Source organism: Molossus molossus, unplaced genomic scaffold, assembly GCF_014108415.1.
Source record: "Molossus molossus isolate mMolMol1 unplaced genomic scaffold, mMolMol1.p scaffold_m16_p_14, whole genome shotgun sequence".
Lineage (NCBI taxonomy): Eukaryota > Metazoa > Chordata > Mammalia > Chiroptera > Molossidae > Molossus > Molossus molossus.
In genome coordinates, this window is record NW_023425349.1 from 27,566,237 (window position 1) to 27,638,325 (window position 72,089).

Genomic DNA, 72,089 nt, shown 5'->3' on the forward strand with positions numbered 1-72,089 from the left:
CTCAAGTTAAGTGTCATTGAATGTTATCTATCTATTGATAATTCAGCCTTTAATTTTCTTTGTCGTGATGAAACATCCAACCCCAGCTTTCAAAAATATTAAAAACAAAACAAAAATTATTCTATGTGTTATTCCCAGCCAAATAGTCTACAATTTATTTTCATCCAAACAGATACTATTTTTTTCCTCAAACCAGTTTCTTCTGTCATCTGCTTTGTTGAATGTTTCAACTATAATGATGCAGAATTGTACAAGGCAGAGTCATATATACAAGGCAGAGTACAATTTTGATTTTATCATCTGAAATAAAAAAAAATGAGATGGGGCACTGAAAATCTGTCAACATCTTGTGACTATCAACAACACAATTCAAATGCCATAATCTGATATAAAAGTCCAAATCAAACACCTTTGAATCATATTTAAAGTCTGATTTCTATTCCCTACTTAAACAACTGCCAAGTATAAGAAAGAAAAAAATTTCCCTGTAGATCAAGTAAAGACAAGGGATATGAAATATCTTAAAAATAATGATAAAGGCAAAATATTGTTTTCATATATGAAGGACTTTAAAGTCATTGACCCTGCGCACACACGCACACACACAAATATATGCTATTGTATTATATTGGCTTTTTCTTAAACCAATTGTTTTGAGATATATTGGGGGTGATGGTCAGGGGTTTCAATTAATAATAGATATCTATCATCTCTCTGTCTATATTTTTAATAGTATTGCATGAGTGTAACAGAATTTATCTTTTTCTTAATTATATTTAAAGGTTTCTGTCAGAGTTTAAGCCACAATAACCTTATTTTAGTCACAAAAGCATTCCTTTCTCATACCTTTGCACAAGTCTCATTCATCTGGAAATTTTTCTCTTTCCTACATCTCTTTCTCTCTCTCTCCTCTTACCCTTTCCACATCTGAGATGAAATGTCACTTTCTTAGGCGATATTTCTCTAATCTCACAGACTATATTTCTTTTTTTAGGGATTCCCCCCTCAAACAAACCCCACCATGTCCTATTTATCCTTGAAATAGTAGCCTACACGTAACTAACTCAGTAATATTCACCTTAGTGTACCTTAGTGTAAACATCCCATCATTATGCTCCTATAGCATCCTGTATTTATTTCCTTATTACTTTCATGGTTTATATCTAATCATTTGTGTGAATATTTTCTTTTTTTACTCATTAATCTGTAATCTTCACAAAGGCATGTATTGGATCTATTTTTCTCATTTAATTCCTAGTGCCTAGTATAGTTGCTGATAGGTTGACATATTGTAGGTGCTTAACAGTATTCACTGAATGAATGAATGAATGAATGAATGATGAATGCTGCAAAGAATATCATTGAAAATCTACTTCTGTTTCCACTTGAAGGATTCCTGCAAAATAGATTCCTAGACATATAAATTGCATTTGAATTGCGATATAAACTGTCAACTTTCCTAAAGAACTATTTGCTCTACACAGTTGCTATGCCTATTGCTAGTTGACAGAGAATGATATTCCATTCAGGAGGCATTTTGTCTTATCAAAACACAATATGATGTTAATTGGTGTCCCATTTCTTAGTGTACATTCCAAGGACCTTTACTCTTATTCACACCTAACTTTCCAACACTTAATGCAATGCGCCTGTACTTTAGCTAGAGCGTGAATGAACTCAGTGTAGGAAGTTGACATGATTAGAACTGTGCTTCAGACAAAGTAATTAGATATTGGTGTCTACCTAGGGTGATAAAGAAGGGTGTAGGAAGATCAACTGCAAGAGTGAGGAGAGACCTGGCCAGCATTGTTCAGTGGTTAGAGTATAAGCCCATACACCTAAGAGTCACAAGTTTGATTGCCAGTCAAGGAGATGTACCTGGGTAGCAGGTTTGATCCCTGGCATGCAGGAAGCAACCAATAGATGGGTCTCTCTCTTACACCAATGTTTCTCTTCATTTTCCTCTCCTCCCTTCCTTCCACTCTCTAAAAATCAATGGAAAAAATATCCTTTCCCTGGCTGGTTTGACTCAGCTGTAGAGTGTTGGCCGACAGACCAAAGAGTCATGGGTTTGATTCTGGTCAAGGACACATACCTCGGTTGCGGTTTGTCCCCGACTTGGTTGGGGTCGTGTGAGAGGCAACCAGTTGATCTTTCTCTTCCTCTCTCTATCTCCTTCCCACTCTATCTAAAGATAAATAGAAAAATATCTTCAGGTGAGGATTAACAACAACAACAAAAGAGTGAGGAGAGGAAAGCACAGGACATAGGCTTATAGTAGTTGCAGTGGAAAAAGAGTAGCAGGGATTTACAAATGTTAGTGTTTTTAAAATGTACTATAATAATTCATTTTAAAAAAGCATCTAGCCTTAACATGAAGTGTATCATCTACTATTTTATTTTATATATTTTTGAGGGTTGAGGATTCATTCACTTGTGCCTCCTCTCCCATGTAGGAAAGGGAGAGAATTTGAAGGACTAGGACAAGTCAGAGATGATTCCAAGGTTCTTAGAGCTTAGTGCCATGAACAAGAAATAGGATTCGGGAGGTTAGAAAAGGAAACATAATTGATCTGATTTAAATTGATTAGTATGTCTGGAAGGCATCCAGAAGGAAATAAAATGTATGAGGTTGATTGGAGCTAGAAATATAGATTAGTCCATATTACATGATTTGTCAGTTAAAGATATTTTTCCATTTTTAAGCCTTTGTAATTTTTGTTTCATCTTTTTCAAAATGATATGTAGGGTCTTAAGCTCCTGTAATTGTTCTTTAAAGTAATTATAATTGAGTAAACTTAGTAATTTTGAACGATCAATAAAATTGTTGGACATAGAAAATGATGAACTAATACTTTCTCTGGTCCTTCTAGGAAAATGATTTGGGCCTCATAATACTATCACAGAGAAATCTTAAAATATGAAAGAAGTGCAGATTTAGGAAGGGCCACTTGTCAACAACTGAACTGGTGTTGGTTCCTGGATCTATTATTATTATTTTTTTCTTTAGTGCGGTGGCCCAGTGGCCCCACTTGCACTGACATCTGAAGTGGGGGCAATCTTGTGAGACTGAGTTCTTTCTTTTTTAATTTAATTTTTTTCTTGATTGATTTTAGAGAGAGAAGAAGAGAGAGGGAGAGAGAGATGGAAACATAGATAAGAGAGAACATCGATTGGCTGCCTCCTGCATGCCCCCCAGTGGGGATTTGGCTCATAGCCTAGGCATGTTCTCTGACTGGGAATTGAACTGGTGACCTCTTGGTGCGTGGGTCTATGCTCAACCACTGAGCCACACTGGCCAGGCCTGCCTGGATCTATTACTTATCGGCCTAGTTCCTCTGGGCAAGATATATCACTGCTATAAATTTCTTCTACATAATAAATATATTAGTGTGCTTTCTCTAATGTATTCAGGAGTGACAGATATAGGAAATGTCAGCAGCTGAGAAGCCTCTGTCTCAAAAGCCTGTCTCCTTTCTCTCAGTTCTGGGTAGCTAAACTAGTCTCTAGCCAAGAAGAAAGATTGAAAATATTGAAATTCTATGTCTTTCTTCATATTGTTCTCTTTTCATTTTCTCATTTTTTTCACTTGTCAAACTCTACACTCAACTTAGGCACTGCCTTACTCCTCTTTTCTGTAGTTCCTAATAATATGTGACTATGTTCCTAGTCTCAATTCTAAATAGTACAAAAGATTGCTATTTATATCATTGTCTTTTGCAAATGTCTTTTTTATGAGCTTGATATCTAACATGAAGCTTAGCACATAGACTTTTGTGGAACTGAACCAGCATGAATTACAAGGAACATGACTTGGAAATGAACATGACTTGGAAATTCCCTCCTCATTATTTGTACTGATAGTTTAAGGCAATTTAAAAACTGTAACTCATAAAAAAATTTGAATAGTAATGAATCATTTGAGAATATAATATTCATATGAAAATTCATAGCATGAGCCAAAAGTGATTGCTAAAAAGGGAGGGAATATGGAAACAAACAATTATATAAAATACACTTCAAAGTCAGGATTAGTCTGTGTATTAGTTTTCTAGAACTGCCATAACAAGGTACCACATGGGGAAGCCTAGAGAGTAGAAATATATTTCTTCATGGTTCTGGAAGCTAGAAGTCTGAGATCAGAGTGCAGGCAGGGTTGGTCTCTGGAGAGACCCGTTTCTTTGGCTTACAGATGGCCTCTTTATTTGTTTACATAAGGACTTTTCTCTATGAATGTACACTTCAGGTGTCCCATCCTCTTCTTTAAAGACACTAGTTGTATTGGGTTAGGGCCCCACCCTTATTACTTCATTTACGTTAATTACCTCTTCAAAAACTATCCCAATATATAGCCACATTCTGAGGTGTCAGTTGTTAGAGCATCAATACATGAATGGATGGGGAGAACAATTCAGCCCCTAAGAATCAGGGAACTGTTTTGTAACTGAAGTTGTTGTCACAGATCAGGGGGCACTTATTAGAAAATTGGCAAGTGCCAGAGATAAGGAAAATGATACCAGGCCTGTTGAAGAGAGTTGCTTAATTTACCCTGGGGAAAGCCAAAAATTTTTCTTGGATGTGTGAATATTTATGCAATATAAATAGAGAAATTAATAAGCTATATAAAGTCTAAAATTGAACTAAGACTGAGGAAAAAATATATATATATGGCATCCTTATAAACTTTAAATTAAAAATAAATATCCAGACCATAAAACAAGTTACTAAGGAAAATAAATTATGTAAACTCAATGTCTCTATAAAAGCAGTGTAAGAAAATAATGCATAAAGTTATTTTTTATCAAAATGAATATTTAGAAAACAATCTAAGCTATAATCTTTGAGAAAAAATTTCAACTTGAATTCCAAAAGCACATGTACGTGTGAAAGTGTGAAAATTTTGCTTAGATAAAAATTTAAGGTTACATATTTTTCTTTGTTTATAAAAATTAATGGATTAAAGTAGTTTTTGTACATTTAAAATACAGATTCTAAACAATGGGTGATCAATTTTTGACTATCCTAAGTAGTGACAGAGTTTGACGTATGAAACCTATTTGTCTTTATCGTCTGTAAGCTGGAAGAGTAGAAATTGAATCTAGACAAATATGTTGAATTTGCCAACAGACCTAGGTTGAGTCACAGAGTGCCTTCATAAATTTAGAACAAAAATAAGTGGCTTAATAATAAAGTGAGCCCTTCCTGGGGAACTCTGAGGCAACATAACCTAGTCTTTGATCATCCTTTTCCTTCTCTTTTGTTTGTTTGTGTTTTTTTTTTATCCTCACATGAGGACATTTTTCCATTTTTTGTTCAGGTAGAGTGGGAGGGAGAGAGAGGAACAGAGAGAGAAACATGAATGTGAAAGGAACACATAGAGGGGCTGCCACCCGAACGACCGACCAGGGCCGGGGACAAATTGCAACCGAGGTACGCGGTATGTGCCCCTAGTGGGAACCCAACCGGGGTGTCTCAGGACTGCAGGCCGACGCTCTAACCGCTGAGTCAAACCGGCCAGGGCTTACTTCTCTTTTAACTGGAGTTTGGCAGTGCATTTCTTTATTAGGTATATAAGAACGTCTGGTTGTTTTTCTTTTTGATCTGCTTAGGTGAAACTATTAGGTGTATCCTATCTATCTATCTATCTATCTATCTATCTATCTATCTATCTACTTTTCTAATAAACTTTGTTATGTATAATCTAATTGGGCCAAATATTGTGGATTTATACAAATGAAAATTATTCAGCAAAAACAAGAGCAAAAGGCAAGCTAACAGAAGAAAAGCATGGAGAATTTTTACTCAAAATTATCATAAACTTTACTTTGTGGACCTAAGAGCGTTAGAAACTGAATGCTACAGAAGTGTAGAAAATTGTGTATTACTTAGTATGAATCTGAGCATAATGCAAAAAATCCCCCAGTTAGACAGCTGGAATTGGAGTGTGGTATGTCAAGAATTTCTAGAAGCAGTAGGAATTTGTTTCTCTCATTACATTGTCTATCCTGTGAGTATTCCAAAGGAGTGGAAGAGAGAAAGGGGGAAAAGGACGGGAATAGGATGTGCAGAAAAGGAGGAAAACAAAATGGTCAAGGGAAAAAGAAGGAAGAAAGGTGCCAAAAGAATAGAGCTCAACATTTTAACGGGAAGAAGAAAAGGTATTATAGGGAGAGAAGACATGGTGAGAAGAAAGAGACAACTAAAAAAAGGAGAGAAAAGAAGAAACAATAAGAGATGGAACACAAGATGTAAAAGAGTAAGACAAATGGAGAAGCAACGAAAGTCTAATGAAGATGGAAAAATGGTCATGATGATTTATAAAATATTTTCTATTTTTAGTCAGTATTTAAAATATTATATATCTAGATTAAATGAATACTTTCAAAGCACCTATAAAATGAGTTAATAGCCTCATTGTATAAATGAAATAAAAAATTAAGAAAGACATTAGTATGTGGCAAAACTGCTTTTCACATATAGTGGTTATAGTATGCATCCTAGGATGTACAGAAACTTCTTTAGTCCATTAATTTTTGTAAATAAGAAAAAATATGCAGTCTTAGATTTTTATATAAGCAAAATGTATACCCTTTCACATTTACATGTGCTTTTAGAATTAAAGTTGGAATTTTTCTTCAAGATTATATCTAAGATATAGATATAAATACTTTTTTTTAGGATGGCAGATTTTTTTGTTTAAATTTTTTGCATACCAAAATATCAATACTTAAACAATTTCTGCATAACTTGTTAAGGTATAAGCTTGTAATAAATAATGCCCTCCCTTTTTTGCAAAAGTTCTACTTCAAAAAATGTTAAATTGAAGGAGAAATTAAAAATAATACTTTATTAAATTTTTAATGAGAATTAATATGTTTTCTTGATATAAATAAAAGTAGTTTAGAAAGAACAAATAAAAGTGTATTTTTTTTAAAAAATGGTTAAGTGAAAAATATGGGACTTCTTTGTGTAAGGACCTGTTAACAGATATTAGAGAATTTGAGATCTTCAAAAACTCCCTGCTAGAGATACGTTTTATGCAATTGCTAAATAAGCATCTATGGCTCCCACATATTTTGAACTCTGTAAGATCAAAATAGAGAAGGATTTATTGTGTTTTGTTTGTTCTTGCTGATTCTGTTGGTAACTGCTTCTAAAATGATGGAATGGGCCCTGGACGATTTGGCTCAGCGTTGGCTCAGCAGATAGAATATCAGCCAGTGGACTGAAGGGCCTCAGGTTTGATTTCTGGTAAAAGGCACATAACCTGGATTGCAGGTATGATCCCCAGCCCGCCCCAGTCAGGGTCCTGCAGGAGGCAAATAAACGATGTCTCTCTCACAGTGATGTTTCTCTCTCTCTCCCTCTCACTCTCTAAAAATCAATGGAAAAATATTCTCGGTGAGGATTAACAAAAAATAAAATAAAATGATCTGATGGTTATCTAGTAGGATCTCTTTCCAGGTGGGATTTTGACTGCCAAGATGGATGCCAAGACTTGGCTCAAGATGTATAATATTTTGCAATATTATAGTCATAGAGCCTAGAAATTTAAAAATAAAAATAAAAGATATGTTCTGCAATCAAACAAAAGCGTTATACAATACCATGTGTCAGACAGAATGAAGAAGAGCATTTTGGCGATTCCATGATTTGAATAGCAGCTGTAGATTTGGGTTATATTGTAGTGATAAAACAATAACTGAAGAATGCACATACTCTGTTTCCAAAAGGTTCCATGTTTCTATGAAGTACATGAAGTGACAGCAAGGTAACAAACTTTTTGGCTACTTGTTTCTGATAAATAAGATACTTACTGTGATATTTTATAAACAGAATAATTCAAATTTCCAGTGGCCTCAGTTTTAGTGTTTAAAAAAAAATTACCTGATTTAAAGTTCCACAATAACCCATCGAATCATAGATCTAATTGTACCTAAATTATTGATGATAATCTAGTGGACCAGAAATGTGAAAGTTTACTTTTGAGTTATTGTATGACTCAGCTTTGTCTTTACCATCAAAAATTTTGTTTCATTTGTTTTTATAGGAACTTACTTTCTTCAATGGCGCCTGTACAAAATTTGAAAAATACATTATCAATCAACAGAGCTAACTTGAGAGACATTAAATGTTTACTATTTGCATTATTATTAAAAACTAAACTGTAAAGATAAATTTCTATATAAAATAAAAAAAGAACAGTCTTTTAAGTGAAAATTTTTGAAGAGTATATGTCATCTTACAATAGTATGAATATTAATGACTATTACACTTAATGAAAGAGTAGTAAACGTTTAACTAGCTGTCAAGAATTTTTTTAAAATAATAGAAAAAAAGAATAGAAAAGAAAACTCTAAATTTAAAACAATTTCCACAAATACTCCTACTATGGCTACCAACTTGATACTAAGCTTCCAATTTGATATTTCTGAAAAGGAAGTTGAAAAGAGTTGTGCATAATCAGCTCTACTGAGTTTGTATGAGCTGGCTCCAGTACATCACTGCTTATATCTCAGTAATCTCTGGAAGATGCACCATAAATTGTGTAAAAAACAGGTTAAATAAATATTTATTAAATCAGGAAAGATATGGTGGCTTTCAAAGTTGTACTATTTTATTACAACTAGATTTCAAAATTGATTGTCAATTAAGTAAATAATTCATTCTAACGAAATACTTCCTCCAGTATATTCACTTTATACTCTGATCAATAAGGTTCAATACTTGCCACTCTCCTTGAAGGATCCTCTACATTTAGTGAACTACTTTCAGTTCTGAAGTTTATTCATTTTCTAACTTTACATTAATTTATCTACATAGTCTGAACAGGTATTTTGTTGTTTTTCTTTCTTTGCCTCTATTTCTATATATTGGTAATGCATACCCAATTTGTTTTTTACATATACTTAATACATATCTATAATCCCCATATATATTTTTATTTATCCATACCCAACCCAATATCTATACCCATTCCATCTCCTCTGGTTTATTGATGTCTAACAATTTGTTATCATGAAGTGAAGCTTTGTTTACAATTTACAATATGAGCTAAATTACTTTAAAGACCAATTGGACATATTTAATGCATAAATATGAATTGGTTTCTTCTAAAATATAAATGTTAATGTTAGATTTATTTTTCTGTTTTCATAAAAGGCAAAAGATAATTACCATGGAAACTCTAGGTCCTTTAAGTGGTTAGTCATAGACTGTTAATGACAATAAAAGAAAAAGTCAAGGTTCTAATGCAGAATATAAAATTTGTCAAATTCACAATTTAGGTTATTGATGTTTACCTAGATGGAGCAAAAAGTCCATCTGAGGGTAAATAGTCACAGTATTTCTACCATCTATTGACTTTGTTGTTTTCTAATTCCAAAATAATTTTAGATAGCTTTTAATAAAATATGTAAAACTGAACAATTAATATGATGTTGAAAACAGAAGTCTAGGTCTCTGGCTAAGAAAAGAAGAGATTACAAACAGAACTTGAGATGAAAGAGTTCCTGTGCTTGGCCGTTTCTGCGTTTGCAAACAACACACACACACACACACACACACACACAATTTTTTTCTTTAAAATAAATGATACTTCCCAATTTAAAAAATCTAACTTTTCTTTATGTCTCATTCAAGAAAAACTTTAGTTAAGTGGCATCTATGAATTTAATGTTACCAGATAATTGTTCATATGAGTTTGCAATTATAGCTTGCATTATATGTCATGGTGATATTGTTTATGCAATATTTATTCTCCCTGTCTTAACACTTGTTAAATACCAGTAAAACCGCACCATTTGCCCTCAGTGAGAAAGTGGGAAATGACATTTATAGAGATGAAAAGAACTTCTTATATATCTAAAAAGAAACATTTTTTCATTGTGATCAGAAATATTTCTGATGATAAGTACCTTTGAGAAATTGAAAAGTGATTTTTTTTTTTTTATGTTCTCCCTCTGCCCTTTGAAGCCATGTGCTCGGTGTGTAGCAATGAGGAGCTTATGGAACCAATGGAAAACATTTAGTCAAGTAATGCATACCAAATAGTAATTTTAGAAGGCATTGGAGAAGTGTGAGGTTAAGACAGAATGGACTTCACTAGAGCACTACCAAATACAGCAGTTTTTCTACTTAGCCTTCCATTTTTATTTCTGCATGCTCCTTTGACTCTCTCCTCCCCACATAATTTAACTTTTTCTTTCTCTAATACACTACTGAAGTACAGCTGAGCATCCTGCTCCTCATTCAGATAATTTTTCTGTTTTTACTGTTGGCTCAGAAAGAGCGCTGAGCCTACGGCTATCCTGCGTCCACATTTGGAGGGACATTAAAATAATAATATATAGAAGGAACTTTACAATGAAGGAAAAACTGAATACAAAAGTGAACAAACTGTGTAATGTTCGGTATGAGGGAAGGAAGAGAGCATCCTCATTTTGTGGGGCATATCCTGAGTACATAGCAACATCTACATGTATGCACAGCACACCATTCACCACAACACAGTACCACTGAGCATAGCCTCAGCAGGCAAGTGTAGTGCAACTAGGCAGTGGACATCAGAGGATTCACATGAAATAGCTGTGTATCTTCAAAGGCATTAGAATATGGTGATACAAAACCCAGGAGCAGATGGTGCTTTGCAGTGCAGGCTGGCAGAAAGTCAGGCACTTCAGGAAATTCTATCGGTGTCTATCAGGCCTCAAAACAACTCAGTGAGTTCAAAGAAAGAACTTTGATTACTTGAAAGGATAGTAAATAAATAAAAAAAAATGTCAAGGCTGCAGTTCAAAAGCAACCAGAATGTGTGGGAGGTTCTCTAGATATGGGTAAGGACCAAAACTAATCAATGAATTAATCTACTAACCTTAAACATTTAAAACTCTACTTCAGGGAGTAAGAGCCAGTTGGAATCAACAGGATGAACTGTTTAGTGCTGATCCTTAGACGATGGAATAAAAGTTACTTAACCTAGAGTTATAAGATAAGACCATCAGTTAAATTTGAATTTCTGAAAAATTTTGAATAATTGCATTGTTTTGTATAATTGTATACTTAAAAATACATTGTTTATCTGATTCAAACTTAACTGGGCTGTGTGTGTGTGTGTGTGTGTGTGTGTGTGAGTGAAACCTAGCAATCCTAATTTAATGACATCTACATGTGAGAAGTCAGCCTTGAGCACTGCACCAGGTCTGAATCTGCAAGACACAACAACTTTAAAATCAACTTTAGGGATAGGAAGAGTGTAGAAAGAGGTTGGGAATCACACAGTGCTAGGTATCTGCTTGGCATAAGTCTCAGAGTTGAAGCCAATTTTCTTAAACTGTTATATTTTTAACAATGGTATGGGACAAACTAATCCCTATAAATAATGCACAGCCTGAAGTGAAATGTAATTTCTAGTCTCTAGCATTCATTGGGGGTTGTCTGCATAACTTTTGAAGTCCTGCATCTGAAAGGAAAGCAGATTATTTTATTTTTTAATTTAATTAATTAATTCATTTTTGTTACAGATGTTTCTCCTCCCCCCCCCCACCGATTCCCCCTTCTCCCAACCTCCCCAGCCTGTCCCCAGCTTTGTTGTCCATGTTCATTGTTCATTCATACATGCATATAAGTTCTGTAGTTTATCTCTTCCACCACCCTCTCTTCTGGGGATTGTCGCTCTGTACCCCACTTCCACGTCTCTGGGACTGCCCAATTCCTCAGACTGTCATGTTCATTATATTCCATAAATGAGTGAGATCATGTGATATTTGTCTTTCTCTGTTTGGCTTGTTTCGCTTAGGATAATACTCTCCAGGTTCCTCCATGTTGTCTCAAAGGATAAGATATCTTTCTTACAACTGCATAGTACTCCATTGTGTATATGTACCTCAGCTTTTTTATCCATTCATTTACTGATGGACATTTGAGCTGTTTCCAGATCTTAGCTATTGTAAATAGTGCTGCTATGAACATGGGGTACATATATTCTTTCTGATTGGTGTTTCAGGCTTCTTAGGGTATATTCCTAGAAGTGGGATCACTGGGTCAAATGGCAGTTCAAGTTTTAACTTTTTGAGGTAACACCATAGTGTTTTCCATAGTGGCTGCACCAGTCTATATTCCCACCAGCAGTGTACTAGAGTCCCCTTTTTCATACACCCTCGCCAACACTTGTTGTTGATTTTTTGATGGTGGCCATTCTGACAGGTATGAGGTGATACCTCATTGTTGTTTTAATTTGCATCTCTCTGACGATTAGTAATGTTGAGCATTTCTTCTATGTCTCTTAGCCATTTGTATGTCCTGTTAGGAGAAGTGTCTATTTAGTTCCTCTGCCCATTATTTAATCGGGTTTGTTGTCTTCCTTTTGTTGAACTATATGAGCACTCTATATATATTGGAAATTAACCCCTTATCTGATGTATCATTGGCAATTATGCTATCCCATAGAGTGGTGTGCTTTTCCATTTTGATGGTTGTTTCTTTTGCTGTGCAGAAGCTTTTGAGTTTGATGTAGTCCCGTGTGTTCAGTTTCTCCTTTGTTTCTGTTGCCTTAGGTGATGTATCAGTGAAATTGTGTTGCCTACATTTTCTTCTAGGATTTTCATGGATTCATGAGTCACATTTAAGTCTTTTATCCATTTTGAGTTTATTCTTGTGTATGGTGTAAGTTGATGGTCTTCATTTTTTTGCATGTAGCTGTCCAATTTTCCCAACACCATTTATTAAAGAGGCTGTCTTTACTCCACTGTATCCTCTTGCCACCTTTGTCAAATATTAATTGAGCATATTGCCTTGGGTTCATTTCTGGGTTCTCTATTCTGTTCCTTTGATCTATGTGCCTGTTCTTGAGCAAGTACCAGGCTGTTTTGATTACAGTGGCTTTGTAGTATAACCTGAAATCTGGTAATGTGATTCCTCCAACTCTGTTCCTCTTTTTCAAGATTGCTGTGACTATTCGAGTTTTTTTTTTTGGTTCCATATGAACTTTTAAAGTATTTGTTCTAGTTCTTGAAGTATGTCATTGGTACTTTGATGGGGATTGCATTGAATCTAGATTGCCTTGGGACATTTTAATGATGTTAATTCTTCCAATCCATGAACAAGGTATGTGCTTCCACTTTTTTATATCTTCCTCTATTTCTTTTTTCAATGACCTGTGGTTTTCTGCAAATAGGTCCTTTATTTCTTTGGTTAAGTTTATTCCTGGGTATCTTAATTATTTTGCTGAGATGGTAAACAGGAGTTTTTTTTTTTTTTAGTATCTCTATCTGTGAGTTCATCATAGGTGTATAAGAATGCCATCGATTTCTTCTCGTTAATTTTGTATCCTGCTATTTTGCCAAATTCATTTATTAAGTCTAGTAATTTTTTGATGGATTCTTTGGGGTTTTCTACGTATAGTATCATGTCATCTGCAAATAATGACAGTTTCCCTTTCTTCTTTCCCAATTGGATCCCTTTTATTTTTTTCTTCCTTTCTGTTTGCTGTGGCTAAGACTTCCTATACTATGTTAAATAAGAATGGCAAAAGTGGGCATCCATGTCTTGTTCCTGTTCTTAAAGGAAATGCTCTTAATTTTTGCTGATTGAGTATGATGTTGGCTGTAGGTCTTTCATATATGGCCTTTATTATGTAGAGATATGATCCATTTATTCTCAGATTGCTGAACGTTTTTATCAGAAATGGGTGCTGGATTTTGTCAAATGCTTTTTCAGCATCTTCTGATATGATCATATAATTTTTAGCTTTCTTTTGTTTATGTGGTGTATCACATTTATTGATTTGTGAATACTGTACCAGCCTTGCATCCCTGGGATGAATCCCACTTGGTCATAGTGAATAATTTTTTTGATGTATTGCTGGATTCAATTTGCGAGTATTTTGTTCAAGATTTTGGCATCAATTTTCAGCAGGGATATTGGCCTGTAATTTTCTTTCTTTGTAGTGTCTTTTTCTGGTTTTGAAATTTGAATTATGCTGGCCTCAAAAAATGAGTTTGGAAGTCTTCCTTCTTGAATTTTTTTGAAATAGTTTGAGGAGAATGGGTATTAGTTCTTCTTTGAATGTTCGGTAAAATTCCCCCGTGAATTCCTATGGCCCTGGGCTTTCGTTTGCTGGGTGAGTATTGATTACCTCTTCAATTTCTTTTGTTTTTATTGGTCTATTGAAGTTTCTCTCTCTTCTTGGTTCAGTCTTGGGAGACCATGTGTTTCTAGAAATTTGTCCATTTCACTTAGATTGTCGAATTTGTTGCCGTATAATTGTTTATAATATTTTAAATGATTCTTTGTATTTCTGTGGTGTCAATTATTATTTCTCTTCTTTCATTTCTGATTTTGTGTATTTGAGTTCTCTCTCTTTGTTTCTTGGTGAGTCTAGCTAAAGGTCCATCAATCTTGAACCAGCTCTTTGTTTCATCGATCCTTTGAATTGTTTTTTTTTTTTTTTTTGGTTCCCATGTCATTTATTTCTGCTCTGATCTTTACTATTTCCTTCCTTCTACTTGCTCTGGGGTTTTGTAAGTTTGCTTGCTTTCTAGTTCTTTAAGTTTTGAGGTTACATAGTGTATTAGAAATTTTTCTTGTTTTTTGAGGTAGGCCGTTAGTGCTATGAACTTACCTCTCAGAACTGCTTTTACTGCATCCCATAGATTTTGTGTTGTTGTGTGTTCATTTTCATTGGTTTCCAGGGAGTTTTTAATTTTTTCCTTGATCTCCATGGTAACCCATTTATTGTTCAATAACATGCTATTTAGCCTCCATGTTTTCTTTGCATGTTATTGTTGCAATTGATTTCTAGTTTCATGGCATTGTGATCTGAGAAGATGATTGATATGATTTGAATCTTCTTGAACTTGTAGAGACTTAGTTTGTGCCCTAACATGTGGTCTGTCTTTGAGAATGTCCCATGTGCACTTGAGAAGAATGTGAATTCTGAAGTTTTGGGGTGTCATTCTCTGTAGATATCTATTAAATCCATTTGATCTAGCGCTTCATTTAGAGTCTGTGTTTCCTTGTTAATTTTTTGTCTAGATGATCTATCCAGTGATGTCAGCAGCGTGTTGAACTCCCTGCTATGATGGTATTGCTGTCAATTTCTCATTTGAAGTCCTCCAGAAGATTTGTAATATATGTTGGGTGCATATATGTTTACCAAGATTATATCTTCCTGTTGGATAGATCCTTTCAATATTATGTAGTGGCCTTCTTTGTCTCTAGTTATGGCCTTCATTTTGAAATCTACTTTATCAGATATGAGTATTGCTACTCCAGCTGTTTTTTGCCTTTCTGTTTGCTTGAAAGATTTTTTTTCCATCCCTTCACTTTCAACCTATGTGAGTCTTTTGTTGTGATGTGGGTCTCTTGTAAACTACATATATGTGAGTCATGCTTCTTACTTATCTAGTCAGCTACTCTGTGTCTTTTTATCTGAGCATTCAAACCTTTCACTTCAAGGTGATAATTTATATGTACTTATTTATTGCCATTTTTGTTTATTGTGGTTATATTTTTCTTTCTATTCTACTAGCTACAGCAGTTCTTTTAACATTTCTTACAGTGCTGGTTTAGTGCTAATATATTTCCTTAGCCTTTTTTTTGTCTGGGAAGCTCTTTATTTGACCTTCTATTTTGAATGATAGCCTTGCTGGATAGAGTGGTCTTTGATTCAGATTCTTGTTGTTCATGACCTTGATTACGTCATGCCACTCCCTTCTGGTCTGTAGTGTTTTGTTGAGAAGTCAGCTGAGAACCTTATGGGGTTTTCTTTGTAGGTAACCTGTTGCTTATCTCTTGCTGCCTTTAAGATTCTCTCTTTATCTTTAATTTTTGGCATTTTAATTACTATGGGTCTTGTTGTGGGCCTGTTTGGTTTCTGCTTACTTGGGGCTCTCTGTGCTTCTTGAACTTGAATGCCTTCTTCCTTCACCAAGTTAGGAAAGTTTTCTGTCACTATTTCTTCAAATATATTCTCTAACCCTTACCCATTTTCTTCCTCTTTGGGGCCTCCTATGATGAGAATGTTATTACGTTTCCAGTTGTCCCACAGTTCTCTTAAGCTGTCTTCCTGTTTTATAATTGTTTTTTCCTTTTGGTTTTCCGATTGGTTGAATTTTTTCTACCCTGTCTTCTAATTCACTGATCTAGTCCTCATCTTCCTCTCTGCTGGTTAGTCTTTCCAATGTGTTCTTTATTTCTGCTATGTCATTCCTCATTTCCACTTTATTTCCACCCTCTCACTCCTCCACTGATGTCCTTACTCATGCTGTTGAGCTTCCTCAAGATCATGGCTCTGAACTCTACCTCTGATAATTTGCTTAACTGCATTTTATTTATCTCATCTTCGATAGAGTTCTCTTGTTCTTTGATTTGGGATTTGTTTCTTTGTTTCATCATTTGGCTATCTCAGTGGCTTTTGGAGCCTGCCAAATTTTGTGTGTGTGTGTTGTTTTTCTGCTGTTTGTGGCTGCCTTTACTGGGATTGGATGGGCCTGGGTGGGTCCACGTTAAACACCATTGTCAAGTCTTACTTTCCTGGGTAGAGTTACAAGCCTAGGAAAGGTTCAGTTATCCTCTTAGCTTTTTCCTGGAGGCCAGTAGGCCCAGTTACTCGGTGCCTTGGAATGTAGCCCTGGTGTTCTGCATAAGAGGATTTCTAGAAGCTGGGATAGATGCTGGTTGTTAATGAGCCTCAGTTTATATTTCTTTGCTTCACCCGGGAAAGGCTGAATCTCCTTTGTGGCCAAAACTCAGCAAAAACTCTGAGTGCTCTCCAAATCCCAGGTGTCCCCACAGAGTTCCAGCCCAGTTTGCCCTCCCTTTGCCGTAGCCCCCAGTTGAGTGGCTGTGGCTATTTTAGTGCTCTGTCCTGGCTCTCTGCGCTGTGGAGTGGGCTTGGTCTTATTCCCCAAGGGCGTTGCTCACAGCTAAGACTGCTGCTGTCTGTGGGCTCCCAGCCAGCCACTCTCTCACGTCTTCGCAGATTCAACAAGTGTCCCTGGTTATGTGGTCATGTCCTGCTGCTTTTCTGTTGCTTTTTTCTGAGGATTTGTCTTTATTTTAGTTGTAATTCCCGTTTGGTCCTGGGAGATCATCTTCATAGCTTCTATTCACTCTGCCTCCATTTTTCACATCCTCTATGCCTATCTTGTGTGCAGCTGGGTGGCACAGACCTCTCTGATGCCCCCACAACCTGCAGGTCCCATGGGTAACTGGATTGCACAGTCCCTTTGGGGACCTGGCTCTATGCCTATGTTAAGGGCTGCTGGGTCACACAGGCCTCTCTGGTGCTTCAGCACCTCGCAGGTCCATGGGTAACTGGATCGCACAGTCCTTGCTGGGTCACACAGGCCTCTCTGGTCGCAAGCAGATTATTTTAAGTGAATTGCAGTTTAAATTGTAATTTTAGTTTTGTAATAATATTTGTTTGATAATGTCTGTACTTTATTGTGAGCTTTTTAAAAATATGTTTTTATTGATTTTATTTTCAGAGGGAAAAGAAGAGAAAGAGAGATAGAAACATCAATGTGTGAGAGATAAACACTGATTGGCTGCCCCCTGCACACCCCCTACTGGGGATCAAGCCCACAACTCAGGCTTGTGCCCTGACTAGGAATCTAAGCAGGACTTCTCAGTCCATGGGATGATGCTCAGTCCGCTGAGCCACCCAGGCCAAGCTATTGTGAGGTTTTAAATCCTGTAAGAGTTAAGCTTTCTAAGAAATAAGTCATTCCACTCAAATGACTCTATCAATAATGATTTTGTCCATAGTTGGATATGTGGATAAAGAATACATGATATGTACAGGGCAGGGCAAAAATAGGTTTAAAGTTATGAGTATGCAAAACATAAGAGTTTGTTCTTATATTATTATTTATTAATTATCATGTTATTTTCCATATGAACAATCGTAAAACTACTTTTGCCCCACCCTGTAAATATGATGGAATATTATTCATCCATAAAAAAAAGAAATCCTATTATTTGTGACAACGTGAGCAGACCTTGAGGATACCATACTAAGTATATGTCAGACAGAGAAAAACAAAAATTAAGATATCACTTTTAGCCCTGGCCGGTTTCACTCAGTGGTTAGAGCATCAGCTCGTGAACAAGAGAGACTGGGGTTCATTTCCGGCCAAGGGCACGTACCTTGGTTGCAGTTTGTCCCCGGCCCTGGTTGGAATTGTGTGGGTGGCAACTAGTCGATGTGTCTCTCTCACGTTGATGTTTCTCTCTCTCTCTCTCGTTTCCTCCCTCTCTCCCTCCTGCTGTATCTGACGATAAATGCAAGAATGTCCTCAGGTGAGGATTAAAAAAAAAAAAAAAAAAGATATCACTTATATGTGAGATCTAAAAAAACCAAACTCAGAAGAGGGGGTGGGGGGGTGGGAAGAGATATACCACAGAACTTATATGCATGTGTGCATGACCAATGGACGTGGACAACTAAGCCGGGGACGGGGTGGAGGTGGGGTGGGGTGGGGGGTGCCAATGGGGTAAAAAGGTAAAATATCTGTAACAAAAAAATAAATAAAAATTCATAGAATCTCAAAAAAATAAATAAATAAAAGCAATCATTTTACTAAAAAAAAAAAAAAAAAGATAAGTTTTAAGGTTTTTAAATATAAAATGAATAAGAAAGTCTCTGTCCTCAAGATGCTCATAGGTTAATGAGGGAAACTAGTATATCTGGTAGCCACAAGCCACACATGGTTAGTGAGCACTTAAAATGTGGCTAATTCTAATTGAGATGTGCTATAAGAGTAAAATATAGACTCCATTTCAAAGGCTGGCTACAAAAAGAATGCCAAATATTTCATTAATAATTTATTATATTAATTACATTTTGAAATGGTAATATTTTGGTGTGTTGGATTAAATATATTATAAAATTAAAAAAATAAATAAATAAAAAAGCCAAACTCATAGAATAGAGAGGCATGGTGGTTGCCAGGGACTGGATGGTAGGCGAAATGGGGAGATATGGGTCAGAGTGTATAAAGTTCCAGTTATAACACGAAAAGTCTCTAGGGAATCTAATATAAAGCAAGGCAAATATAGTTAACAGTACTATTTTATATATTTGAAAGTTGCTAAGAGAATAGATCTTAAATGTTCTACAAACAATAAAATTAGTTATGTGAGGGCTAGAAGAGTTAACTTATGGTGGCAATCATGTCACAATATATATGTACCCAGTCATCATGTTGTACACCTCAGACTTATACAATGTTGTCTGTCCATTCTATCTCAGTAACACTAGGAATAAAGAAAAAAGATGATTACCAACAACAAATAACTGAACTCTAAACTAGGTATCAGCAGCATATTCTGAATTCTTTATATTCCCATAGCAGGAAGCATAGTTTGTCATTCCTTTCTCACGTGGGTTGGCTAGAAGAGGGGACTTGGGATATAAACTCATATTTATTGCCTCAAATTTTATTTTGTCAGTCTCCTATCAATAGTCATAACTCTATTAATAACATGGCCATATATTTGAGGCTGAAATTCTATTGCCTGGGAGTTTATGGTTTGTAGTATTAATATCCAGACTTATGAAACCTTTATGCTATCCCCAGAAGCTCGTGAGTTTGAGGTATAAAGTAGAGCTTTATCCCCTTTGTATCTTACGTGGGGATGGAGATAAGAGTTGCTACACCAAATTTAGGTAATGACAATATTCTGGCGAAATTGCACTTCTGTTGATTACTAGTGCCTTCCCTTTACCACATTTTAATACCAACAACAAAATGAGGTCCTAAGGCATCTTTCCCTGGTGTAGTATGTTTATTAATGTAGAAAACCATCCTGGCAAGTATCCGAGTTCTGGGTCCAGGAGAGAGATTTGGACTGCTTTTCTTTTTCTGTATATTTTTCATGATGTTTTAAATTATAAAATGCTGTACAGTTTTCTCTGCTTCTCTTTGTAAAATGGTTATATGTTATTAGTAGGAAAATATTAACTGACAGCTTAACTGGAAACCCTTTATCCTCAGAGCATGGGTGAATGAGAGCACATTGTGATTGAAGGCATCTTACATCTCACTTCAGGGAGTGACTTGTTTCAAATTATTGATGACTTGTGAATCTCACTGGCTGCTAATACCAGAAGACTAAGGAAGAATATATACATTATAGGATGAGAACCACTAGGGGCAAATTATTTATCCACATCTCCTTAGAAGCATTTCTAGTGCTTTTTATATTGGAATATAGATTCTTGTGATAATATAAAGAATTATTATTTCTAAAGAACAATAACCAATCGCACAGCCTGCATTGGAGATGAACTTGCATTATAGTAGAACTATATCTTGGTACCAGGTTTGGGGTTTCACTTTGTCTGCTCCTGGGATGTCATTGTCATAAGAGCAAAAAAGCATCTTAAGGTTCTTCAAGCCACACTCAGTGCACAATTCTCTGATAAGCCACACAAAATAAGGATGGAGAGGGAGGTAAAGGCCAAGCACATATTTTTGAATCTGGAAAATTTTCCCAAATAACTATAGACTGCAGCAGGGTCAAGACGGTGGAGCAGGAAGACCATGAGCTCACCTCTTCTCGTGAAGCATGTATAGAGAAAGTAGCTGTGAGAACTATCTGAAGACCAGGAGAACAGATTCTCTATAACTAAGGATGTAACTAAAAAGCCACATGGAGATGGATATAAGGGCAGAGATGTGGTTTAATTACACTCTCCCCAAATTGGAAGGTATCAATATGTCCTTCAGTTTGTAAATGGAAAAAATAAATCTGTGGTAGATCCATGAAGTAGAGTATTTGTCAGCAATAATTAGGAATGAGCCATGAGAAGACATGAATGAATCATAAATGATATTGCTACATTAAAGAAGCCAATCTAGAAAGACTATGTACTGTATGATTTCATTAATAGGACATTCTGGAAAAGGCAAAACTCAATAGTTGCCAAGGGTTGGAGGGGGTAGTTAAATAGGTAAAGCATTTGTAATCTAATATTTCTAACATTTCCAGTTACGTACATTGTAAATATGCACGGTCTGTTGCTTGTTTTTTTGTTTGTTTCTTTCTGTCTTATTTGTTTGTTTCACACTGTTTATGCTATTTCTGTGGTTTCACTTCTGTATTTAAAGAAAAATTTCCCTAGGATAAAAACCTGAAGTTTGAGGCATTTGATCTTCTTGGAATTTTTGTCTGGTCTGAGTTAATAATAATACCTCTCCCAATTCATATAAACCATTGTTTGAGTACTTTTATCTTTATGAACAAATATATCCTTTTCTCATTTTTTTTTGTCCTCACCTGAGGACATTTTTCCTTTTTTGTTCAGATAGAGTGGGAGGGAGAGAGAGAAAGAGAGACAGAAAGAGAAACATGATGTGAAAGGGAAACATCGAGTGGCTGCCACCTGCACGACCAACCAGGGCCGGGGACAAACTGCAACTGAGGTACATGCCCTTAGCGGGAACCGAACCCGGGTCTCTCTGGACCGCAGGCTGATGTTCTAACCACTGAACCAAACTGGCCAGGACTCCTTTTCTCATTTTATAATTTAATTTTATAAATTTAAATTTTATAATTCTACTGTGCCATTAATTAGTCACTCATTCATTTGTGGATCTCTTTCTCTGGATTTTCTGTGATGTTTATTTGCATCTTTTTTATTCTTGCGGACATTAAAGGTACTGAATACTCTACTTGAAATTTTGACTGTGTCACTGAACATTTGACATGATCGTGTAAACTTTCATTATCTGTTAAATTATGTAAATAGCAGTATGTTTATATTATATTTTGAAAGAAATTCAAATTAATATATAGAAAACATAATTTAGAACCTACATTATAATAGCTATTAATAAGTGATGTTTCTTCATAGCCTATTGATCTTTGTACCGATGGTATATTTGACTCTTTTTATTTCTATGTCTTTGTTATACATATTGTAATCTGTAGATAATGGATGTGCAAAAAAACTCAAAAACTTATATAACACAAAGATGGCAAATTTCTACACAGTGATTTGTATTCAGGAGTTTTTCCCCTCATACTTCAAATAAGTCTAATATATAGAAGAAAATTACTATGGAGACTAGAAGAGTTTGGAAGAATTAAATAGGATGACTATTAGCTGAAAAGTGGCACACAGACATAAAGGTTAAATTAATAAATATGCTCAATGTTGTTCAGAAAGGCAGTATGGCAGTGGGGGACAGATAAAGAAAAACAGATAACAATTTGAAATATTTTCCTTTGTAATGCTGTCAGATTTTTCTTATGTATATGAAGTCATGTTACTATCAAATTACTTTAAGTAATTTTATTTTCCTCAAAAGTTAAACATTTTACAAGTATGTATGGCCTTTTTAAATTCTACACTTAACCCCACACTGTTGTGTGTATTTCCTTTAAAATCTGTATTGTCTTATATTTGCATATTAACACAAGCTTTGACAACTCTGGTGATGCTAATGGTAATAGACAAGAATAATGTTCACCCCCCTAACTTCTCTGCCTGCAGTACCCCACACATATCATGCACGCATCATTAGCAGTTTTTCAATATATTAGAAATGTTCTTGGATTCTTTCCCATCTCTATCTGCAGTTTTAGAGAATTACTGTTTTTTTGTTATTAATGATAACTTCAGAAACCAAGATGCCCCTAACAACCAGTGAACACAGATGTTGCCAGTTCTGCTGCCCACTCACTCAGTTCACTACTCGTTTTCTCCGGTGACTCGCACTCCGGTGCAGCAGTACCCTTCTTTATATTTGAAATCCTGTTACATAATGATGTTGAAATGGCCGAAGGGAATCATCTGTAACAGTTTTATTCCCTTACATGGGAGAAAATAGCAAAATAAATCAACAAAGCAAATGTGCACTAACGCAACTTCAAATAGCACTTACGAATGATGAAAATAATGACATGGGATTTAAAGCAACTTATCTTTATAATGACTTTTCTTATAGGGATTCTAACACCTACCCATTCAGCTAGAATAGAAACAAATTCATCTTCGAATGAACCTTCTTTCATTAGCATTTATGCCTATGATTTAGTAAAGGTCCTTGTTTATGGTGTGCATTTTAACATGTGAAGTTTTCTTTTCTGAAAAGTTTCCCTATTTTCTTCTGTTAAAATTGTGAAATTTTTGTTTCCCAATTCCAAAGGAATCAGTATCACAAATGGCATACAGAAATGTATCCTTACCTATATCTTTTATTCCCAATGTTGTTTATTATGATTTATTCCAAAAAAGAACAGATATGTACATGTTCATTTTTACACTCTTCAGTTATAATTTGCTGAAGTGTACATATTACTTGAAATAAATATGCTTCATTTCCCAATGAGTGATTAACATTTCTGCATGTAAAGCAGAACTCCCTGTGCTAATTGAGTCTCTGAGCCCACATTTGAAGACTACAGGCAAGTTTTCCATGCAGATGTATCTCAAAATATGTATGTATATATTGTGTTCCTCAAATATCTGCATGACTTTCTACCTCACTCATATGTCGCGACTCATTCACTAGCAAAGGATTCACAACATAAAGCTTCATGGCCATTCCCAAACTCACTTCAGTTAATCTACCATTTCTTCAACATTTCCTATTTTTTTAGCAAACCCTCATTTATTTGCACATTGACTGTATGTTCTGTATTATGTCAAGGGGAATGGATTGTGGAAAATTAAAATGGTATTTTCATTTCTCAATCCTGTTCTGTGAAAATAGTCTTTTTAAATACATGTTAGAACATTTATGCAATTTCCCATATTTGAACTAATTTTTATACTTTCTCATTTAAATGTTCTTGATCTTGACCTGGCTAGTGTGGCTCAGTTGGTTGGGTGTCATCCAGTGTACCAAAAGGTTTCTGGTTTGATTCCTAGTCACAGCACTTGCCTGGGCTGCTGAGGGCTCAGTCCTCAGTAGGGGCATGCAGGAGACAGCCAGACCATTTGGCTCTCACATCAGTGTTCTCTTTCTCCCTCTGCTTCCTCTCTCTATAAAAATTTAAAGCATTTTTAAATTTAAAGCAAATTTAAAAGTATTTTGAAAAAATATTCTTGATCTTCTGTAGGACAGTAGTCTGAGGTAGTGGGAATGGTAGAATATACAGTGAAAATTATATTATATTCCCAAAATTTTTATTTAGTACTTAGCCCCTAACTACCCTACAACTATCAGCTATTAACTAGTACAGCAATCTGTTGATAAAAGCCATAGAAGCAGTTGTTTTGGAAATTTCTGATATTAAAAAAATAAGTATCCTGTCTCACAGATACAGAAACTAGTTGTGATATGCTTGATATTTCCTTTCTTTGTCTATACATTGACTAAAATGTATGTCTAGGATCATATTTCTCTTTACAATATGTTTTACTTCATTATGGTGTTTTTCAATTTGTGACATCCAGACATTTAGCAATTCTTTCAATAGACACATATAGTGAAAACTGTGTACATCAAAATTTCACATAATATTACAAAGAATAATTAGTATTTCTATTTAATATTTACATACCAAAGGGCATTGAAAGTTATACAACTGATGACAGTTTGGAAGTAAAATTTTTAAAAAGTGAGCCTGGCCGGTGTGGCTCAGTGCTTAAACGTCAACCCAAGCACCAGGAGGTCACCAGTTCAATTCCCAGGCAGGGCACATGCCCAGGGTGTGGGCCTGATCCCCAGTGGGGGGCATGCAGGAGGCGGCCAATTGATATTCTCTCTCATCAATGTTTCTATCTCTGTCTTTCCCTCTCCCGTCCTCTCTCTTTCAAAAATCAATAAAGGAAGAAAAAATATTAAAAATAAATAAATAAAAAGTAAGAACATTGATGTTTTGGAGATAAATACTGTATTAGATAAAGAAGTTTATAAAACATAACATTGTTGAAATATATAGAATGAATATAGAAATGCATATTACAAACATGTGCTAATAACATGTGCTAATAAGCAGAAGTAGTCACCATACATATTTAAGGGTGCTTCCTGTGTCTTAGGTAATCATATCTCTGACTCAAAAGTCTCATGACTTAGGCTAACATCAAGGAAACGGTGGTCCAGCAACCTCTTCAGGGGTAAGTAGGGTAAAATGTATAACCCTTCAGAATTTTTGATAGATTATTTGACTTTATTTCTTTGAATATGACCAAAGAGATGTAAACTCAGACTAGAGGTTCATTACTACACTGTAAATTCCACTTGTTATATTCCAACACACTTTTCATATTCTCTAGATGCCATTTTCAGTATAGGATTATGATGATAATAGTTTACATTTTTAATGCCTAATATGCTTTGTAAGTGTATTACATTGCCCAGCTGGTGTGGCTCAGTGGTTGAGCATCGACCTGTGTACCATGAGGTCGCCGGTTCAGTTCCCACTCAGGGTACATGCCCAGGTTGTGGGCCCAATCCCCAGTGGGGGGCATGCGGGAGGCAGCCAGTTGATGTTCTCTCTCATCGATGTCTCTAGCTTTTTTTCCCTCTCCCTTCCTCTCTCTCTCTAAAAAAAAATAAAAATAATAAAGATAAATTTTTTTTTTAAATAACTGTATTACATTTATAAACACATTCAAACCTTACAAAACTCTATAGATTAGGAATTATTCCTGCTTTACAGATGAAAACACTGAGCAATCAAGTGAGTTTCCCAAGGTCAGTCAAGTTAGATCAACGATTTGAATCAGATAGTTGATTAGTATAATGACCTACTTTTTGTTCTTTCTTCCTAGAGTGGTCCCTCTGTGTAAGTTGGACTTGTCAGCGTCTGTTCTTGTCTCTAAGCCAACATCACAGATTGAACTAGAAAGTATAAATACCCAGAAAATAATCAACTTGGAGGCAATGTTAGGTAATTCATATCTAATTTGTTAAATCTTGGGGACAGAGAGTTCTATTCCTTAAATCAGTAACCACAACAATAGCAACAGCAACCTGACTTATATTTGTTTTTCAATTAATTACTAAGTTTGAAAGGAAGAATAACAGGAAAGCAGAGGAAAAGGAAGGAAGGAAAGAAAGATGGAAGAAGATATAGGGAGGGAGAAAATCTGTTTCACTTACAGGTAACAGTTGTGAAAACACTACAGAATAAAGAATAAAATAGTACTGTTTTGTTTTTGAAAGTATTCATAACTTTTCAAAGAAATCAGAATGTTGATCTGCTTTGCTGCATAAGTTTATGTATTAATACTTGAGAATGTAAGTAAAATAATAGAAAGCCAGCTAATGAATTATATATATTTTTGAAAGATGACCACTTTTCTTTTTTAAAATGATTTTTAAGAAACCAATATAATAATATCAAGCACTGTATAGTATAGATTAAAAGAAGTAGTGCAGTAAAGGACTGGATATAACAATTTTGCTGAAATAGTTTTCCATTATCATACCTGGTGGACTTAGTGCTTCAATTAAATATTTGGGAAAAGGGATTGTCAATCAAAATAGAATACATATATAGATGTACCATGAGTTAATAGCACTTTGGTGTTAGACTTACTTTTTCTGAATGCTGGTTATAATATTAAGACTTTATTTGAGAATTTACAAATAGAGAGAATTCATCAATAATGCATCATTTAGAAACAATGAAAATCCAAACTAGGATGAGCATAAGAGAGAATGGTCTCTTATGCAAATATTTAGCAAATATTAGCAAATATTTAGGTCATCTAAAACAAAGTCCCAGGATAAAAGGCTATGTAAGCCTCCCTGAATACCCACCTCACATGCCCACACTTTTCCTTTTTACCTTAATTAAACAGATGCCGGAGGTTCTGGGGGAATTTTCTGCTTCTATTTACCAGCTATTTCTTATCAATATCTCATTGAGATAAAAATCAAATTTGTCATGTAAATAAGTGTAATTTTATTTTGCGTTGAGAGTGAATAATTTACATATGAACTCTGTAGTGTGAAGAGCTAAAAACACTTTCAAGACTCTGAAATCTTAGAACACAGTTGATACCATGAATCCAGGGAGGGCCTGCACCCTCAGCTGTTGACAGAGGTAAGGTGAGGGATGCGTGAGTCACCGTATCAGAACAAGTTGTGGTAACTTAAATTGGAAGCTGACCTGAATTGAAAGAGAATTTCAGGCCAAAGGATACTAATAGAAATGAAGGATGAAAATATGGTGTTGAAAAATAACTGACCTCTGGATCCCATCAAATCTTCTGAAGAGTTGACAGTTTCTGAAAAGAACTAAAGGCCTGTATTTCACTGGCTAGCACAACTAGGATTTTCTTTTTATTTTTTTTGTGAAACATTAAAATCTAGCTTAAAATAGAACACGTTTTAAATATTGGGCCTCTTGTTTTATTTTTTTTCTCTACTAGATACAAAGAATGAGGAACAAATTTGGAAATGTAGAGTCAATAAAATAAAAGCACAATATGTAAAACTGGGTTTGAGCAAATGTAGGTAATAATGATTGAAATATTTTTTGTGAAATGCTTACCTTTATTTCTAGTTATGGTGAAATATGAAACTTCTGAAAGCATATTAATGCTTATTGTACGTATATGTGTGCACACACATATATATAATATAGTATATGTTTATAAAGTTAACTTTTAAAAGTGTACCAATTTTATTTCTTCCTGAAGTGTAGAAAGATTAAGATACCATGTTACTCCAAAATTAAGGGGAAAAAAGACATTAACTAAAAAAACAAAACAAAACAAAAAAACACAATATTTCTTAATTCTTTCAGAAAGCTAAATTGCAAATAACAAGTAGCCAGAAATTCAAGAAAGGACAGCATCGCATCTCTTGCCACCAGAAGAGATGGATTGCTTAGATTGCAGAACATGAGAAGGAATCAGAAATGCAAGACAAGCAAATGAGAAGAAATCAGCTAAAATTTTAACAAATTTGCTAAACACAGTTTGGGCTAGGGTGATAGTATATACAAGCCCTGAGAGGCAAGGATAGAAGAGGGTTCACATCCCGTAGACTACCATCAGTTTCCACCAGGTGCTTTTAAAAAGCGTATGGTGAAAGGATTAGCTAAAGAGCATATATGCCTGCCCCATGGACACGGAAAATAGTTTGGTGAAGGCCAAGGGAGGGGGAGGCAAGGGTGGTTGGAGGTGGTCAAAGAGCTGCGGGGGTGAGGGGGGAACACCTACAATAATGGCCACATTAAAAAATATTTTGTAAAACATCATTTTAGACACACACACACACAAATAAAATAAAACGCTTATGAGGGATGCAGGAGACCAGAGAGAGCATCTCTTCCTAGTGCAGGTTTGGGAGGATAGGATGTATCCTGTGAAAAAGGCACAAACCCTGCAACTCTTCCCAGAGGCACTTTTCAAAGACTTAAGCCTCTGTGAGAATAGAAAAATGTATCTTTCCTGGGAACATATAAAGACAGATTGTTGGTAAAAGAAGATAAAGAAAAAGCTGTGTTACTTCTGGAGAAGTGATACGAAACAGACTTGAGTTTAGGCTCCCATGCTCCTATCACCTGGGAAAGGGGGCAAACTTTCTCCATCACAAGACTCACTATAGGCAGAGCTTCACCGCCTTGAGATGGGGAACAGGAATGCAGACAAAACCACACACCTCAGTTGTTTTCCAGAAGTGCTATGTCATTCTTTATTTCCTCTTGATTTTTATGCATAGCTTCTACCTCTTTTTTTAATCTGAAGTAGTTCCCAGTGAGCTCTTCATAATTCGCATTAAGTTGCTTGTAGTTCTCACCAAATTGTTTAAGCACCCTTAAAGTCATTGCTTTGAATCCTTTATCTGACAAGTTGCTGTCTTCCATTTCCTATAGTGCCTTTTCTGGTGATTCCTCTTTTTCTTTCCTTTGGGTGTTGTTTCTTTATCTCCCCATTTTAACTGTCTGGTACCTCTAGACCCACTGAGGGATGTTTGGATGTGTAGGCAGCTCACTGTATATCAAATAAGGCTACTGTGCCTCCCAGACTGTTCTGTTGCGTGTTGCCTCTTGCCTGCTGTGGATCCTGGAGGATTGACTACTGGGGGCTGGTATTTACAAGCCTCAGAGGAGGGGGGCTGGGGGGGGAGAGATAAACCACAGAACTTATATGCATGTATGCATAACCGATGGACATAGACAACAAAGCTGGGGATGGGGTGGGGGGACGGGGAGGAGGGTTTCAATGGGGGGGAAAGGAGAAACATCTGTAACAAAAACAAATTAATAATAATAATAAATAAATAAAACACACACCTAAGAGCTCACCTAGCTGCAAGGACTTAAGGACAATAGAGAACATTCCAAAGCATGCACACCACGACTGTGAGCCTAGCAAGCACCAAGTGACAAACAGAAACAGTCTGCCACTGGGAGAGGATGAAGTCATGGAGAGAGACTCTCCTAATGAGGTACAGGCTTAAAGAATCAGCTGAAACCCAAGGGAAAAGCTCTAATTCCAAGGAAAATCCACCTTTGACACTTGGAGAGTAAACATAGCAACTGCAACCCCAAATCCTGGTCAACTTTTTTCCATATTGATTCAATCCTCTTTGCTACCTGCCTGTAAAGAGACTCTTTTCCAGTCATAAATGCTACTTCCTTCAGTAGCTATTGTTGTATACAAGATATCTGGCATTTAGTTAAAATTTTTGAGGCATGTATACATGTATATCAAACAATATAGAGAACTCAACTGAGAGTTGACACAGACATTGCATAGGGCCTTTAAATAACTATGATTAAAGTGTTAAAATAATCTAGGGGAAATGGCTAACAATATACATAAGCACATAGGAAATTTCAGAAATGAGATGGAAAGTAGTAGAAAGAGTTAAAATAAAATGCTATCCAAGAAACAGATAAGTGATTATCTCCTTTTATAAGCTCATTCAGTCTACTCAACAGAGCTGAAGAAAACAATGAGAGAAATTGAACATAGGTCAATACAAATTGCTGAAACATATAGAGGAAAGGGGGATGATGGGGAGATCAAGTAGTCAAATAATTGAACATATATAAAATCAAAATTCCAGAAAGAGAAGAGAGAATATTTAAATTGATAATTGCTAAGAATTTTTTTTTTAATTCTGAAAAACCAAGCAATGAATGCAAAAAGTGAAGAAAAGTCAGATACATATCAAAGACAGGCACACACACACACACACACACACACACACACACAACAGAAACAATAAACAAAAACACACCTAGACAAATAATATTCAGATAGCTGAAAATCAAGATGAAAGGAAAATCTTGAAGTCAGTCATATGCAAGACAGAACAAATACAGAAAGAAAGAAAAAAAAAGACAGATTTCTCCTTAGAAATCTTGCCAATCAGAAAGCAATGGAGTGATTTTGAAGTACTAGGGTAAAGTTCTGAAAAGTTGTAATTTTATGATGAATACGAATATCTTTTATAACTGCAAACAATATAAAGACTTTCAGACAAAATGCTTGGTAGAATGAATTGTGTGCCAACACTCACTATAAGGAATGGTAAAGGAAGTTTGTATAGAAACCGTTACCAAAGAGAAACTTGAAACTGTACAAAGAAATAAATAGTTCCAGAAATCATAAAAAGAAAAGTAAATATAAAATGTATTTATCCTTATTTTTTTAATAAGATTTTTTGGTTTATTTTAGAGAGAAAGAGGAAGGGAGAGATAGAAACATTGATGAGAGAGAAACGTAGATTGGCTGCCTCCTGCACAGCCTGCAACCCAGGCATGTGTCCTGACTGGGAATCAAACCTATTACCTCTTGGTGCATAGGGAGATGCTCAACCCACTGAGTCACACAGGCCAGGCTTTATCCTTATTTTTAACTACTCATAAAGATAATTGATTGTCTAAAGCTAAAGTAAAAACAATTAATTATGGATTTTATATTATGTAAATTTAAAATATATAGCAAAGACAGAACATGCAGAAATAGATTTGAAATACCCTGCTGTAATGTTCACATAATGTAGGAAAAAATGTATGATATTTGTACATCTATGATCATTTAAAGATGTAAATTATGAAACTGAAACCAAAAAAAAAAAAAAAAATAGAAAAAGAGGCATAAGTAACAAGTTAAAAATCAGATATAACCAAGTTATAAAAAATATATAGTTAATTAAAAAACAGATAGAAAAAGAGAAATGGATAAGAAGAACATAAAAAAAAGGACTATCAACAAGGATGGGCATAGGTCTAGGGTGTTATGCTATGTGAAATAAAGTCAGAGAAAGACAAATACCATATGATTTCACTTATATGTGGAATCTAAAGAACAAAATAAACCAAACAGAAACAGACTCATAGATACAGAGAACAAGCTGCTGGTTGCCAAATGGGAGCAGTGTTGGAGGGTTGGATGAAAAAGGTGAAGGTATTAAGAAGTACAAATTAGCAGTTAGAAAAACAGTCATAGAAACGTAAAATACAGCGTAGGAAATATAGTCAATAATGTTGTAATAAATTTGGTACCTGGTTTGTACTTGACTTATTGGGGGATCACTTTATAAATCATACAAATGTCTAATCACTATGCTGTACACCTGTCAACTGTAATTAAAAAATAGAAAATTAAATAGCGAAACAAAAATAAATCATTAAAAATCAACTAGCAAGATGATATTTTATTTTATTATTATTATTTATTTTATTTTATTTTATTTTTGTTACAGATGTTTCTCCTTTTTTACCCCATTGACACCCTCCTCCCAATCCCCCACACCCCGTCCCCGGCTTTGTTGTCCATGTCCATTGGTTATGCGTACATGTATATAAGTTCTGTGGTATATCTCTTCCCTCCCCCCAACACCCCCTCTTCTGAGGGTTGTCAGTCTGTACTCTACTTCCACGTCTCTGGGTCTAGCCTATTCTTCAGACTGTTATGATCATTATATTCCACAAATAAGTGAGATCGTGTGGTATTTGTCTTCTTCTGCTTGGCTTGTTTCACTTAGGATAATACGTTCCATGTCGCTCTATGTCGTCTCAAAGGATAAGAGATCTTTCTTTCTTAGAGCTGCATAGTACTCCATCGTGTATATGTACCACAGCTTTTTTATCCATTCATCTACTGATGGACACTTGGGCTGTTTCCAGATCTTAGCTATTGTAAATAGTGCTGCTATGAACATGGGGTACATATCTTCTTTCTGATTGGTGTTTCAGGCTTCTTAGGGTATATTCCTAGAAGTGGGATCACTGGGTCAAATGGCAGTTCAATTTATAATTTTTTTGAGGTAACACCATAATGTTTTCCATAGTGGCTGTACCAGTCTGCATTCCCACCAGCAGTGTACTAGAGTCCCCTTTTCTCCACACCTTCGCCAACACTTGTTGTTTGATAATTTGTTGATGGCACCATTCTGACAGGTGTGAGGTGATACCTCATTGTTGCTTTAATTTGCATGTCTCTGATGATTAGTGATGTTGAGAAATTAGTGATTTCTTCATATGTCTCTTGGCCATTTGTAAGTCCTGTTTGGAGAGGTGTCTATTCAGCTCCTCTGCCCATTTTTTAATTGGGTTCTTTGTCTTCCTTTTGTTGAGTTGTATGATGATATTTTATATCCAAACACATCAATAATTGCTTGAAGTGTAAATGGGCTGAGCACCTTAATAACAAGACAGTGATTGTCAGATTGTCAGGTTGCTAATAAAATCAAGACCCTGATACGTATTTCCCATAAAAATTTCATTTTAAATGTAAAGGTAGATAAATTAAAAGTAAAAGGAGATGAAAAAGTACCATGAAGAAACTAATTGAAAGCAAACTGGAGAGGCTGTATTAATATCAAACAAAGCAAGCTTCAGTTTAAGAGATGAGGAAGGGTATTGCAGATATAACATACTTGAGTGTTTAATGCTCGTAAGACTACAACTTCAAATTGCATGAAGTAAACCCTGATGAAATAATAATAATAATAAAAGAACTAGACACAAATCCACAATTATAGTTTTAGGCATCACTACTCTTGCCTCCTTCTTTCAGTTACTGATACAACAAATAAAAAATCAGTCAGGATAAAGAGGTCGAACAACACTACCAACCAACTCGACCTAATTAATGATTATAAGAGCAAACACTCCACCAAACAGTAGCAAATACACATTTTTTTTCAAGTACAAAGAGTTCTTGTGTATCTCTCACCATTTTCACTTCTACTTAATAATCTTACATTAACATGGTATACTTGTCATAACTAAAACCAACTTTGCTGCATTATTATTACCTAAACGCCATACTTGAATCAACATTCACAATTTTCTGCTAACATACACCTTCTATTCCAGGATCACATTGTATTATTTTATTCCTTCTTCGGCCTGTCATGGTTCCCCTGTTTTTCTTCATTTTTCACTTACCTTAGCCATTTTGAGAAATACTTTTCAAGTATTTCATAGAATCTGCCTTATTTTGGATTTTTCTCTTATATTCCTATTGATTAGTATGAGATTACTTGTTATTGAAAGAACAAAGGGGAATTATCCTTTTGATCCCATCAGGTCAGGGGTATATACTATCAACATGAATGTTAACCTGATTCGTCTGGCCAAGGTAGTGTTTGCCAGTTTTCTCCACTGCATAGTTACATTATTACCATACTCTTTGGAAGCAAGACATTGTGTGCCCTGCATTCAAGAGAGGGGAGAGGTGATTGAGCTTCATCTCCTAATGGGGAAAGTATCTATATAAATTATTTGGAGTTTTTTGTAAGGCAAATACATCTCTTCTCCTCTATTTTTTCCTTTATTCATTCATTTATTTGCTTCAGTATATAAACATGAATATTTAGTTTTGCTTTGTGTTACAATCCAATATTGTGTATGGATAGTATATTTCTATTGTTAATTATTAGTAGTAAAAGATCAATTCTCACCATTTGTTGAGTGGTAGTTAATTTTTATTGAAGGGCATATCTACTTGGCATTAAACCACTTTATTTGTTACTGCTTTTAGCTGATTAAATGACTTCTTAGAATGACTATTTTTAGTGAAACATGAGATTCACTTATACACAATTTAATTAATTATCTAATGTTCTCCCATTCTTCTCTTCTTTCTAAAATCCTTCATTACTATTTCATTGTCCAGATGAATCTTTAGAGATGGAAATGTTACCAAATATTAGTGCCAATTTTATCATTACTACAAATCATGGCAGGTCATTTTCATGTTTTGTCAGAAATAAGAGGAAACCAATTTTCACGTTACTATATTTTTATTTCAACTGGGTTATAAAAACATTATAAGATACAAAAGAGGACCTGAAGCTTATAATTTGTCCATACATCTTGTTTCAACTTAAAACACCTCTGGAAAAAATATGTTGCTTTATTGCTAAGTATCTGGTATGTATGTAGTCATTCTTTCTTGTCTACAACAGAGGTTACAATACACTAAAATGTGTTTTGGCATATACACTTATTTCAAGCTCCCTTAACATTTACATATTCCATATACTTGATGCTAAATTGCATTATTCATGTGGAACTTGATTTCAGCATTGGAGACAAGTTGAAATTATCCCTACCTGAATCCTGGAGAGGTTTAGTGGGAGGCTTCCTCTACAACATCATAGTACAACATTCATCTTTCCTATAAAATTACCTTAGAATATATATGGAAGAGAAAAATTTACAAAGAAACATTACTGGTCTAACGAAATCACTCAAAAACCCAAGAGAATTATCTAAACTTTCAAGCAGAAGGTGAATCAAATCATCTACAAAAATTGATAAAGTTGACAGTGCTCCTATATTGAAATTTTAATCTTTGACAAAATTGTATATATTTAAAGTGTATAACATGATGATTTGATAAACATATGCATAGTAATATGATTACTGCAGTCAAGCTAATTAACATATCTTCTCATATACCATTTCTTTTTTGTGTGATGAGTGCCCCTCAAATCTGCTCTTTTACTTAATTTTCAGTATGCAATACAGTATTATTTAAACTACAGTAATCATTGGATCTCTAGACTTATCCATCCCATATAACTGCAACTTTGACCCTTTGGCCAACATTTTCACATTTTCCCCCATTTCCCCAACTCTGAAAACAAGGTTTCTACTCTGCTTCTATGCATTCGACTTTTTTAGATTTCATATGTAAGTGAGATCTTTCTGGGTTTTTTTTCTCCTGGCTTATTTTACTTAGTATAATGTCCTCCATGCTAATCCATGTTGTTGCAAATGGCAGGATCTCCTTTTGTAAGACAGAATTATATATAAGTGTGTATATATGATTATATATGTGTGTGTATTTATATTTATCTGTTGATAAACACTTCAGTTGTTTCCATATCTTGGTTATTGTGAATAATGCTGCAGTGAACATGGAAGCACAGTTTTATCTGTCAGATTTTACATCCTTTGGGTATGTACCCAGAAGAGAGAATTACTGAATCATAGGGTAGTTTTATTTTTAGATTTTTGAGGAGTCTCTGTATTGTTTTTTGTAATGGCTTTAACAATTTATATTCCCACCGACAGCATACAGGAGTTTATTTTTCTCCAAATCTTTCCCAAAACATTTTAACATTTTTTTGGTAATAGCTGTCCTAATAGGTATAAGATGATATCTCATTGTGTCTTTGATATGTATTTCCCTGATAATTAGAAATATTGAGCACCTTTTCATATACCCATTTCTTCAGAAAAACTTATAGGTCCTTTGCCTATTTTTAATTGTGGGTTTTCTTTTAATTTTTTTTTTTTTTTTTTGCTGTGCACTGTGTGGAAGCATTTTAGTTTGACGTCCCACGTGTTTGTTTTTGCTTCTGTTTGCCTGTGCTTTTGGTGCCAAATCCAAAAATCTTTGCCATAGCCCATGTCAAGGAGCTCTTTTCTTTTTCTTTTTAATCCTCACCGGAGGACATTTTTCCATTTTTCGTTCAGGTAGAGTGGGAGGGAGAGAGAGGAACAGAGAGAGAGAGAGAAACATCGATGCGAAAGGAACACATCGAGTGGCTGCCACCCGCACAACCGACCAGGGCCGGGGACAAACTGCAACCGAGGTACATGCCCTTAGCGGGAACCGAACCCGGGTCTCTCAGGACCGCAGGCCGACGCTCTAACCGCTGAGCCAAACCGGCCAGGGCAAGGAGGTTTTTTCTTATGTCTTCTTCCAGGAAACAGTTTTAGTTTCTATATTTAAGTCTTTAATTAATTTTGAGTTGATTTTTGTATATGGCGTAAGATACAGATTCAATTTACTTATTTTGCATATGGATATCCAGTTTTCCCAGCACCATTTATTGAAGAGTCTAACCTTTTTCTGTTGTATATTCTTAACACCTGTGTTAAAAGTGAGCTTATCATATATTCTTGGGTTTAGTTTTGGACTTTCTCTTCTGCACCATTGGTCTGTGTGTCTGTTTTTGTTTCAGTACTATGTCGTTTTGATTGCTATAGGTTTGTAATATAATTTGACTTCAAGAAATGTGATACTTCCTATTTTGTTCTCTTTTCTCAAGATTGCATTTACTATTCTGAGTCTTTTCTATTTGTTTTGTGAGTGAATAAAATAGCAACTTTATCATCCAGTGAAAAACAGATGCAAATATTAGTTATTTCATCTTCTGAGGAAAGCTATCAGAACTAATTACAAATTCGAACTCCTTCCTGATCATTTTATATGTGCTGCAGTTCAAATATATAAACATATGGTATTGCACTACCCTTGAAATACATTTCAAAAATATATACAATAATATGAATTACAACTTAACCCTCAAATTTATTTTTCATTAAATTCACGTGAAAAAATTAAACTATAAAAATATTTATTGAGTTATTATTTACGTTCATTTCTCCCCAGTGTAGAACTTTTGGATAGATTATTATTAACTTCCTACTGCTTCATAAATTCTCAAATTTTTCCTCATTAATTTTACTGCAGTGTCATATAGACTACCACAGTGGTCTGCAGTAAATTAGCTGTAGCCAAAGTCTGTCTGATACAGATGCAGAAATTTAGTGTGGCATATGGGTAATTTTTCAAGCATATAGAAATTCATTATATGTATTCGATGCAACAACTCTAACTGTTCCACAATAATTTTATTTTTATATCAGTTTTTCATATCAAATTTTATGCCTTGGATATGTTGATTGTAACATAACACCTCTTTAATCTCTTTTTTAATCTAGATAGGTTATAAATCAGTAAGTAAATTGACAACATCACTTAATAGAAAGTATGAGTGAACTACAGTGACTATACAACTCAATTATTATTTGGTTATACGCATTCCTATAATAGATCTGTCATTAACACTTTATGAAATTATATCAAATTGAAGAAACTGGAGCAAAGACTAGTTAGAGGAAGACAGTGAAATTCACTCCTAGATATAAATCGTCTATTAATGTAAGATTAAATAGAATTATTTTATGTTAATGAAAAACGACTAAACAGACATATATGTGTTTGCCTGTGTATTTTCATAGTTACAATACGAGCCTGAAGAGAACTTAGAGATGACACAATTAGTGCATTATGATTTTTATCTCAAACATGTAAATAAAGATCTTCCTGTTTTATTTTTAGGGAGTTATTATTTGCTTTTATTTTCCCCCAAAAGGCAACAATGAAACAAAGAAAAAAAAGCAGAATGAAAAATGAAACCTTCCATGCAGGAGCAACAAAAGGAATAGATGCATAGCCATAAAAATTATTTATTTTAGGGACCAGGGTTTGGCTCAAAATATACTATAATGTGCCTAATACAGAATTGGGATTTAATATGATATACTTTCCCCATCTAATACAATTTTCCACTTTATTTTTAAATGTTGATTAAAATATTAAATCACTCAGTTACTTTATGTTCAGAAGTTCTGAACATCTTTTTTATGTTTTAATATTTCATTTATTTTATTTATTTTTTTATTTCATTTAATTAATTAATTTTTTTACAGATGTTTCTCCTTTTTCTCCCATTGACACCCTCCTCCCGTTTCCTCCCCCAGAATTGTTGTCTGTGTCCATTGGTTATGCTTATATGCATACGTTTTTTATCTCTTCCCTCTCCCCCCCCCCTCCTCTGAAGTTTGAACATCTTTTTAAATACCTGTTTTCACAAAGTTCTGTTGACGTTTTTCCATTTGCCCTATTGCTCACTGTTTCTAGATATCCAAGATCCTGTGTTTATGATTGTGTTTATATTGGTAAAAGGCAAGTGGACAAAAAGAATAATTTTCACTGGTAAGTTGTAGAGTCATTATCGTCACTTATATTAATAGACCATTACTTCATTATAATCACATTTCTCAATATGGACTGGCTTCAGTTTTCAACAAATTTTATAATTAATGTCTAATGAGATTATATGCAGGGTATTCTAAAAATATCACTGTAGTCTCTGCTTTATTTTTTTAATTTTTTCAATTACAATTTATATTCAATATTACTTTTTATTAGTTTCAGGTATATAGCATAGTGGTTAGGCTATCATATACTCTACAAAGTGGTCCCCTAATATTTCTAGTACCCAGCTGGCATGATACATAGTTATTACTATACTCCCTATGATATATTGTATATCCCCATGTATAGTTTCTTTGCTTTAATAATCTCAAAAATACAAATGCTACAAATATACCACTTTAAAATTAGTAATTTTATTTTATTCTTATTTAATTTTTAATACTGAATAATAATTTTTCAATTAATAAAATTTATTACTTTGAGAAATTTTAAGTTTATGAGAAAACCAAGCAGACAGTACAGAGAATTCTCATGTACCACCTCACAAGCATCCCAAGATCCCCCTATCACTTACATCTTACATTAGTATGTTATATTTGATACAATTAAGATAATATTCATACATGATTTTTAAATAAATTTGATAATTTACATTATGATATATTCCTTGTGTTATATAGTCTAAGGGTTTTGATTAATGTATAATGACATATATTCACCATTATCGTAACATACAGAAAATTTTCACTGTTACAAAAATGCTCTGTGTTTCACCTACTCATTTCTTCTTCCTTTCTCCCAAACACCTGGCAGCCAATGTTTCCCTGTACCATAGTTTTGCCTTTCCAAAATGTCATATACTTGAAATCATACAGTATGCAGCATTTTCAGATTGGCTTCTTGCACTTAGTAATATGCCTTTAAGTTTCCTCAGTGTCTTTTCCAGGCTTAATAGCTCATTTCATTTTATCACTGAATAATTTTTAATTATATGGATATACCACAGTTTGCTAATTTATTCACTTACTGAAGGACATCTTGGTTGCTTCCACGTTTAGACCATTATCTATAAAGCTGCTATAAGCATCTGTGTGAAGGTTTTTGTGTGGATGTAAGCTCTCGACTCATTTGGATAAATACCAACAAGCGTGATTACTGGCTCATGTAGTAAAAAAAAAATAGTTTTGTAACAAACTGTCCAAACTTCCTTCCAAAGTGGCTGTACCATTCTGCAGACCCACAGCAATGACTGAGAGGTCCAATTGCTCAACATCCTCTCCAGAATTTCATAGTGTCAATGTTTTGGATTTTAGCCATTCTGATCGGTGTTATTGTTATCACTGTTACTGGAACACTCAACGTTTATTGTTATTTCATATGCTATTTGATATCTGTACAGTCTTTTTAGTGAAGTATCTTTACAGATCTTCTGTCCATTTGTTAATTTCATCATGATTTTTAATTATGAATTTTAAGAGTTCTTTGTGTATTCTGGATAGCAGTCCTTAATCACACATAGGTTTTGAAAATATATTCATTCAGTACGTGATATGAATTTCATTTTCTTAATAGTATCTTTAGCACAGCAGAAGTTTTTAATTTTAATAAAGTCCAACTTATTATTATTTTTCTTTATATGACTTGCTTTGGTATTTTTTTTAAGAAGTCATAGCCAAATCCAAGGTTACCTAGATTTTTCTCCTAGGTTATCTCCTTTGAATTTTCTTTTTTTTTTTTTTTTTTTTTTCCTTTGTTTTTTTTTTGTTTTGTTTTGTTTTGTTTTATGAATTTTTATTTATTTTTTTGTTACAGATATTTTACCTTTTTACCCCATTGGCACCCCCTACCCTACCCCCCCTCCACCCTGTCCCCGGCTTAGTTGTCCATGTCCATTGGTCATGCATACATGCATATAAGTTCTGTGGTTTATCTCTTCCACCCTCCCCACCCCCCATCCCCTCTTCTGAGGGATGTCAGTCTGTGCCCTACTTCCATGTGTCTGGGTCTACTGTATTCCTCAGACTGTTATGTTCATTATATTCCGTATATAAGTGAGATCATGTGGTATTTGTCTTTTTCTGCTTGGCTTCTTTCACTTAGGATAATACTTTCCAGGTCCCTCCATGTCGTCTCAAAGGATAAGAGATCTTTCTTTCTTACCGCTGCATAGTACTCCATTGTGTATATGTACCACGGCTTTTTTATCCATTCGTCTACTGGTGGACACTTGGGCTGTTTCCAGATCTTAGCTATTGTAAATAGTGCTGCTATGAACATGGGGGTACATATATTCTTCCTGATTGGTGTTTCAGGCTTCTTAGGGTATATTCCCAGCAGTGGGATCACTGGGTCAAATGGAAGTTCAATTTTTAATTTTTTGAGGTAGCACCATATTGTTTTCCATAGCGGCTGCACCAGTCTGCATTCCCAACAGCAGTGTATTAGAGTCCCCTTTTCTCCACACCCTCGCCAACACTTGTTGTTTGATGATTTGTTGATGGCGGCCATTCTGACAGGTGTGAGGTGATACCTCATTGTTGTTTTAATTTGCATCTCTCTGATGATTAGTGATGTTGAGCATTTCTTCATATGTCTCTTGGCCATTTGTATGTCCTGTTTGGAGAGGTGTCTATTCAGCTCCTCTGCCCCTTTTTTAATTGGGTTCTTTGTCTTCCTTTTGTGGAGTTGTATGAGCACTCTATATATATTGGAAATTAACCCCTTATCTGATACATCATTGGCAATGATGTTCTCCCATACAGTGGGTTGCCTTTCCATTTTGATGATTGTTTCTTTTGCTGTGCAGAAGCTTTTTAGTTTGATGTAGTCCCATGTGTTCATTTTCTCCTTTATTTCTGTTGCCTTAGGTGATGTATCAGTGAAAATTCTGCTCCGTATGATGTCCAAAATTTTGTTGCCTACATTTTCTTCTAGAATTTTTATGGAGTCACGGGTCACATTTAAGTCTTTTATCCATTTTGAGTTTATTTTTGTGTGTGGTGTAAGTTGATGGTCTAGTTTCATTTTTTTTGCATGTAGCTGTCCAATTTTCCCAACACCATTTATTAAAGAGGCTGTCTTTACTCCACTGTATGCTCTTGCCACCTTTGTCAAATATTAATTGAGCATATTGCCTTGGGTCCATTTCTGGGTTTTCAGTTCTGTTCCACTGGTCTATATGCCTGTTCTTGTGCCAATACCAGGCTGTTTTGGTTACATTCGCTTTGTAGTATAACCTGATATCTGGTATTGTGATCCCACCTACTTTGTTCTTCTTTTTCAAGATTGCTGTGGCTATTCGGGGTCTTTTTTGGTTCCATATGAACTTTTGAAGTATTTGTTCTAGTTCTATGAAATATGTCGTTGGTATTTTGATGGGGATTGCATTGAATCTATAGATTGCTTTGGGTAGTATGGACATTTTAATGATGTTAATTCTTCCAATCCATGAACAGGGTATGTGCTTCCACTTTTTTATATCTTCCTCTATTTCTTTTTTCAATGACCTGTAGTTTTCTGCAAATAGGTCCTTTACTTCTTTGGTTAAGTTTATTCCTAGGTATCGTAATTTTTTTGGAGCGATGGTAAATGGGATTGTTTTTTCAGTTTCTCTTTCTGTGAGTTCATCATTGATGTACAAGAATGCCTTCGATTTCTTGACGTTAATTTTGTACCCTGCTACTTTGCCAAATTCATTTATTAAGTCTAATAGATTTTTGATGGAGTCTTTAGGGTTTTCTATGTACAATATCATGTCATCTTCAAATAATGACAGTTTCACTTCCTCCTTTCCAATTTGGATCCCTTTTATTTTTTCTTCCTGTCTGATTGCTGTGGCTAAGACTTCCAGTACAATGTTAAATAAGAGTGGCGAAAGTGGACATCCCTGTCTTGTTCCTGTTCTTAATGGAAATGTTTTTAGTTTCTGTCCATTGAGTATGATGTTGGCTGTAGGTCTTTCATATATGGCCTTTATTATGTCGAGATATGATCCCTCTATTCCTACATTGCTGAGCGTTTTTATCAGAAATGGATGCTGGATTTTGTCGAATGCTTTTTCAGCATCTATTGATATGATCATGTGGTTTTTATTCTTCATTTTGTTTATGTGGTGTATCACGTTTATTGATCTGCGAATATTGTACCAGCCTTGCATCCCTGGAATGAATCCCACTTGGTCATGGTGAATAATTTTTTTGATGTACTTCTGGATCCGATTTGCTAATATTTTGTTCAGGATTTTGGTGTCTATGTTCATCAGGGATATTGGCCTGTAGTTTTCTTTCTTCGTAGTGTCTTTTTCTGGTTTTGGAATTAGAATTATGCTGGCCTCATAGAGCGTGTTTGGAAGTCTTCCTTCATCTTGAATTTTTTGAAATAGTTTGAGGACAATGGGTGTTAGTTCTTTTTTGAATGTTCGATAAAACTCCCCCGTGAAACCATCTGGGCCTGGGCTTTTGTTTGCTGGGAGAGTCTTGATTACCTCTTCAGTTTCCTTGGTTGTTATTGGTCTGTTCAAGTTTTCTATCTCTTCCCGGTTCAGTTTTGGGAGACTGTATGTTTCTAGAAATTTGTCCATTTCGCTTAGATTGTCGAATTTGTTGCCATATAGTTGTTCATAGTAGTTATTAACAATCTTTTGTATTTCCGTGGTGTTGGTTGTTACTTCTCCTCTTTCATTTCTGATTTTGTGTATTTGGGTTCTCTCTCTTTGTTTCTTGGTGAGTCTAGCTAAGGGTCCGTCAATCTTGTTTATCTTTTCAAAAAACCAGCTCTTTGTTTCATTGATCCTTTGAATTGTTTTTTTGGACTCTATGTCATTTATTTCTGCTGTGATCTTTACTATTTCCTTCCTTCTACTTGCTCTGGGGTTTTCTTTTTGTTTGCTTTCTAATTCTTTAAGTTGTGAGGTTAGACAGTCAATTAGAAAGTTTTCTTGTTTTTTGAGGTAGGCCTGTAGTGCTATGAACTTCCCTCTCAGAACTGCTTTCGCTGCATCCCATAGATTTTGTGTTGTTGTGTCTTCATTTTCATTGGTTTCCAGGAAGTTTTTAATTTCTTCCTTGATCTCCTCGGTGACCCATTCATTGTTTAATAACATGCTATTTAACCTCCATGTGTTGAAATGTCTTTGCATGTTCTTGTTGCAATTGATTTCTATTTTCATGCCATTGTGATCTGAGAAGATGCTTGATATGATTTCAATCGTCTTGAACTTGTAGAGATTTAATTTGTGTCCTATCATGTGGTCTATCTTTGAGAATGTCCCATGTGCACTTGAGAAGAATGTGTATTCTGTAGTTTTGGGGTGTAATTCTCTGTAGATATCTATTAAATCCATTTGGTCTAGTGCTTCATTTACAGTCTCTGTTTCCTTGCTAATTTTTTGCCTAGAGGATCTATCCAGTGCTGTCAATGGGGTGTTGAAGTCCCCTGCTATGATTGTATTGTTGTCGATTTCTCCTTGGAAGTCCTCCAGAAGATTTTTAATATATTTTGGTGCTCCTATATTGGGTTCATATATGTTTATCAAGGTTATAGCTTCCTGTTGGATAGATCCTTTCAATATTATGTAGTGGCCGTCTTTGTCTCTAGTTATGGTCTTCATTTTGAAATCTATTTTATCAGATATGAGAATTGCTACCCCAGCTTTTTTTTGCTTTCCATTTGCTTGGAAAATTTTTTTCCATCCCTTCACTTTCAACCTATGTGAGTCTTTTGTTGAGAGGTGGGTCTCTTGTAAACAACATATAGATGAGTCATGCTTTCTTATCCAATCAGCTACTCTGTGTCTCTTTATGGGAGCATTCAATCCATTAACGTTTAAGGTGATTATTGATATGTACTTATTTATTGCCATTTTTGTTTAGTGTGGTTCTATTTTTCTTCCCATTTCTACTGCTAATTACAGCAGTCCTTTTAACATTTCTTGCAGTGCTGGTTTGGTGCTAATGTATTCCCTTAGCCTTTTTTTGTCTGGGAAGCTCTTTATTTGACCTTCTATTTTGAATGATAGCCTTGCTGGGTAGAGTAGTCTTGGATTCAGATCCTTGTTTTTCATGACTTTGATTACTTCATGCCATTCTCTTCTGGCCTGTAGTGTTTCTTGTGAGAAGTCAGCTGAGAGCCTTATGGGGTTCCCTTTGTAGGTAACCTGTTGCTTATCTCTTGCTGCTTTTAGGATTCTCTCTTTGTCTTGAATTTGTGGCATTTTAATTACTATGTGTCTTGGTGTGGGCCTGTTTGGGTTCTTCTTACTTGGGACTCTCTGTGCTTCTTGAACTTGAATGCCTTCTTCCTTCACCAAATTTGGGAAGTTTTCTCTCACTATTTTTTTTAATATATTCTCTATCCCTTGCTCATTTTCTTCTTCTTCGGGGACTCATATGATGCGAATATTATTACGTTTCCAGTTGTCCCACAATTCTCTTAAGCTGTCTTCCTGTTTTTTAATAGTTTTTTCCTTTTGTTTTTCTGATTGGTTGATTTTTTCTACCCTGTCTTCTAATTCACTGATCCGGTCCTCAGCTTCCCGTACTCTGCTTTTTAAACCTTCCAATGTGTTTTTCATTTCGGATATGTCATTTTTTATCTCTTCTTGTTGGTTTTTAATTTCCATTTGGCTTATTTTCAGTGTCTCTAAGTCCTTACTCATGCTGTTCAGCTTCCTCAAGATCATGGCTCTGAATTCTAGCTCTGTTAACATGCCTAATTGCTCCACATTGACCTCATCTTCGGTGGAGGTGTCTTGCTCTTTCATTTGGCTTCTGTTTCTGTGTTTCACCATTTTGGCTATCACTGTGGGCTTTGGAGCCTGTCAAGTTCTCCCTGTGTGTGTTGGTGTTCTGCTGTTTGTGGCTCCCTCTCCTGTGTTTAGATGAGCGAGGGAGGACCCAAGTTGAACACCACTGTCAAGTCTTACTTTCCTGGTTAAAGTTGCCAGCCCAGGAAAGGTACTGTTATCCTCTAGCTTTTTGCCTGGAGGCTAGCAGTCTAGGTTACTTGGTGCGTTTTGGGTTGTCAGTTGATTGAAAAACTTCCTCTGGTGCTCAGCCAAGGGGCTTTCAGGAGGGTGGGGCAGATGCTGGTTGTTAGTAAGCCTCAATTAGCACTTCAGTGGCCCACAGGGTGGGGTTGGATCTCCGAGGGAGGAGCTGCTGCCTCTCCTCAGAGCCCTGGGAAGGAGCAATACGGCCACTGTCCTGAGTGGCTGCACTCAGCCAAAGCTCTGAGCGCCCTCCAAACCCCGAGTGTCCCGACTCAGTTCCAGTCCAGTCCGCCCTCCCTCCACTGGAGCCCAAGGTGAGTGGCTGTGGCTGTTTCAGCCTCTGTCCGGCTCTGCGCTGTGGGGCCGCCTGGGAGTGTGGCCCGAGGGCGCCGCTCCCAGCTGAGGCCGCTGCCGAGCTGCTGACCGTGGGCTCCCAGCCCCGTCTCGCGCCTTCGCAAGCCTGCCGGGATGGAGTCAGTGTCCCTCGTTGTATGGTCCTCACAAGCTGCTTTTCTGTTGGTTTTTCCCGTCGATTTGTCTGTGTTATAGTTGTAATTCCAGTTTGGTTCTGGGAGACGGTCTGTGTAGCTCTGTTCACTCCGCCGCCATTTTTCCGGTTCCACTTTTCTTATGGTTGTGAGAAATAGTAGCTACACCCCCGTGTCCCCTTCCTCCAGCAGCAAGCACGTGGCCTGGGAGGGGGTTTCGCCCTTGCTCCTGAATTTTCTTAATTAGAAAACATATTTTAATTGGCATAAGATGGGAATATATAACTTTTTTTTTTTTTAAAGAAACTGAAGAATCTGAGTGAGAGAAGAGAGAGGTACCTGGCAAATTGAAATGTGCAGATTAGTCTCAAAAGTGGATTTTGACAAGATGAATCCACTCCCTACTTGCATCATTAACCTCAAGATTCAAATTTATTATGATGAAGACATCTGTCTGGCCAAACTTAGATTCCATCTCTTTACTAGTAGGGAACATTTTATTATGGTGGATAATTTCAAAAATGTAGTAAAAAATGAATAAGAGTCAGTTTCCTAACAGCTAATCAGAAAAAATATCCAGAAAATTAAAATCCAGAGTGTTCAACACATAGGAGAGATCACAGTCCCTTAAAAATAGTAGTGTTTTAGCTTATATAATAACATAACCAGTGGTTTTTCAGGGATATTTTTTGCTATGGCTTTCCATTAACTCCCTTGGAGAATTCTCCTTTTATTTTTATTCTTCATGTATTTCATTTGTGCAAGGTGGACAAGCAATTTCAAAATTTATTATCAGTGATTTTAATAAAATATAATCAGGTATTTTAAAGGAGGCTAATTATATTTACTTTTTTATATAAGTTATTAGGTTAAGTGAGGACAAGAAAGAAAATATATATATATATTAAAGTCAAATGCCATTTGCCTAAATAAGTATTCTTTATTCTATTCCAAGGCAAGTCCCTAATGACTAGCTATTAAAATGGACTTTCTAGCTATTAGGTAGGTAATGGATAAAGGGGGGTCTGAATGATTGATTTTGAGGCTGTATATAGGCTCAGTGGGGTTCATGGACTGCTATCATTTATCCATCAAGAATTCTAAAACTACATGCTGTCTTCTCATCAGTCATGGGTGAATATGGTGCTGGCCTGCTTAATTGACTGGAAATCACTAATGCACTATGATTAATAGAAATGGAACTTGGATTCCAAATCCTGTTCCCCAATAGTAATGTTGCTACTATTACTTGGGTAAAAGTTGTGAGGAGAAACATTTAAAAATCATGAAAATATCAATTAAAATATATACTAGTCTCAGAAACAAAGCATTCTTTAAAAATAGCCAACCCATGCTAGAAAATTAATTTTCTCTTTACACTGGACATCATATCTTAAATATCCCTTGCCATATCTTTTTGCATAATGAATGGCCATATAAAATACTGTCAAATATTTTATTATCAAATATCATATACAATTCGGAATTTTTTTTAATTCTTTGTCATTTGATGAATGAAGAAATGGATAATATTTATTCCTTTAGTACATTTTTATTTAATGTTTATAATGTTCTAAGTACTTTTTTAGGTGTGAAAGTTACAAAGATAAGTAAGCATGATTTTTTCTATCAAAAAGCTTATTTTTGGGAATAAGAGGAAGTGTAACATTATGGAAACATAAAATTTTCATACGAAATTCTAAAGATATGACCAAATAAAACAAAATGGTAATTTTTACTGACACTGGGGAATGGCCTCAAACCAACATACATATTAAGATAATTCTGGTGGATAAACCAGAAGATAGAAAGTTTTCTGAAGGAATGCCTCACAATTCTGATTCCCAAGAAAGTGGTGGTAAATTTTCCTCATATCTCATAATTTATAGAGGCAAGAAGAGGTGTATCATTTATGATAAGGATCTTTCCTTTGGGATCCCATTTACAGCAACAAAAAAATCAATATATTTTTGAAATTAAGTCAGAAGTACTGAAAGAGCAACAGCCTGACTGTTCCATTCAGAAAATAATAATTGAAAAGTCTGTGTAAGGCATGGCACATGTTGAGTGGGTGTATCAATTTCCTAGGGCTGACATAACAAAGTACCACAAACTGAATGGCTTAAAACAATGGAAATTCATTGTTTCACAGATCTGGAGGTTAGACAGCCTAAAGCAAGGTGTGGTTAGGGTCAAGCTTCTTCTAACATCTGTACTGGGGAATCTTTCCTTGCCTCTTCCTAGTTTCTAGTGGCTTGCCAGCAATCTTGGGCCTACTGCAGATTTCAGCTACAGCACCTCAATCTCTGCCTCCATTGTCATGTGCCCTTTTCCCTGCGTGTCTGATTTCACATAGTGTTTTTCTTTCTTTACAAGAATTCCAGTCATATTGAATTAGAGCCAACCCTAATGACCTCGTCTTCACTTAATTACATCTACAAAGATTCTATTTTCAAATAAAGTCACGTTCACAGGTACCTGGGTTAGGACATCATCAACACATCTTTTTTAACTCCAAACAGTGAGTTACATTTTTGTTGGAGACTTATTCTGTTATATGAAAACATCTTTTATAGTATAATCATAATAATCAAGAGTCTCTGCCTCTCCCTAGTGACAGATAAGAGTAAATCCATCATATCTAGTTGAGACTAGTGTATATACCATTACATAATTAATAAGAAAGAACCTTAATACTTAAAGAGAACACACAACATTTTTTTAAAATAATAAAGTAGAAATTAATAATGGTAAAAGTAGGCATAAAATATAATGAAATAGAAAACTAGAAAATATTGGAAAGGATATATTAATGAAAAGCTGGTTTATGTGCTTAATTAAAATATAAAGAGATAGCCTGGCCAGTGTGGCTCAGTGGATTGAGCATCGTCCCATGAACTGGAAGGTTCCAGTTCGATTCCCGGTCAGGGCACATTTCAGGGTTGTGGGCTCCATCCCCAGTTGGGGGCGTGCAGGAGGCAGCTGCTCCATTTCTCTCTCACATTGATGTTTCTATCTCTCTGTCCCTTCCTCTTGCTCTAAAAAATCAATAAAAACATATTTTAAAAAATAGAGAGAGTAGAGTAAAGCTTTGAGATTTAGAAATGAAAACTGATTTATCCACAGACATAGAAAACTTAATAGATATTTAAGAGAATATTACCTGTAAATTCTAGGACAGGAAACTTACAAATTTGAAGGGGATACATACATACATATATATATATATTTTAGTGACAGATAAACTATTGATATTGATATACGAAGGAAAAATAATTTGATAAATCAATTACCGTAACATAAATTATGAAGATGATTGGAAGTTTATTCATTTTATTTTATTTTATTTATTGATATTTAGAGGAAGAGATAGAAACATCGATGAGAGAGAACATCGACTGGCTGCCTCCTGCATGCCCCCCACTGGGGATTTGGCCCACAACCTGGGCATGTGCCCTGACCAGGAATTGAACTGTGACCTCATGGTGCATGAATCGCCGCTCAACCACTGAGCCACACCAGCTAGGTGGAAGTTTATTTTTATAAAAACACTAAATGATTCTACAGATGGTGTCTGCCTACTTTTTGAATAGTAGTTAAATCTAATATAATTAAAAACATTCAGGACTATAAAATCACCAACTTTTTCTAATTGACTTTTAAACCTAATTAGTAATAGTTAATAACAATATGATAAATTTAATTCAGTAAAAGAAAACTACTGACTACTTACTTATGATTATGGATAGAAAATAAAAAAAAGCAAATAGTGTGTATAAACTTATCAGTAGATTATCAGGATTTATTTTAAGACTTCAAATGTGAATCAACATTAGGAAATTTAATATAATATATTGTATTAATAAATTATAGAAGAAAAACCATGTCGTTTTATCACAGATGCTAAAGAAAACAGCTGAGCCCTGGCCAGTGTGGCTCAGTTGATTGGAGCATTGCCCTGTTCACCAAAAGGTTGCAGTTTCAATTCCTGGTCAGGGCACATACCTAGGTTGTAGGTTAGATTCCTGGTCAGGGCCTGTGCAAGAGGCAAGCGACCCAATAGATGTTTCTTTCTCATCCATGGTCTCTCACATTGATGCTTCTCTCTCTCTCTCTCTCTCTCTCTCTCTTTCTCTCTCTCTCTCTCTAAAAACATATCCTCAGGTGAGGATTTAAAAAAAAAAAAGGACAGAAAACAGCTGAAAATATTCATCCAAAGACACTCATTAAAAATAAAATTAACAATTAAAAGATTCATGATAATTTGTATTCCATGATAAAATGATATTGCTGAATATTTATCCACCTCTTAATTTTGTTGTGTGTACAAAAATTTTTTTTTTGGCATGTATTAGAGAATGGTTGATATTCAGAGATATCAGAAAAAAACGATTAGCTATTTCCCAGTTTGAGGCACCAAGGATAACTCGGTTTTTTACTGAATTCTAATCTCAAAGCCACTATTTGGACATTCCTACTAAAAACCTGGGCTTAAGAGGGAGCCACAAACAGCAGAACACCAACACCCACAGGGAAAATTTGGCAGACTCCAAAGCCCACTGTGATAGCCAAAATGGTGAAACACAGAAACAAAAGCCAAATGAAAGAACAAGAGACCTCTACCAAAGATGAGATAAATGAGGTGCAGTTAAGCAAGTTAACAGCACTAGAATTCAGAGCCATGATCTTGAGGAAGCTCAACAGCATGTGTAAGGACATGAGCACCATGAGTAAATACATAGAAATAATGAAAATCAACCAGCTGGAAATTAAAAACCACCAAGAAGAAATGAAGAATGACATAACAGAAATGAAAAACACATTGGAAGGTCTAAAAAGCAGAGTAGAGGAAGCTGAGGACCGGATCAGTGAATTAGAAGACAGAGTAGAAAAAATCAACCAATCAGAAAACCAAAAGGAAAAAATGATTAAAAACCATGAAGACAGCTTAAGAGAACTGTGGGACAACTGGAAACGTAATAATATTTGCATCATAGGAGTCCCCAAAGAAGAAAAAAATGAGCAAGGGTTAGAGAATATATTCAAAGAAATAGTGACAGAAAATTTCCCTAATTTGGTGAAGGAAGAAGGCATTCAAGTTCAAAAAGCACAGAGAGCACCAAGTAAGAAGAACCCAAACAGGCCCACACCAAGACACATAGTAATCAAACTGCCAAAAATTCAAGACAAAGAGAGAATCCTAAAAGCAGCAAGAGATAAGCAACATGTTACTTACAAAGGAAACCCAATAAGGCTCTCAGCTGACTTCTCACAAGAAACACTACAGGCCAGAAGGGAATGGCATGAAGTAATCAAGGTCATGAAAAACAAGGATCTAAATCCAAGACTACTCTACCCGGCAAGGCTATAATTCAAAATGGAAGGTCAAATAAAGAGCTTCCAGAAAAAAAAAGGCTAAGGGAATACATTAGCACCAAACCAGCACTGCAAGAAATGTTAAAAGGACTGCTGTAATTAGCAGTAGAAATGGGAAGAAAAATAGAACCACACTAAACAAAAATGGCAATAAATAAGTACATATCAATAATCACCTTAAATGAAAATGGACTGAATGCTCCGATAAACAGACACAGATAAAAAAGCATGACTCATCTATATGTTGTTTACAAGAGACCCAACTCACAACAAAAGACTCACATAGATGGAAAGTGAAGGGATGGAAAAAAATCTTCCAAGCAAACGGAAAAGAGAAAAAAGCTGGGGTAGCAATACTCATATCTGATAAAATAGATTTCAGAATGAAGGCCATACTTAGAGACAAAGAAGGCCACTACATAATATTGAAAGGATCTATCCAACAGGGAGATATAACCTTGATTAACATATATGCACCCAATATAGGAGCACCAAAATATATCAAATATCTTCTGGAGGACTTCAAAGGAGAAATCGATAGCAATAGAATCATAGCAGGGGACTTCAACACCCCGTTGACAGCACTGGATAGATCCTCTAGGCAAAAAATTAGCAAGGAAACAGAGACTCTAAATGAAGCACTAGACCAAATGGATTTAATAGATATCTACAGAGAATTACACCCCAAAACTACAGAATTCACATTCTTCTCAAGTGCACATGGGACATTCTCAAAGACAGACTACATGTCAGGGCACAAACTAAGTCTCTACAAGTTCAAGAAGACTGAAATCATATCAAGCATCTTCTCAGATCACAATGGCATGAAAACTAGAAATCAATGCAAGAAGAACATACAAAGACATTTGAACACATGGAAGCTAAATAGCATGTTATTAAACAATGAATGGGTCACCGAGGAGATCAAGGAAGAAATCAAAAACTTCTTGGAAACCAATGAAAATGAAGACACAACAACACAAAATTTATGGGATGCAGCGAAAGCAGTTCTGAGAGGGAAGTTCATAGCACTACATGCCTACCTCAAATAACAAGAAAAATCTTTAATAGATGATCTAACCTCACAAATTAAAGAACTAAAGAGCAAATAAAAAGAAAACCCCAGAGCAAGTAGAAGGAAGAAAATAGTAAAGAGCAGAGCAGAAATAAACGACATAGAGACCAAAAAAACAATTCAAAGGATCAATGAAACAAAGAGCTGATTTTTCGAACAGATAAACAAGATTGATGGACCCTCAGCTAGACTCACCTAGAAACAAAGAGAGAGAACCCAAATACGCAAAATCAGAAATGAAAGAGGAGAGGTAACAACTGACACCACAGAAATACAAAAGATCGTTAACAACTACTATGAACACAATCTAAGCGAAATGGACAAATTTCTAGAAACACATAGTCTCCCAAAACTGGACCAGGAAGAGATGGAAAACTTGAACAGACCAATAACAACAGAAGAAATTGAAGATGTAATCAAGACTCTCCCAGCAAACAAAAGCACAGACCAGGATGGCTTCACGGGGGAGTTTTACCGAACATTCAAAGAAGAACTAACACCCATTCTCCTCAAACTATTTCAAAAAATTCAAGAAGAAGGAAGACTTCCAAACTCGTTTTATGAAGCCAGCATAATTCTAATTCCAAAACCAGAAAAAGACACTACGAAGAAAGAAAACTACAGGCCAATATCCCTGATGAACATGGACACCAAAATCCTGAACAAAATACTAGCAAATTGGCTCTAGCAATACACCAAAAAAATTATCCACCATGACCAAGTGGTATTCATCCCAGGGATGCAAGGCTGGTACAATATTCGCAAATTCATAAACGTGATACACCACATAAATAAAATAAAGAATAAAAACCACATGATCATATCAATAGATGCCAAAAAAGCCTTCGACAAAATCCAGCAACCATTTCTGATAAAAACGCTCAGCAATGTGGGAATAGAGGGATCATATCTTGACATAATAAGGCCATATATGAAAAACCTACAGCCAACACCATACTCAATGGGCAAAAACTAAAAGCATTTTCCTTAAGAACAGGAACAAGGCAAGGATGCCCACTTTCGCCACTCTTATTTAACATAGTACTGGAAGTCTTAGCCGCAGCAATCAGACATGAAGAAAAAATAAAAGGGAACCAAATGGGAAAGGAGGAAGTGAAACTGTCATTATTTGCAGATGACATAATACTATATGTAGAAAACCCCAAAGACTCCATCAAACATTTACTAGACTTAATAAATGAATTTGGAAGAGTAGCAGGATACAAAATTAACATCAACAAATCGATGGCATTCTTATACACCAATGATGAACTCACAGAAAGAGAAACTAAGAAAACAATCCCATTTACTATTGTGGCAAAAAAATTAAGATACCTAGGAATAAACTTAACCAAAGAAATAAAGGACCTATTTGCAGAAAACTACAGGTCATTGAAAAAAGAAATAGAGGAAGATATAAAAAAGTGGAAGCACATACCCTGTTCATGGATTGGAAGAATTAACATCATTAAAATATCCGTATTACCCAAAGCAATCTATAGATTCAATACAATCCCCATCAAAATACCAATGGTATACTTCACAGAATTAGAACAAGTACTTCAAAAGTTCATATGGAACCAAAAAAGATCTTTAATAGCCACAGCAATCTCAAAAAAGAAGAACAAAGTTGGAGGGATTACATTACCAGATTTCAGGTTATACTACAAAGCCACTGTAATCAAAACAGCCTGGTACTGGCACAAGAACAGGAACATAGACCAGTGGAACAGAACAGAGAACCCAGAAATGGACCCAAGGTAATATGCTCAATTAATATTTGACAAAGTTGGCAATAGCATACAATGGAATAACACAGCCTCTTTAATAAATGGTGCAGGGACAATTGGACAGCTACATGCAGAAAAGTGAAACTAGACCATCAACTTACACCATACACAAGAATAAACTCAAAAGGGATAAAAGACTTAAAAGTGACTCATGAATCCATAGAAATCCTAGAAGAAAATGTAGGCAACAAAATTTCAGACATCATACGCAGCAGAATTTTCACGGATACATCACCTAAGGCAATAGAAATAAAGGAGAAAATGAACACATGGGACTACATCAAACTCAAAAACTTCTGCACAGCGAAAGATACAATCATCAAAATGGAAAGGCTACCCACTGTATGGGAGAGCATAATTGCCAATGATATATCAGATAAGGGGTTAATTTCCAATATATATAGAGTGCTCATACAACTCAACAAAAGGAAGACAAAGAACCCAATTTAAAATGGGCAGAGGAACTAAATAGACACCTCTCCAAACAGGACATACAAATGGATAAGAGACCTATGAAGAAATGCTCAACATCACTAATCATCAGAGAGATGGAAATTAAAACAACAATGAGGTATCACCTCACACCTGTCAGAATGGCCGCCATCAACAAATCATCAAACAACAAGTGTTGGCGAGGGTGTCGAGAAAAGGGGACTCTAGTACACTGCTGGTGGGAATGCGGACTGGTGGAGCCACTATGGAAAACAATATGGTGTTACCTCAAAAAATTAAAAATATAACTTCTATTTGACCCAGTGATTCCACTTCTAGGAATATACCCTAGGAAGCCTGAAACACCAAGCAGAAAGAATGTATGTACCCCCATGTTCATAGCAGCACTATTTACAATAGCTAAGATCTGGAAACAGCCCAAGTGTCCATCAGTAGACGAATGGATAAAAAAGCAGTGGTACATATACACAATGGAGTACTATGCAGCTGTAAGAAAGAAAGATCTCTTATCCTTTGAAACTACACGGAGGGACCTGGAAAGTATCATCCTAAGTGAAACAAGCCAAACAGAGAAAGACAAGTGTCTTATGATCTCAGTTATTTGTGGAATATAATGAACATGGCAGTCTGAGGAATGGGGTAGTGCCAGAGATATGGAAGTGGGGTACAGACTGAAGTCCCCAGAAGAGGGGGTGGTGGGGGAGAGATAAACCACAGAACTTATATGCATGTATGCATGAACAGTGGACATGGACAAAAATCTGGGGACAGGGCAGGGAGGGAGAGGGAGGGGGGAATCAGTGGGGTAAAAGTAGAAACATCTGTAACAAAATTCAATTAATAAAAAAATAAAAAATAAATAGATAAAGCTGTGTCACTTTAGACAAAGTAGACTTTGTGTCAAGAAATACTACTGGGAAGTAATACAGTCATTTCAATGACAAAACCACCAAATCATCATGATCTGGTCCTAAATATTAAGCATATAATAACAGAGCTTCATAATACAAGATACCACACCTGAAAGACCAGTTGTCTCTTCTGTCATTGATTAATATCTAATAAAGCAGATCCAACTAATAATGTAGATTAGTTGAGGGTAAGTAAAAATTATTTGTAGTTAAACTGATTCTCATACTTCCTTCTAGAAAATGACAATACTGCTACCAGTGAATGAAGATGGCACTGAAAATTAGCAGAGTGAAGGCTTACTGACTATATTCTATTCTGACAAGGTCAATAAATATAAAAGGAACATATTGATTTTGTTCCCTAATTTACTCTTTTTGTTGTTGTTGTTGATAATCCTCACTGGAGGATATTTTTCCATTGATTTTTTTTTTTTTTAGATAGAGTGAAAGGGAGGTGGAGAGAGAGAGAGCAACATCGATTTGAAAGAGACACATCAATTGGTTGTCCCCCATATGACCCCGACCAGGGCTGGGGATCGAACCTGTAACCTAGGCATGTGCCCTTGACTGGAAATCAAACCCAAGACCCTTTGGTCCACGGGACGATGCTCTAACCACTGAGCAAATTAGGCCAAGGCCCTAATTTACTCTTATACCTTCCAGTGAGGAAGCTTATATCCAATACACCATGTTAGGGCTAACATTCACCAGTATAGACTTCATAGGCTATAAGACAGCTAGTTCCAAAGTCCTCTGACCAGGAGAATATAGTCACAGTCATTGTGTAAGATAATATGAACACTAAACTCTGTTGTTGAAACTGGTAAAAAATATGCCTCTCTACCATGTTCAAATTTATCACAGGTTCAAAAACCTGATATAAAAACAAACAAACAAAAAAAAAACCTCCAAAGCAATCCTTAGGAATTACTTTATAAAAAGAAATGCAAACGTTAAAAGACTTCGATTTCCCATTTCACTTGCTGTATCTTTGCCATTCCTAATCAGGTTTGAATTCACACAACTGAAAAAAAAAAAAAAAAAAAAACCCTGCAAATGTTTGGGATGATTACTCACATAATTCCATAAAATGGTAAATGTATGTTACCTGTTGATTTGGATTAATAGTTCAAGTTCTTATCAACTTCAGCGGGTTTCATGTCTAATCTGAAATGGGACATTATTCCTATCAAATTATAAATATTCCCCATGTTTATTCCACATTCACTTTATGGAACATATTCAAAAGCTAACATCATGAAGGTTTGCTCTATAATTTAAAATAGCTCTACTACAAGGAATAGCTTTTTATTTGTAAAGTCTGGGGAGAAATTTTAAGGCCCAGGTAAAAATTGTATCTGATATCTTTGAAGATTTCAAAAGACAAAATATAACCACAATAAAAATTAATTTCAAATGCTGAAAATTCGGGCTGCCAGATAAAAATATGCAAGATTAACTTTGGGATTCAGGACTACATGACTGTGCGTGTGTTTGTGTGTGTGTGTGTGTGTGTGTGTGTGTGTGTGTAGAAGGAAGAGAAAGTGGGGCTACTGTAATGCATGCTTATTTGAATATACATAAGAAAGAAAAAAATCCCATTCTCGAGTGGTATATTTGTAGACACTGGGAAGAAAACCTGTTCTCAATTATATAAAAGTACCATCCCTGGATGCATAAATCATCACGAGGTCAATAGATTTGGGCTTCCTTTGAAAAGCCAGTAGAAGGTATTATAGTTCTTGGAATTTGAGTGAGATTACAAATACGAGAAGCTCATCTTGGGGAAAAACTATGTGTCCTGGACATTAGAAGTAACTTGAATTTTAATTAAATAGTCAGGCACAGGAAATTCCTCAAGAATTAGCATGTCAAATGAAGTTTAAACACAATAAATTTGATTTATAGTTTTTATACATAGATTTATCCAAATTTTAATAAACTTGGATTATTGACACCTTGAGTAAAAAATGATAGCTGCTGAAGCATACAGTAAGAGGGATACTAATTTATGAAATGGCTGGTGATGAATGAAAGAAAAGAACTGAATATTAATTTTAAATCCTACATAAAAAGCATCAACTAGAAAAAAATAGAAGACTTTCTTCATGAGAATCATCTGTAACAAAAATTAATAAAAAATAAATAAAATAAAAACCCGGGCTTGTGCTCATGTCTAATTTTATGGTGGCTTTATAAATAGATAGAAAACACATCCTCTTTCATGTGATAAACACATATCTGATTTTCAAATTGAAGCTTATTTCTACCAAAATGTTAGCTTTGCTTTTTAAGAAGACTTCTCTCACCCTTAGGAGAGTTAATCACCCACTACTAATTATTTAATGCTAACTTAGTTCTTAGGCCCCTTTTTACATATAATATTCTGTACAACAATAGATCGTTTCTATATTTATCTTTCTAATCAGACTGTGAGATAAAAAAATAATGCACTGTGGAAGCTCAATGCATTATTATTAAGGAAAATATAAACTGAGGAAACTAAATTGAGGAATTTACCTTCTTAGTACTGAACAAAATTCGTCTGTGTAACCTATGCTATGAGAGACATTTTCAAATGATGGACAGACTCTTGTAGTAGAAGTAAAGCAAAATATGCTATAAATTTTGTAACTAAAGTATAAAAATTTCCTAACATGGAAGAACAATGGATAAAGGCAGAAAGTTCCATTTTGTAACTAAGGAACCAAAACATTTAATCACTTGTCATAGGTAAAATTAATCCTTACTCAATCTATTTTGTGATTTCAGACAGAAGGAAGCAATGGCCATCATATCCTAGGAATTCCCCCATGTGCTTTAGTCGGTCAGTTGAGAAAGATTCAATTGATTATGACAGATGGGCATGAAATCTGTCACAGTTCTGATGGATTGAGGAGGGAAAAGCTTGATAAATGCTGAGAGACAGGTTATGTCTTGATGATTGTTTATGCAAAGTCATTCAGTTGTGTAGTGGGTACTTACTATAATTTCCTCTAGGAAAATTTTTATTGCCCACTAATGGACATACATTTTACTTCATTTTTTTGACTGAAAATGTCAATGATAATTTAATGCCTGAATGATTATATATAGCAATAGAGAAACACAACGAACAAAATCATCCACTTAATAGTCTTCACTTTTAAAAGCTATTGATATTCCAAGATTTATCTCTACTTTATGAATATCAATATATGTATCTTAAATGTGTAAATATAGTAAATATATGACTATATCTCATCAAGATTCTTTTAATATTTTATATTAACCTACTAGCACACCTCAATGATTATTTTCATAAAATTGTCATATAAAAAAAAATTCACTGGAAAATTGCTCCTGCATAATTTTTCTGGTTTGTAAATTGACTTTTTCCATTGGTATGGTTAAATTATAAAAGGACAAGTCAAATAAAAGAAAATGTAATTTTTAAATTTAATGTTATTTTTTTTAATGTATACAATCTATCAGCCTGGTGTAATTCAGACCAGCAAAATACAAAGGAATTTTACATGGGAAGAAGTCTTAGTCTTATACACTTCAGTTTTAATCATTATTACACTTTGGATAGTTTCTCCCTTTTTACAGAATCCTGTTTTTCAAAAGAAGTCCTCTTTAGGTTCCTCCATATTCAAGGGGTTTTAAAAAAGGAGGGTCTCTTTATTTTATTCCTTGACCTTACATGCTATGCTAACCCAGAGCCAATTGCTCTCAGATCCCTTCACTCCCCTCCTGGCTCTGCTTTGCACAGCAGAAGGCCGGCTCTCTGCCCATTAGGTTTCCTTGGATACGGTTTCAGCTGTCTCCAATTTTTTGGGAGTTAGCAAGTGATGATAGAGTATTGGTTTCTTAAAAAATTAAATATAGACCCATATCATCCAGCAATTCTACTTCTGAGTATTAATAAACACACACACACACACACACACAAAACCAATTCAAAAATATATCTGCACCCTTATGTTCATTTCAGCATTATTTAAAATAGCTACAAAGCTAACTGTTTTCTTGTATCCTTTTTTGCATATAATACTCTTCATGGTAATGCTTTGTTTACAGATTTTTCTTTCTCATCAAACAGTGAATTTGTTAAAAATTAATGCACTGTGGAATTTTAATACATTATTATGGATAATAAATAGAATATATATGCAACAGAGACACACACACACAATATGGATATATATATATATATATATATATATATATATATATGTATATATTCCTCCATCTTTCTTATAATTTTTGCAGCATTGGCTCCAGCTCCCCAGTGACAGGCCAGGGTTATTACTCCTTTAGGGTGATCCCAGCCCTTGGACTTCCAGTCTTCCCTTTTCCTTAGCAGCTTATGAATTGTAATTTTTTTTCTGCTATTGCTAATCTCAGAGTATCCTCAGTTTCCCTGTTTGTCATCTTAGATCCTCCATCACCTGGTAACTAGTTCTCTATTAAATTGCCTGAATTTTAACAACTTTGAGTACTTACGACCTATACTCCATTCTGAATAAATTCTGAATGAAATCCACTCCAACTAAAATATTTTGTGGTAGTTGCCTTGAGTGTCATATTGAAATGTATTTTAAGCTAAGGGTGGCTATGGTTCAGTGCTGGAATCAATTATGAATGCATGTCATGGATGAAGACATCATATGTAACCGCTCATATGCCATAGAACTGCTGTAGTAGCCAATTCTGAATTATATCTTGGTACTATAGTTCACCATCACAAGATTTTTTACTTTATTAGGTGTAATCTTAGAAAAGTCTCTTTTTCCAGGGCCACGTATTTTCAAAATAATATTTACTAAAATTGTTTTTTGACATTTAATGCCCACATTGCCTTAAATCCAAGTACTCTTAAACTTGTAAGATCTGGTTTCCACATTTTGGCAAGTTTTGAAAATGAGATTAGAATTCATATCAGTGTCCTATTCCTGCTATAAGAAACTGCAATACATTAAGTAGATTAAAACAGCTCAAAATTGCCCTGGCCGGTTTGGCTCAGCGGTTAGAGCGTCGGCCTGCGGTCCTGAGAGACCCAGGTTCGGTTCCCGCTAAGGGCGTGTACCTTGGTTGCAGTTTGTCCCCGGCCCTAGTGGGTTGCGCGGGTGGCAGACACTCGATGTGTTCCTTTCACATCGATGTTTCTCTCTCTCTCTCTGTTCCTCTCTCTCCCTCCCACTCTACCTCAACAAGGAATGGAAAAATGTCCTCGGGTGAGGATTAAAAAAAAAAAAAAAAAAACAGCTCAAATTTATCAAATATATTCTGGAGACCAAATGTATTACTGGGCTCAACTCAAGGTATCAGTGGGCTCTATTCCTTCTGGAGGTGTGAGGGACTATGTATTTATAGTATTTTCAAGCACCTAAAGCCTGCCCACATTTCTTGGTTTGTTGAGTTCCTTTCATTTTCAAATTTAGCAAATACATTACTGTGACCTCTGCTTCTGTCCTTGCATATCCTTCTCTGATTTTGATCCTCTTCTCCATTTCATACAAGGACCCTTGTAATTACATTTAACCTACCCAGATACGTGGAATAGTCTCCCAATTTGAAGAGCCTTAACTTAATCATATTTGCAAAGATTTTTTTGCCATATAAAGTGGCATATTCACAGGTTCGAGGTATTCAGAGGACATGGACATTTCTGAGGAGCCATTATTCCATCTACCACAGAATTCCAATCTATTTAACTATACATCACAGGTACGTAACCTCTAGGGAACACAGCCTTTTCACTGTTATATGTGAGAGGACCCAGTTTAGCTCCTTAATATATAAAATAACAACTATTCTTACCCTTGCTAGACAATGTAAAGCAAGAACTATTTCTCTTCAGAATTAAGATAGAATTGATACTGTGAAGTTGCTTCAGAATTTCTGTTACATATGTTTCTTCTGCTTCATCCTCTGAAATAAATTGTAAATAATTGTCATTATTTTCTTAAATGTTTGATAGACCTCACCAGTGAACCCATCTAGATCTGGTGCTTTCTGTTTTGGAAAGTTATTAATTATTGATTCAATTTCTTTCACAGGATGGGCCTTTGCAGATTGTCTATTTCTTCTTGTGTGAACTTTGGCAGATTGTATCTTTTTTTTCTGCCTCTATTTTTAGCTTCCTCTCTCTCCGTCCTACATTTCCAAAGGCTCACATGAAACAGGATCTAGGGGAAGGGAAGATACTGTGGGAGGAAAGGGCTCTGCACAAGTCTCTTTTTGTCCCTCTCCAGAGACCCTAAAACGGGTGATGACCTGTGGTGCTGTAATAAAGAGAGTCTACTTTCTCTCTTAACCACCCATAATTCTAAACAAATCATAGCAAAACACCTTGATTAAGAGTTATTTCTTTTCCTTGAATGAAAAATATATGTTGCTTTAAAAGGCAAGATTTGGGAACAAACCTTAAAACAAAAAATTATCAGATACGTATCTCTTTTCCCTATTGTGATAAGAACCATGGAAAGGGATGGACGGGGCAAGAAGAGAGTTAAGCGCAGGGTTTCCTGTGTAGTGGTCATTGTGTTGGTCAACTTAGTCTCTTTAACAGTTCATTTGGTTGTTTCTTTTTTTTATGGTATTAAAGAATGATTAATTTTTATTAATTTATTTTTTACAAATGTTTCTCCTTTTTCCCTTATTGACACTCTCCTTCTGATACTGCCCCTCCCCCCATGACATTGTTGTCTATGTCCCTTGGTTATGCATATATGCATATAAATTCTTTGGTTCATCTCTTCCTTCCCCCCAACCCCCCTCCTCTGAGGTTTGTCTTAATTTTATTGATTTCTATTCTAATTCTTATAGTTTCTTTTCTTCTGCTTTCTTTGGATTTAATTTGCTCTTTTTTTTCAGCGTTTTAAAAGTATACTGCTTCACTTGCATTGCAAATACCTTATAAAAAATGTTCTAATCTCTCTCTCTACAAATATAATTATGTATAATTATAAACATGTGAACATGAATAATCAAATATAGTTGCTTTGGAAAGGATAGGGTAGCTACAGAAATGATAATCAAGGAAATAGGCCGAAATGTGTTAATAAATGTCTACTGCTAAGGTAAGATTTTTAGACATTTATAGATATTATCCCATATGATTTTCACAGATTACTAAAGTTTAGAGAACACCATGCAGAAAATGACAATGCTCAGATTTGAACATAGGTTTTCTGACTTCAAAATCAGTTCTATTTCAACACATACAGTGCCCCATAATGATGATGATTGTAACCCACATTTAGTGAGATTTAAATTACATCACTTCTTGCTGCCTTAATATTAATATTGAGCACCTAGACAAGCCAACAGCTGGCTTCACCCAAAAATTCATTACGTAACCAGAGGGATTACTTGTTACTTTATTTTAATGTAAACATTAAAGACTCTGTTTCAACTTAAACCTAAGGAGATAATTTTGCATGGTGTTTGAGAGAATGGGCCTTTGTGTTTTGTTGTATTAGATATTGGGTGATTAACTGGTTTAGGATTCTGGCAGAACTGGACACTTGATGTGGTCAAAACTATGCTACAGTCAGAAAAAGGGAGAATGAGACTCTGAATGTAATATTGTGAAGTACTCTGGTGCAATTATAACTCTTGGGGGGGGGGTGAATGAACTGTAAAGACAGTTTTGAAGGAAAAATATCAAATTGTCAATAGCAGTACAATGTATTCAGGATTTACATCGTCAGTAATTTTTGTCACTTCAGAATAAAAGGACTATTTTAGAAAAAAATAACTAAAAATGTCTTCAACTATTGAAATGTAAAGAACTGAAAACATGTTCACTGAGTCTCCACATTATACTTTTCTAATTAATCCTTAAGGTGTGATCAAGAGTAATATTACTCTTCTGGAATATACTCCTTCTCTAAGGGATTCCCAAAGCACTTTTAAAAATCTAAGATACATAAAAATGAGTTATTGAATTTAGTTTCTAAAAGTTAAGTTGCAAAACATGGCTCTGAAAATTTTAAGAAAGGTGATACTTGATAAATAATATTTAAAGTCTCAGCAACATAGTTCCTTTTTTATGGTGGACAAAACTTCATTACAGTTTTGCAGAAAGCTTTTATTTATTTATTTATTTTCTTGATCTAGTTGTGGAATAAGGAGATTTCAAAGGAAAGGGGTACTTGTAATTTTTACCAAAGTAAAACAAGCATAAGAAAAGAAAGAGAAATTAATTAATTAAAGTATTGAGCCAGCATAACCAGCTGATCTTTTGTGTAAATTTTTGAGATGTCATTATTCTTTTCACAGTACATTAAATGGGTGTTCAATTTAATCATACGTAGATGGTAAGGTGTAGGGTAATCCGAACTAGTAGCTGAGTTACAAGTTTTGCCTTTTAGATTGTTTTCATTACCTTTATTTAAACTCCAGAGTACAAGGATTCACACAATTTTATAGTACAATCTAGTATTTATTTTTAAATATTTGGTCCCAAGGCCATACTTAGTATCAAGCGTAAAAGGATTATTATGCTAATTTATATTTTACTTTTTTTTTTTGCTACAAAAGGGAAAACAAAATTAATTTCGATGTATTTCTTATTAGTTTGGTTAAATATCTGCAAGACTGCATATTTATATGAATCTTAAATTAGCAGTAAATTTAGAAGTGTGCACTATTACTTTGAAATAAGTATAGTCATAAGAATTCTTCAAGAGGGAATTCAAGTAAAAAACATTTTAAAAGGATTACATTTACAAAGTGTTCAGAAAACGTGAGAAAGCTTTCATTGGTACTGCAATAACTATGTCAAGACATTTCGTATGGCAAAAAGTAGTTCTCATTGCATCTTGGAGACTGACAACTGACTTTAGCTGATGTCAGAAGAGAACAACGCACATCCAAGAAAAATTGAACAGCATTACACCTTTGGTTTACGAATGCCGCAGGAAAAAGATATTCCCTAGAAATGAAATGTTCAAAAGCGATCTAAGTGGAAGAGACTCTGTAATGATAAATGAAATTTATGGTCTCTCCATGGCCCAAATAATTGGATTTTATTTTATTATAATTGTTTTGTTTTGTTTTTTAATTTAAAATTCCTAGCACAAATAAAAATCTTAAAAGGAGAAGTTTCAAAGTACAAATTGAATATCTTCATTATATGAGTTTGACCTTAGTCGTTTTCTATTGGACTGTGTAACCATTTTATCTTTATTGGAGAGAAGAAGTATATTGAATTTCTAAAATGAACATATTGTAGGAAAATCATACAAATTACTGGCTCACCCAAGTCAGCTTCAAAATAATGTTTAGCCCCACACAGTGTGGCTCTGTTGGTTGGGCATCGTGCCATGCATCAAAAGGCTGCTGGTTCGATTCCTGGTCAGGGCTCAACCCCTGGTAGTGGGTGTGCAGAAGGCAGCCAATTGATGTTTCACTCTCCCTCTCCCTTCCTCTCTCTCTAAAAATCAATTAAACATCTTTAAAAAATAAAATAATGTTAAAATAAACTAACACATGTTTTATGACTGATATAACTGCCAGAGAGCAAACCTTTATTAACTGCTCATCCATGTCTTTTATATTTTCAGTTTTTTGCAGTTAACTATAAATGAAACATAATTAATAATGTTTTAAAATATGTAATCTTACAGTTAACATTAAAAAAAGATGAATATATGCACTTTGCCATATTCTGTATATCCTGCAAATGACAAGACCCTGAAAGGATTTATAATTGTGCATGACAAATGACATGATTTGCTGGCTGAGGGAATTAAGAGTATGACATTTCCTCAGATGTTTTGTTCAATGTCAGGTATATAAAAATGGAATTAATTCAGATAAAAATGAAGAAGTATTCAAGGGACTCTAAATTATTCCACAGGGCACATGATGGAAGGTCGCATGGCATTTTAAAATAGCAGAGTGGGCTCATAGAGGAATTAGGTATATCTCCTCAGTATTTGAAAGCCTGTCATGAGTAAAGGAATTCATGTCTGTTTTAGATAAGTATTTCAAATATAGATTTGTGTTTAAATGAAGTCAGGGTTTTGTGCCAAAGGGGTCCAAGTATGTCTGCTACCTGAGATAATGAGTACCCAGTCACTGTAGGTAATAAAACATTGATTCTACATACATTAAAGAGGAATGTTATGAAGAAAATTTAACATTCATGTAGGCAGTACCTATCTCGTGCCATTGGAATTAATTTGACTTTCTTAATTTGAGCAACTGGGTGGCCCAAAATTATAATATTGACATGAGTGTGCATGGGTGTGTATTTATAATTCCTTCACTGCATTGACGGGATTGATTAAATCAATGGGTTACAATGATAGCATGAAGACTGAGACTTTGCTGATAGGGTATGGGTGTTGAAATTTCTAAAGGAAATTGGTTAAACAGTATGAATTTTTTAAAAAATCTAGATATTCCTGACAAAAATCTTTCATATCCTTAATACTCAATTGCAAGTTAAAATAAGGGATGTTAAATATATATGAAAAATCATATATTTTTGACGTCAACCATATCTACATTGCAATTTCCAGCTCTAACATTTGCCAGCTGTTGCCTATACCCCTTTGATGGATTATAAACAGGATTTAAGTGTGAGGATAAAGTTAAATGAGATAGGCAATGGACCTGTTCAATATCTGACACATATTATGGGGTCATAAATGTTAATTTTATTTTCTCTAACTTGAAATTAAATTATTTTAATTCCAACAGAGTAAAATAGCAATTTTCATTAATAGTCCACAACATGTAAGAATACAATCCAAGTAGGATTCAAAAAATAATGTTCACTAAATTTACTTCCATTTATTTACCTTCTACCCCCAATCCATCCATGCCCTATGGATACCAGGCTAGGCTTGAGGAAGCAAAAGCTGTTTATAACTGTCTTATCCCTACACACTGAGTTATAACGAATGAATATAAACCACTTTGCTTCAGACTAAGTCCCAGTTACGCCTCATTGAAAGATAATGTAAATGTAACTGCAGGAGATTCCTGTGCTCTCCTCCACCTGAAATAACGGACTGCATTTACTGCTCAAACTACTGCTTTTTAAAACTGTTTCCAATTACACTTGACATTCAGTATGATATTAGTTCAAATTACCACTTCTTAAAGCTCACAGAACATTTACCATCCTCCTGTCAAAAATCCCTTTTATTGATGGCAGTCAGAAGAATTTGGCAGGGAGAAAGGAAGTCTCCAGTGCAGAGTGTTGGACTCTTGTTACGGTTTATCAGGCAAGGAAAAAAGCAGAGAGGGGTTCAAGTAACTAACTTAAAATGTTCAGTGGTCTCTAGACAGTGACGTTTGTTTCTCTTGCCATGAGTGAATATGTTTTCCTTCTATATGTGTGCTATATGTAAGGTATCTCCATTGCAAAATAGTAAATACAACAGCATTATATTAATACTTAGCAAGTCATTTGATTAATGCCACAACATAGTTGACTTTATTTCCACAAATGTGGTTTCACAAATTTTAATTTTTTTCTTTATTATTAGGTTTCATTGTTGGTGGAATGAAAGAAACTGCAGTTGACTTTTCATCTATTTCTAACACAGGAATTTTAAATTAACAGATTCACCCAAATATGGACAGTCTTTTAGATTTTAGTTTAATATATGGAATTTGTATTATAAATTTTCAGTATTACAGGTATAGATATATGATGATCACCTAATTTAAATAATTATGGATTTCTATAACCTACTGGACTTACTAAGCCTCTGTATTTGTTAACAGGTATAAATGTCTTAGTTAAAATGATAAAAATAATCTCTTTAAAAACATATACATTTTCTTTCCTGAAAAATATTTTACCTTTTTATAATGAAAATGTTTTTTATTATTGAAAACAATTGAAATTTTTTTGAATAGAGAGGAATAAAAACATACCGATTTATAATATGACTACTCAATGATTCATTAGCCTCTACATACTTTCCCGAGATTATAGTATACAGTTTTAAGCCTTCAACTACTATTATGGCTCCTTCTATCCTATTTCTTCTCTACTTTTTCTTTTCCTCTACCTTTCTTTCTTCTTCTTTTTTTCCCTTGAATTATTCAACCCTAAAGCCATTAGTTGGGGGCAGAGAAACATGGATATCATTTGAGGGGTGTCCTGGCTTAGGATGTCAGAGCCAAGCAGAATGACAAAGAAGCTGCTTGACATAAAGTGTAATAGTCAAATAAAAGTAAAGAGTGCATCCACATGGATAATGAGTTTGCATAGGTTTTGGAATGCTAGTGGAGTGAAGAGGATCCCCACACAAGGTATAGCCTACCATGAGAAGTCAGACTCTGAGTAGTCAGGAAGGCATCCCCCAATGAGGGTGTCTGAAACCAAGTAGACTAAACAGGTTGTCCAAATATGTGCACAGCCAGGTTCGGTTTGGCAAGTGAGGAAAAGAAGGTGGCACAAGCCTGGAGATGTCCCAGCATGGGATGGCAGAGCCAAAGTGTAGTGAGGAATATGTTCATTCAGGCGAGTAACCTACTGTGGAGAGGCAAACTCAAATGGAGTAAGCACATCAGTGGCTACGTGCGAATTATCAGAATCAGAAAGAGTCACATAGGGCATTCATATCAAAAGAGGGCCTGGCATGGTGTGCTAGATTCTGTGTTGGGTGAGAAGGACCTCTATGCAAATGAGTGGAGCAGAACAGGGTGTGGAAGTTAGAGCAAGAAAGAGACAGAGGAACAGAGGATGCTGACAAATCTTGGAGTTGGTATGAAATGGAGTGACAAATTTTAAGGGGACCTAGCATGAAGAGTCAGAGCCTGAGTGGGAGAGAAGAACGGCCTTGTGGAGGTGTGGTCGCACAAGCAGTGTCAGGGCCGCAGCATGGTGAGCAAGGTCTCCACACAGAGTGGTGCTGAGGCACAGGATTGTTGGAGCCCAGACGTTATGAAGTGCTCCCCCAAGAAGAGATAGCCCAGGGTGGCATCTCAGAGCCTGAGAAGGATCAGGAAGGTGTTCATGCGGGAAGAAAGCCCAATGAAAAGGTGACAGAAACTAAACTATCTAGGAAGTTTTCTCTAAGAGAGACCAGCCTAACAAAATCATTCAGTCTTAATTAGTAAGGAAAACATTAAAAGTGGGGACAGCCACTGTAAGGTGTCAGAATGCTTGTAGAACAAAGAGAATGCAAAGTCCCATCAGGTAGAGGAAGGGGATCGTGCAGAAGGTTGGTCTAGCGTGAAAGGCTGAAGTCTTAATGTGGGGAACGAGAATGTTTACATGGGTGGGTACTAGAGCCTCTGCGGGGCCATGAAGGGATCCGGCAAAGGAAAGGGGTTGTTAGATTTAAGAGGATGGATCAAATAAGTAAACATACTAAAGACAATAGCAGTAGGTTCCAGTAGAGTTATTAAAAGGAAGAAAATTATTGGATAGGCATCAGTATAAACTCATGGCTTTAAATATATAGAAAAGGATGGGAAAATGTAAATAGAATATCTGCTTCTGTCCATGAAGGAATGATTTCTAAAGGACATTCATTGGATTGTGAACAAGTGGAAACTTAGACAAAAATGGTGAGAAAAAAACTTTTCATAAATTTTTGACAAGAGTAAATTCAGGAATTTGTTTTGTGAAACCATGTTACACTTTAACTTCTTCACACGTAGACATTCTCCTGATCTTTCTCAGGCTGTAAGCCTTTTGAAACCTTTGGGGTACCTGACCCCATGCCTGGGCAACCACTCTGTGTGGAGATCTTCCTAACCAGATTAGCAAAACATCTTGCCTGGAGACAAAGCCTAGAGAGTGGAAGTCAATAAAATGAAAAAAACAAAAACACAGTTTCTTTTTTCCAGGGAATGATGCTGAATCAAGTGCACATCCACATACAAACAAATAAAAAAATGAATTTAGACACAGGCTTTACACACTTCACAAAATTTAACTCAAATGGATTATAGAGAGCTAATGGTAAAATGCAAAATTATAAAAGTACTAGAGGATAACATAAGAGAAATCTAGATGACCTTGAGTTTGGCAGTAACTTTTTATATGCAATTCCAAAGGCACAACCATGAAAGAAAGTGAAGGAAGCCAATCTGAAAAGGCTACATACTGTATGATTCCAACGCCATGACATTCTGGAAAAGACAAAACTGTGAAGACACTGAAAATATCAGTGGGTGCCAGAGTTTAAGGGGGAGGGAGGGATGAGTAGGTAGAGCACATAGGATTTTTAGGGTATTGAATAATATTACATTATATGAATATATCAAATTTTCTTTATCCTTGCATCCATCAATTGGCCGTTTAGGTTGTTTCCATTTTGTGGCTATTGTGAATAATGCTGCAAGCACATGGGGGCACAGGTATCTCTTTAAGATCCTGATTTCAAGTCCTTTCCATAAATATCCAGCAGTGTGATATAAGGAATCAGATGGTAGCTTTATATTTAATTTTTTGAAGAATTGCATACTGTTTTCCATAATGGCTATATCAATTTATATTCCCAACAGCAGTGTATCTGAGTTCCCTTTTATCCACATCCTTATCAACACTTGCTATCTATTTTATTTTGATTTTTAAATAATAACCATCTTAACAGTTGTGATGGGCTATTTCATTGTGATTTTGATTTGCATTTCCCTAATGATAAGTGATGTTGAGCACCTTTCATATACCAGCTGTCCACTATGTCTTCTTTAAAGAAATATCTAGTCATGTCCTTTGCCCCCTTTTTAGTCAGGTTATTGTTTCTGCAGTATCTTTCCTGATGATTAAATGTCAAAGGATGGCTCCCTAATTCTCAGAAAGATATTAAGATATTCCTGGGTTGTAAAACTGATAAGAGACTAGGAGAAGATTGATATATCAAAGGGGCAGGGTCTCTTTTAGAAAGGGAGGTCAGGAGCCTGTAACCAAGAAAAAAGTCTTTCTGAATCTTTAGACATACCAAGGAGAACATGTTCAGATAGCACATGAGCAGCGAAACAGTTCAGTACAGAGAAACGGAGCACAGACTCCCTGGATTGAAACACTGACTAGCTATCCAACATTAGACAAATACTTAATCTCTCTGTGTCTCATCTCCTGACATAGACAATGAGAATAATAACTAGGTTGTTTTAGGATTATAATAGTTAATATTTTAAATAAATATCCAGCACTTAGGTACTTTGTAAGCAATTATTAAAAATATTTTTATTTCATCCTTACAGTAGGCTCAAGACAGGTATATCATTCATATTTTTTGATAAGGGAAATGAGGCTGAGAGGAATAAAATTACTTTATAGACCCAGCCTCTCTTGAATTCATGCACCATTGAAGCTGACACCATTCTCTAAATGAGGGGGCGCAATTTAGAGTTGGCACATGAGTAATAATTATGACAAAAATTCCAAATTAACCATCAAGTAAAAATACAAAGGTAAATCATGGTATTTACTTAAAAAAATATTTTGAGATCCTGTGAATTCAGAATAAAGTTATAAATGGAAGTATGTATTTCTGAGAAGGAATTTTATTTCATCATTAGTTTATCATTCCTTTCTATAGTTGTGAGCAAGAGAAAAAAATATTCACTAGTGACTTACTGTGGGCTGACTATAAACAGTAGCATGGTAATAAATGCCTGGACATTTCCCCCTGAAATAGTTAGACTCAGCTTGCATTTTGAATGACATGAAAACACAAATATGATAGATGTTTATTTATTTCAAAAATAAAATACTGATTAATAAAGGGAGGTTTTAAAAAATAAGCCTGCAAAAATAAGAAAATAAATAAAAAATTTAATTCCAAGATTCAAGTAGAATGAATTATGAAAAATCTTTATGACTAATTTTGATGTCAAATTACATATTTCTGCTAAAATCATGAGTATGTTATAAGAACACATACTAAGAAATATTTGCATGCAAAGGGAAAGAAGATTGACTTTACTAAAGAAAAGTAAAAAATCTATCTCATCCATAGATTGATAGAAATTGATTATATAATACTTTTATTATGCTATTGCTTATATTCCATCTCTTTTAACTTAGGTTAGAAGGAAAATCCATTTTTTAAAACATGAAAAGGACACAAAACAGACTGATTACCAGTTACCAGTTGGTAATCTTTACCAGTTACCATGTATAGGAGAGCAGAAAATGAAGAGGGAAACATAATTAGTATAGATAAATGGGTGCATGACCCATTAATTAATTAGTATAGATAAATGGGTGCATGACCTCATTAATTAAGCTGTAGGGGACATTTAACACTTACAGAATTTTATATCACCTTTTTGAAATCATTATCTTCTTACAAACAGTTTCTCTGGCACTTTCGTCTTTAAGGCCTCTATTTGTGATGTCACGGGTGCCATTATCCTCCTGGGGTGAAAACTTCAACCTGGTTAATGGGGTCACTCAGAACATAAATCTGAACTCAAATCAGTTAACACAATAGACCCATGGCTTGCCAGTGTGAGCAGGATTTTAGTTGGAGAGAACAGACACTGATGGATCATTTTTAATTATAAAACATGGACTACAATTCAAATAAGAGTATCAAGTAACTTCTTCAATAACCACCTTAGTGTTTTACTCTATAAAATGGAGAGGCCCATTTTTACGAGCTTAGTATGTTGAGAATTTTTTCCAAATATCTCTTTTTAAAAAGTTTTATGGAAGTTCAGTTGGTATACAATAAACTCTATGCAGCAAAGTGTTCCCTTGCCCATCCCTCTTTGTCCTCAGGAACTGCTGATCAACTTTCTGTTACCAGAGATCAGTTTGTATTTTCGAGACTTATGTATCAATAGAATCTTATAGTGTATACTCTTTTTTCTGCTTCCTTTTGCTTAGAATAATTATTTTGAGG

At 35.2% G+C, this 72,089-nt stretch overlaps 1 long non-coding RNA gene across 1 annotated transcript; it reads left to right on the top strand.

Moving 5' to 3' along the window:
- Nucleotides 1-24,999: 24,999 nt before the first annotated feature.
- LOC118629404 lies at nucleotides 25,000-38,157 on the top strand. Its single transcript, XR_004959472.1, has 3 exons — nucleotides 25,000-25,078; nucleotides 25,736-25,854; nucleotides 38,105-38,157. It is a non-coding gene; the product is annotated as an uncharacterized LOC118629404 (long non-coding RNA).
- The last annotated feature ends 33,932 nt before the right edge of the window (nucleotides 38,158-72,089 follow it).